Raw genomic sequence first — 68,332 nt, forward strand, 5'->3', positions numbered from 1 at the left:
AGGAAATGGGGAGGACGGTGTGCATGCTAGAGATTGATAACTAGAAGCAGGAAGAAGGTCACGGGATGAGCTAGGTGTGGGGAGGGGGGAGGGAGAGCCTCGGGGGCTCCCGGAGTGACCTGGGTGGCTGGGTGCTTGCTGGGTCATCACTGAGAATGGGAACCCGGCAGGTGTGGGGAAGCTGACTTGCTTTGGGACATCTGGGCGGAGGTGTCGGGTGGGGAGTTCTGTACGAGGCTCCGGGGCTCAGGAGAGGGTCGAAGCTGGAGATCGATTTATCAATCACTAGTGCTCACAAACTGGCAGCCCATGGGCCAGGTTAGGTCAGACACGGAAGTTTGGATTGGCTCACGTGTTTTTCTAATGGAAACAACGTGTTTTTTTTTTAAAGGTTTTATTTATTCATGAGAGAGAGAGAGAGAGAGAGAGAAAGGCAGAGGGAGAAGCCGGCTCCCAAGGAACAGGGAGCCCGACCTGAGCCAAAGCCAGACGCTTAACCATCTGAGCCACCCAGGCACCCTGGAAACTATATTTTTAACATCAGTAAAGTTTATATGAAAATCTGTTCTGAAAAACCTGAAGGTCTGATACCATCAGGCCTGAATTCCCTCCTGCAAGTCATCAGCTGCCTAGCGGCCCCTCCCTTAGAAAGGCACCCTACCTTTCCCGCCTAGCCCCGTGGGCGCACTATATTTGATCACCCCTGAAAGAACATTTGGCAGCTGTGGTAGATTGTTTCAAAAGAGACTCACAGCAACACTTCGCCCTCCAGCCTCCAGCCCCTTTATAATGTGACTTGCCCACTTCTGTCATCAGGAAGTGCCATGTATGTCCTCCCCGGAATCTGGGCTGACTCTGTGACTTGCTTTGACCAAATGCAGCAGAGGTGACACCAAGAAACTTCTTGGGACCCAGCACCGCGCCAAGAAGCTCAGGCTAGGTGACACGATGACAGATCAAGAGGAGAGAAAAGTGCCCCTCATCTTCCAGCCCCCTCCCCCCCAACTGGGGCACCAGTCATGGGAGTGAAATCAGGGCAGCTGCCTATCACCCCCCTCGGAGCCCTGTAGAAAATTGTAGCATCATGAACAGATAACAAACCAATGGTGGTAGTCGTTTCGGGCCACTACCGTTTGGGGGTAGTGTGTCATGCGGCAGTAGAAAATTGAAACAGCAGTTAGAGACCCGGGCTGGGCCAGATGAGGCAGGGAAAAGAGAGTGAGGACAAGGCGGGGTATGATCAGTAAGGACTCCAGGGAGGGCAAGGCACGAGATAACAGGATGTGCTGGGGCAGAGGGCCCTCTCTGAGTAAAACTGAGCTCAACAAAGAAAATGTTTTGTGAGGAATTTTCAAGTTGTATTCTTCCCCCAAATTACTTACTTTTTAATAATAAAAGAGTTCCACAAAGAACCTGTTAATTTCCATTATTTTGGCACAGCCACAGAACCAACATGACAACCTCCAGCCATAACCACGGCAGCCAGAGTTATGACTCAGAAATTAAAGTTCAAAATGGATGATATGATAAAACATAGCAAGGTAAGCTCAGATTGGTCCAGTAAAACATTCCCGATCTCTCAGCCAATGAAGCCAACTTCTTCACAGAGTATGTCAGGCCTTCAGGCTTCCCCAGAGCCCGCCCCGGGTCCCCACACCTCAGCCAACAGCCCAGGCCCCTGAGCCCAGTGTCCGGGTCAGTCCACCTTAGGCAACATGGTGGCTGACCTGCTATAGAGCTTGGTCAAACGAAGCAAACAAAATAGCTCTTCGAGGAAGGGACTTTCTTTGAGACAACCACACTGAAGGAAAACCAGCCAAGATCTATTGTGTTGCAGGAACCACAAAGTACAGTCAACTTTGGGTAAAACAGTTGTGGCAAAATTGAAGTTCTGGGATTACATTTACTTCCTGTATAAAATTCTTGAACATATTTGGCCATTGCTCCCTGTAGAGGTTTGTTTCACATAAGGAGTAGTCCTGAAATGTGTTTTTTAAAACACTCTTTGGGGAAAAAGTGGATTTAAATTTAGTAATGTGGCATTACAGTCCTTGGAAGGAAAATTAATTTTATACTGTTGTTCTGACAAAGTAAGGGAAATGCACTATCTGAAGGAGCGTGATCTAATTTTTTCCAGAATTTTTCTTCTCTTCTAAAAGGAAGATTTTAAATGATGTTTCCCAAAGTATATTGTTGGAACGGTGGTGTCCCATGAGATACTCCTTAAAAAAAAAAAAAAAAAAAAAAGGAGGACAAAGGGGGAAAAAAGAATTATTTGGTCACATCTACTTGGAAATCCTCTGGGCCTCTCTCAGACCCACCATCACATTGGCACAGTAACGCCTCTTAAAAAGAAGCACAGTAAAGAAGCCTATTTAACTTTGCTTAACACAATAAGCCCCAAATTGATTAGACCACAGAACCCTTTTTTTCAAGTGCCACCCGTTCAAGGCCCTTGAGGCTAGAGCAGGCATGGAACCCACTTTAAGAAACACCACCTTAGCCACTGCAGGAGGGGAGGTGGCACATCATCCCCCGCTTTCTGCCAAATGGTTTTGAAATATTCATCAACTAGTTTCGCTTACAATTCCTGTAACATTTGGTATCTGATAAAGAAATTTTAAACAAGAAGATATATTCAAAATTGGGAACCAACAGGCAGCAAACTGCCCCATTCACCAGCCGCCTATGTGTTTGAGGTGACTGGTTCTGCTTCCACTGTTTCTGTAACTTCTGGAACACCTCCCTTGCCCACCCCCCCCAAGCACCCCCACCCCGAGTTCTAAAGCGTGCTGCTCCAGTCTTCAGCCAGTCACCCAGCTCTGCCCCTCTCCACCCAGCTTGCACCTGGGAAAAATGTGCTGATCTTTTTTGCAAACCCATGAAGAGTAGATTCTAAAGAACTCACGGTGTTGGAAACATTCTGGAGTTGGATTTCCTCCCAAAACTTCATTGTTCAGGGCGCCTGGGTTAGGGCTCAATCAGTTAGGCATCTGCCTTCGGCTCGGGTCCTGGGACGGAGCCCCCGGGTCAGGCTCCCTCGGAGTCTGCTTCTCCCTCTCCCCCTGGCGCTCCCCCGACTTGTGCTGTGCTCTATCTCAAATGAATAAATAAGATCTTTAAAAAAAAAAAAAACACTTCATTGTTCATTGATTTACTATTGCTAAATCCAAAGGTGAACATGACAATATCTGGAAATCTACCAACTGTCCCCCTTAAATTTTGCTGTCATTTCTCCAAAGCTTCCGTTCATGACAGCAGCATATCATACAAGCAACTCCCGTGTGCCTCACTTAGGCTCTAGCTCATTTCTGGGAGTTAACACATTTTTTTGCTTGAGTAAACTAAGAGCCTATGATGCGTTTATAGTTTCTCCCTCCTCCCCACCCTGTGATTAAAGAAGGAATTTATTTTTTTTTAAGATTTTATTTATTTATTCATTTGAGAGAGAGAATGAGAGAGAGAGAGAGCATGAGAAGGGGGAGGGTCAGAGGGAGAAGCAGACCCCCTGCTGAGCAGGGAGCCCGGCGCGGGATTCGATCCCGGGACTCCAGGATCATGACCTGAGCCGAAGGCAGTCGCCCAACCAACTGAGCCACCCAGGTGCTCCTAAAGAAGGAATTTAAGAGACGATGCCATTTATTCAAAAATAAATTTCCTAACGGCCCTCTATGTTCAGTGAACAAAACAGCAAAAATCCCTATCCTAATGGAGCTGACATTTGAGCAGATGGCTCAGGCAGAGACGTTTCCAGCTAATATGGTGGCTCTTACCATGAAAACCAGTCTGAGAAGGAGGCAGACCTTTGCCTTTAGCCAGGTTGTTGTTTTGCAAGGAAGGGGTTCAAAGTTATGAAAATAGGAAGGTTCACATAGACTCTCTGCAGCACGTGAAGAGCAACTCCCACCAGGGTGGAGGAGCCCCCGTTGCTCAGAAGGAGAAAGACCCTGGTTGAGAAATGGAGCTGGGGTTGCAGCCTCCCCCTGTGGAAAGGGCAGAGGCCCAGGCTGAGGACACCCCCAGAGACCGCCTGTGAGTGAGGCAAGGGAGTGAGGTAGTTACGTCAAGTCCCCTGCACAGCTTTGGAATCCCAACCTGATCCTTCACGAAAATACATCTCGGGCCTTTAGAGAAGTTCAGTGTGTTCTGGGCCAGGGGAGGGTGGCAGCCAGGGACAGGAATAGGATTCAAGAGGAAACTATCCCACTCGCTGGCCATTGGCTAAGGAGAACACAGGCTGCCAGGCCTGAGAGCTCAGGAGACGGCACCCAGGCTTCCCTGTCCCCCAGAGTGTGACAAGGCCGCATGGCCATCATTTCTGGGTTACTCCTCAGTTTGAGTAGAGTACGTTCTTCAGGGCTTTCTAAGAAAACACGGAAGCGGGGTACATTTTCTGGCTCTCTGTGGAAAACCTGTTCCGGCTGCAGCCTCTTACTCTTCCTCCCTGCGCAGGGTAGGGAGGCTGGGGCCTCCACGGTCCAGTCACGGCACCCCCGCTCCCCGGGCCTCCTTGCCGTGTTTAATCACACAGGTGTGCTCCTTCCTCAGGGGCTCAGCGCTTGCTCTCTGCCGCACTCTCTCCGCACGTATCTCGACTGATTCTCTCACTCAGGTCTTTGATCAAACGTCGCCTTCTCAGCGACACCTTCCCTGACGACCCCAACCTAAAATGTCAACCTTTCCCCCCACACTGTGCATGCGCTCTCCCTATTTCGTTTTTCTCCATAGCACTTAGCACCATCTGGTACGGGTTGAATTGCGTTCCCGCATCAAAAAAGATGTGTTAAGGCGACTGGGTGGCTCAGTCGGTTGAGCGTCCGACTCTTGATTTCAACTCAGGTCATATCTCAGGGTCATGGGATCGAGCCCCGCGTTGGGCTGCAAGCTCAGCGCAGAGACTGCTAGTCCCTCTCTCTCTCTCCCTCTGCTCCTCCCCCTGCTAGCTCTCTCTCTCGAATAAATGAATAAAATCTTGAAAATATATACATATCCATTTTAAAAAAATGTTGCAGTCCTAACCCCCAGTGCCAGAATGTGAACTTATTAGGAAACAGGGTCATTGCAGACGTAGTTAGTTAAATTAAAATGAGGTCATACTGGAATAGGGTGGGCCCCTAATCCAATATGACTGGTGTCTTTATAAGAAGAAAGACATTTGGAAACAGGGACACACAGGAGAACTCCACGCCCCATGACAACGAAGGCAGCTGACATTTCAGAGTCATGACCGAGAGGTGGCAATTTAAGCTCCAGAAGGTGAGGGGGGAGCACCCCAGGGAAGAGGGTAGGGTAAGAGGAAGGCCAAGGACAGAGTCCTGAGGAACCTGGCAGGCAAGGCTGGGAGGGGAAAGAGGAGGAGCCGGTACAGGGCTCCTGGAGAGCGGGAGACAGGACAGGGGCCAAGCAAGATGCCCCCAGGGCCACGCAGCTGGGGGCTGGGGGCCTGGACTCAACCCAGGCCAGTGCTCCCACACGCTGGGGCCACATAATCTCATAATCTCGGAGCTTCCCAAAGTGGGTATTAGCATTATTCAAATTTTACTCATGAGAGAGAGGATTTCCATTACCGAGTAAGTGGCAGACCAAGGGGGCGCTGACAGTCACAGCCTCCCCTCTCCAAGGCCCGGAGCTTCTTGCTGAAGCTGGAGTGGGGGCGCGGGGCTGGGGGAGGGGGGCTGTGAGGAGGAGGGAGGGGGCGGCAGCTGCAGGTGTGGCCAGGAGGGCAGCTGAGATAAAAACCCAGGGGTTGGTTGGGGGCACCTGGGTGGCTCAGTCGTTAAGCGTCTGCCTTCGGCTCAGGCCCTGATCCCGTGGTCCTGGGATGGAGCCCCGCATCAGGCTCCCTGCTCAGCGGGAAGCCTGCTTCCCCCTCTCTCCCTCTCTCGTTGTGCCTCTCTCTGTCAAATAAATAAGTAAAATCTTAAAAAAGGACCGAGGGGTTGGTGATCTCCAGAAGAGGGAGGGGTGCGCAGAAGGCCAGGACACGGGTGCAAGTGTGGGCCACCTCTTTGGAGAAGTTTGGCTACAAAGACGAAGTGCAAGGCAGGGCAGTAACTGAAGGAGCCCTGGGTGCAGAGGAGGGCTATTTTAAGCTGGAAGAAACCCGAGTGTGTTTCGGAGCCAGAGCCAGCAGAGAAAGAGCGGTGGAGCAGAGGAGGGCCATCAGCAGCACCGGGCGGTGGGGTAGGAGGGGCGCAGAGGCAGGAGCGCCCCCTCAGTGCGGGGCGGGGGCGGGGCCCCAGAAAGCCCCTGGCTCCCAGCAGGTGCGCTGCAGCTCTGGGGCCAGAAGCGGAGGCAGCATTGTCTGCTAGCGCCGCTGTTCCGTGAGAAGCCGGAGGCGAGGACATCTGAGCAGAGCGCAGGGGAGGAGAGAGGGCAGGGTCTGAGAGAGGGCAAGGTTTGCCCTAATTCAGCTGGGAGACAGAGCCAGCTGGAGCGAGGGCCAGGCGTGTGGCAAGGGTCCACTGGGTGGCCATTCTTGGCGCCACCAGTCTGCCCGGAGCTGTGGTGGTCTCTGGAGGCAGTCTGCAGTCAAGTGTAAGTTCAGAGAACAGAGAGCTGCTTCCCTGCGGGGCAGAGGTTCTACCGGGAGGGCTCCATGGGAGGAGCGGAGTCAGGAAATGCGCCAAGAGCGGGATTGAGGTAATGCTCATGGACTGGAAACTGAAGGTGCAGGAAGTGGGGGCTGGGTTGGGCCGAGGAATAAGGAAGAAGTAGAGGGTGGGGTCGATGGAGCATCTTGAAGACGTTTGAACGTGCAGGTTGAAGGCACAGAAGGTGTGACCATAAAGCACAGCGGCATCTGAAGTCGGGGTCTCAGAGAGAGAGTCGTTCTGAGCCACGTCCAGGCAGAGGACTCGCAGGGGTGGGGGTGTGGCTGAAGCCTCAGCCCTCCTGGCAGGAAGCGGGACTCAGAAGTCTGTCTGCTATGCCCTCCAAGGGAAGCCCAGCGGCCACGGACTAGGATGAGGTTCCATTGTGAGTGTTTTGTATTGTTTTATTTTGCCTAGGCAAGACGAGTGTGGTAAGCATTCACACAGTACAAGGAAGGGTGCTATAAAAACAAATAAACCCGATCCCTCCCCACAGTGGGTTCCCTGGCCCAGAGGGAACCACGTTCCCGCTTTCTTCTGAATGAGGGCTCCGAGGCAGAGGGTAGTAGCAGGGTAGCTCGGGTTGGCTGTGTGGTAGGGAGAAGTCTTCCCCACTTGCTCCCGGCAAGGGCTCCGGCTGAGGCCTCTCCCCAGCACACAACAACTGCTGGGGCACGGACGCTCCTGGCCACCCACTCGGATCCCAAATTTTTTCTTCCCTGACTGCCAAGATAGCCCGCTCCCCGGCCCCCCACCCCCCCCTCCCTGGATCCCCGTCGTCGTCTGCCTCCTCGCTGGCCCCTCTTCCGCCTTGCCTTTGGGTGGTGTCCTGCAAGGTGGCAAGCTCAGTCTCCTCCCACTTCTTCCCAACGACCCCACCGAAACTGACCCCTTCCCACAGCTCTGTGTTCTGGCCCTAGCAACATGGGCCAGAACTCTCTCTGTGGAGCCCCAGCCCCATACACCAATTGTCCACCCGACGGCGTCCCCTCAGATTCAGCACACCAGAACTGGGCTCGTCAGCCATCCCCTCTGCCTGTGGCCCGTATCTGCAGCAGCCATGAGTGGGTTTATGGCCACCCAGCCTCTGTTCACCCCAGGACTGAAATAGGCCTAGATTTGGTGAGGAGACATCCCCTTCTTTTGGGTCCTGTGCTGAAGCTGGGGTGGGGGCTGGGGCTGGGGGAGGGGGGCTGTGAGGAAGAGGGAGGGAGCGGCAGCCGCGGGAGGCGAGCATGTGACTGAGGCCTAGTACAGTTCTTCAGGGTGAGTACAGAGTCAAACAGGCCCAGTCTCAGCTTCAGAGGTTTGGGCTGACTGACCTGCGAGATGACCCCTCTCTTTCCTGACAGATTTGACCATAAAGCCACATCAGGCCTCGCGTGGAGGCTGAGACTAACAACATGAACACTTACTGTGCATTTGCTCTGTGCCAGGCACCCTACATGTGTGAATCTCATCTGTCCTAACAAAACAAGGCACAAGATAGGCCCTGCCTTTCACGGCCCTAAAGAGGAGGGAATCAAGCCACTGAGGGATGAAGCGCGTTGCCCAGATCACACTGCTAGTGCATGTGGGGCCAGGGTACAAATCCAGCTGTGTGATTCCAAGTCCCTGCTCTGACCACCAGACCCCCCTGCCAGAGGCTGACAGCAGTGAGGAGACCAAGCCCCGGCAGGAAGAGAAACCAAAGCCGCTCTCATCGTCTGAGACCTGAGTCACACTAGGCCTGAGGCCAGAGCTACCCCGGGGCTTTTCAGTTCCATGGGCCAATTCCCTCTGCTCAAGCCAAATATCCTTTGGGTTTCCAGTAAATTCAGACCCCAAAAGTCCTAACTGATAATACGACACCTGGGTGGATGGCAGGCATCTCCCTCCAACTCAGTAATTCAGAGCAGGAACTAGGTCCTTCCCTCCTCCTCCCTCAGCTCCCACATCCAACTTGTGACCAAAGCCTGAACGCTGAATATCACTTGGATTGGTCCCCTTACTTTCCACCCTTGTCCAGGCCACTAGGACTATGCCAGCTTTGGGGCTTTTTTTGTTTTTTAGATTTCATTTATTTATTTGACAGAGAGAAAGAGAGAGCACAAGCAGGGGGAGCAGTAGAGGGAGAGGGAGAAGCAGGCTCCCCCTGGCCCCAGGACCCTGAGATCATGACCAGAGCCGAAGGCAGACGTTTAACTGACTGAGCCCCCCAGGCGCCCTGACTCTGTTGGGTTTTGATCACAGCCTCCTTGCTGTCCAGCGTGCTCCCACCCACCAACTTCCCTCCCAATTCCCTAAGATCCAGATCTTAACCATGTCACTTTGCAGCTTGGAACCCTCTAGATACCTCACTACCCCAGGGTAAATTCCACTCCTCTCCAGCTGCCACCCCTCTGGTCTCACACTATGCTCTACCTACCTTGCTTGCAGGGCACCCCCAGCCCCACACCCTCCGCAACTCTGTCCAGAATGCTCTTCCCCTTCCTTGCCTTGTGAGTGCCGCCCATTCAGTATACCCCCTTCTCTCCCTTCTCTAGGAGCAGGTCACTCTCTGCTCTTGACTCTGTTGACATTGGGCACGACTTACTGTCTATGTTAACTTCAGTTTTGTGAGCAGTGGTCTTTACCGGACTGTGAGCTCCTCCAGGGCAAGGGCTCTGTGGCATTCACCTCATCCCCAGGTCCCAGAGCCTGCCTGGCACAGAGCAGTCACTCGGTAAATACTCGTGGAAGAGATGAATAAATCAAGTGTTCCCAGGAACAGGGTGGGTGGTTCTACACCTCTTCTCTGGGAATGGTGGGGTTTCGGGGGGGGGGGAGAAAAATAACATCACATGGTAATTACAGTGTAGAAAACCTTTTATCTACGGACAAGCACATTACCTGTTTGATCCTCACAAGGACACTGTTGCCCCCATTTTATAGATGAAGAGACAGAGGCTCAGGATGGTTTACCACCTGGAATTCAGTGCACACACTCACAAAATCCACTCTCATTTCAAATCACCTCGGGTTGATTGTGTGATTAGACCCCAGAACACCAGGTGAAGGAAGTGGTGTTCTGGCCCACACTGGCCACTGGGGGGCAGCCGATTGCCGGCATGAACGTCACTGTCGGCCCCCACCTCCTACCCACCCTTGGAAAGATTTCGCTCTGGGGGTCGGAGGGGAATAGCCACCACTGAGGAGAGGCCAGGGCAGAGGGGCCATGGCTGGGGTCGCTCTTTCAGAATCAGCTAGAAACAGTTCAAACAGGAGGGAGGGTGGGAGCAGGGTACCACTAATGCCAAGAGTCTAGAGCTGAAAACATAGACTGTACACCCCACACTTGGATTACCAACGTATTTAATAACAAGCCACAGGAAGTGATAGGGCATTGCTGGGGCACCAAAGATCTCCAAATGGACGACACTGACCCACGGCCCTCAGCAGGGACAGGTCACTGGCCTGTCAGACCACAGCAGCCCAGTATCAGCGATGGGCCAGGGGCTGCACCCCTGTCCTCCGAGGCCTGCAGGTCAGGGGGCGGAGCCAGCATCTGCGGCACTGAGCACCCAGGGTGTACGTGCACACTCCGGCGCCCCAGACATGCAGCAGCTGCTCAGGGGGCTCGCTCATCCCTGGAGCGCTGACCTCCCAGCCCCACGTCCACGGGTACTGCAGGAGGCTGAACGGACGGAGCAAACGAGAGGCGGGGCTGAGTGCAAGGATCAGGATCGCAGGTGGAGGCCTCACCACAAGCCAGCTTTCTCCCAGTCTTGTCTGCACCGCTCAGGGATCAAAGGCAGCAGGAGCTCCCCGGTGCTGCAGGCTGGTGGCAAAGCTCTCTGGGAGACAGACCACGCGAGGCTCAAGAATCTGTAACAGAGAGCCCCCCCCCATCTTCGCTGAGGAATGGCCTGGATCAACCCCCCAACAGCCCTTTCCAGCTCATGGTGAAACTCACAGGCCACAGGAAGGTTAAGGCAAGATCACCCATCTGTGGCCCCAGCCTTTCCCTCAGGGACAGTGCAGGCTAATGGAGCCTGCTGGGGGTCCAGATGCCCAGCCTTGCTCCATGGCCCTCAAACCACACTCACCCACCCCCCACCTGTCACTCCAAGCTGCGGCCTGAGAGATGGGAAGACAGCAGCACTCGTTCCCCAATTCTCTGAATCTTCTTCCTCCTCACTCAGTCAGACAGCCTTGGCCAGGGTCAGAGTTCCACAGCAAACATCCCAGTATCTTCCCCCAGGAACATCGAGGTCCCCGGCACAGGCCACGGCCGGGCTCTCCCAGCACTGAGCTGAAGGGACAGCAGAGGCAGGAAGTTGGATAAAGAAAGCCTTTGCCTACCCCCTCGGTACCCCCCCCCCCCGACTCCAGCAGACACATGACACCGGGGACACCACCCTTCCCTCTACCAGATCTTTCCACACCCCTACCACCACCCAGACTTGAATCCAAACGCCAATCCAAAGTCATCACCCTCACCTCTGACCCCTCTCCTCCGTCCCCCTGGAGTGTCTTCCATGGATACCATACTCCAGCTGACCGTGTGAGCCCACCCCCACCCTCAGGTTCAGGCCAAGGGAAAGCTGAGCCCTGCTGGCTGGAGAACAGCTACCAGCAGCTGGAAGGCTGTACCTAGCAATAAAAGGCAATCTAACAAGGCCGCTGGGGAAGAAGGGTCAAGAGGGAGGCAGTAACATGGGGGCTTGGGGTTCCAGTCCCAGATTCCATAGGCCAAATAGGGGTGTGTATGCGACGGTTCATTCTTTCACGGAGAGAGGTCATATTTTGCATCAGCATCTCCAAGAGTGGCGGGAAATCAAGGACAGAGCAAGAGGAATGACCCAAGGAGGAGCCTTCTCGCTCAGGGACGCCCCCACCCCCTGAGCTCAGAATCAGGAGCCTCAGGCTTCGTTCGGCTCTGTCACTCACTGGAGCATGTCACTTTCTTCTCTCTGAGTGCCCCCATTTGCAAAATAAAGGGTTCATAGTGGATCTGGAAATTCCTCTATCCCGGCTGTGGGCAGGAGAGAAGAGCACAGGGCGGAGAAAGGGTCGAAAAACAGCAGAATGTTATCAGGCAAGGGGGCAAAGGCACCTGGATACAATAAAAAGAGGGCATTCTCACCCCTCGTCGGGCACGCCGCAAAGGGAAGTGGCCCGGGGCCCCAGGTCTGGCCCCCTGCCCTGATGCCAGAAGCAGTCATACGCTCACGCCCCTCACCGCCCTGGCCAGCCCTCTCTCCGAGGGGGCGGCAGCGGCGTCCGTGAGGTGAGAAGTCCACAGATCAGCAAGGCCAGCGTGGTACAACTGCCCGGGATTAGTGCTAAATCCTGGGCTGCTCTGTGCAGGGATCACACGTCGTCAGCTTTGCAGCTGCTCAGCCGCACCCCGCCCACGCCGTCACCTTCCGCTCCCCAGCCTCCCCTCACAGCACTGACTCCCTTCTCAGAGGGAAGCTGGGACCCTGCCTCTGCCCTTGGCAAGCAACAGGTCAGAGGCACCCCCAAAGAAGAGCCCCGCAGAAACCTCCCAGGAGCCCACAGGTACAACACTGAGCAGAGAGAGACAGTGAAGGCTTCCCTGCCCAACCCCTGTGGCTCCCCCCAAGGTAGCCTTGGCCTGGAATTACCTTGTATTTAGGCCACCCAGGCCCTTCCCTCCGGATGGTTCTTGTCCTTGGAGAGTCAGAGACAGGAAAGCCAGATGGAGCCCCCACAGCTGAGAATCCTCAGTCCCGGCTTCCTACAGCAATGTGCTCATGAGGTTCCCCAGCTGTCAGGAACCTTGCCATCCACCACCTTCCCCACACATATCGCAAAGCTCAGTGCTCTGGGCCACACCTGCCCACCCCCACCCCCCACACACACACCAGAACAGGGTCTGGGGGAGGGGGGACACCGCCACACCTCCCCATCCCCCAGAGTCATCCAGGCCCCTGGCTCTGCCATAAAACAGGACCCATACTCCCATCTCTGCCTCCAAAGGGAGGCCACAGTGAGGAATCTTGCTCAGATCCCTGTCTAGGGACAAGGCTTCAGGAAGGAGAGGCGGAGGAAGCAGAAGCCGAAGGCCCGGGTTGTCGAAGTTTCTGTGGCAGTGTCTCCTTTAGCCTCCCAGAGGCATGGGCGTGCTGGGCCACGGCTGAGCTGGGCCTTAGCTCCGGGTGGGGCTGGGGCAAAGCGGGAGTTGGGTACGGGCAGGGAGGGGCTCCAAAGCACACTGCGGCCCCCTCCAGAGGCCCTCCTCTGATCCGCCCTGCCTCCCCCTCACAGAGGACACGGGTGGGGCAGCCGCAGGGCCCACCCGGTGGACGTGCAGGGCGAACCCGAATCGCTGAAGAGCTGCCCCCCGCTCTCACCTGAGCGGGTGCCAGCCTCGGCGGAGGACGCGGCACCCCCGCTCCGCAGTAGCCGTCGGGTGCCGCGTCCCAGGCCGCCTGGAGGCCGCGACTCTCGAGCGCACGGGCGCCTAGGAGTCGTCCTCGCCTCCGCTGGCGCCGCCGGGCTCGGTCTCGCGGGACGCGCGCCGCTCGCTGACCAGCATCGCCGTGAGGCCCTGGGCGCGGAGGAGGAGGCCGCCGCCCAGGAACAGGACCCCGAAGAGCACCAGCAGCGACAGCACGCCCAGCACCGCCGCCTGCACGACGCGCGGCCCCTCTGGGGGCTCCGGTGGCGGCACCCCCGACTGGTTGCAGCAGCTCAGCCAGGTGGCCGGGGCCCCAGCGCCCGCCCGGGAGCCGTTCATGCTACGGCCCGGCTGGCTGCCCAGATGGGCGCGGGAGGGCCAGATGTACGGGACCCCCAGCGGGCGGGCCTCGGCTGCATAGGGGAGGGGCCCGCGGGGCGGATCCCAGGCGCTGTTGGCTCCCACCCTGCGCGCAGAGCTCCTCCAGCTGGGACTATAGCCCAGACTCCCGGGGCTGGAGTATTTCTTCTTGTCCCAAAGGCCTCCACACCCACGCGTGGGAACCCACCCCTGCACCCAACCAGCCAAAGCCAGAGTCCGGTGCCCAAGGCTTTCCCTCTCCCCTGGCAAAGGAAGTCAAGAGACGGCACCTCCCTCAGAACTGAAAAAAATCTTCCAGACCCCACCCCAGGTGCTGGTGGGGGGTGCTGCCCCACTAAAAAGGACACAAGACAAGCAAGCATTCCCCGGCTGTCCCTGAGCCAAAGCTCAATACTGCCAGGTGGCCCAGGTGGCCACTGGAACAGGAGGCAAATGAGCAGCCTCCGGGACCTGAGGGGCACAGATCCTTACTCCTCCATCGTCCCTTCTGGGAGCCTCTTGGAGTTGGACAAGCAGGCCAGTGCCTCCTTGGGCCCACAGCAAGGAGAGCCAGAGGGCAAGGGAACTTCAAGTCCTATCCCCATTCCTCTGCTCAGGCCCCAGAGGTCAAGTTACCTACTGATGAGAAAGCAGATTTGAGTCACCAGGGCTCCTGTTCCAGCCTTGAGTAAATCAGTCCCCTACCTCTGGGAAATCATAATGCCAAAAGTAATGGAAAGGTTACTGTCCTGTCCACCAAGGGGAGCTCACTTCCTGCGGGGTGTCCCACGGCCAACCTGGGGTCGGGGTAGAGCAGAGTCTGGCTGCAGTAAAGTAGAAAGTCTCAAAAAGCTGGGACGGAGGGAAGACCCTCCTGCTCAGGTCTCCTGCAAGACAGCAACCTGGAACTCTCTTTTTAAAAACTAAGTCACGGCCAACAAACAACTAACTCTATCAGCCAACCAACCACTCAGAAGGGGATTAGCTGATGGCTAGCTAGGAGGAAAAGAAGATCCCCAGACTGCAGCAGGCCAGGTAGGGATTACAAACCATCGAGGACCTGCTAGAAACAGCCTTCCCCAACTCCAAAGCCTTAAGAACCTCCTGAGTTCTCCCAATGCCCCAGAGATCAAGGGCAAGACTTCACAAGATCTGTTGTGAAGTATCACAGGGCCACGGGGGCTTGGAATGGGAAAAATGTGTGAACACTTCCTGCCTACGTGGGCTACCTACCTGCTCCAGGACCACCGGCAAAACCCCTCCCACCCCACCTCCGCTCCATTTAGCCTGGTACAACTGCCCACATACAACCCAAAAGTATAAAGTATAGAATAAATCAGAAGTACACAAGGAGTTCACGGATTTTGAGTATGCTGGTGTAGAAATGAGTGTGTTAACAAAGCAGTGTCCTGACCAGAAAGGGCCAGCCTGACCTGGAAGAAGTATCATCAGACACCTGTCTCAAGTTGGCCAGTCTCTCCAGAGAAGGAAACCCCCAGTTAACTGAGCTTTCTGGTGCACGCGGGGACCTGTATGTGCTCTCTGAAGACACAGAAGACACTCTTTGAGGCCATCATGAAACCAGACCAGATAATATAAAAGGCAGGGATATCACAGCTTCCTTAGGGAGAAGAAACAGCCATCATATCCAAAAGCAACAGTTCCTGATCTGTGTCGTCTTTCATAGGCTGACCACGGTGACACCTGGGTGGTTAACACCTGCTTATGTGAATGTCCAACAGAGTACCGAATTGGTCAGTTTTAATCTATCCCCTCCCCCCACCCCCTTCATGTTGGAATAATGCCCTTACCACACACCTGCATCCTCAGAGGTCTGCCAGGGAGTGTTAATGTTTCAGGGCAGAACACAAGCTACCGGAGACGGCTCAACCCAAATGCATTCTCAACTTTATTCACCATCCTAGCGATGGCTCTTCCATACAGTGGAGGAAGGGGGACCCCCAGAGGGATGCAGAGAGACAGTGAAGGCCAGACTTGACCATTAGCAAAAGTTAAAGAGATGACCAAAGACTGGCAGCCACAAAACAAGGAAGCCAGGGGTGGCCATTCCAAGTCTCATCAAGGACCTGGAGCAGGTTCCAGAGCCCCAAGGGCCCCACAGTACGATCCCCGGAAGCCAGGGTCTACAAGCCATCCAGGAGAACCCGTGGCCCCATTTAAGGCCTAGAGGGCAAGGGTGTCTTTGATAAGCCTGCGCATGGTGGTGGTGACCGAGGTGCCCAGGGCATCAGTGATCTGGAAGGAAATCTTGTAGAGGTAGGGCTGCACATCCCGCAAGCCTGTGTCAAACACATTGTCCACCTCCGACTGCGTGGGCATCTTGGGCAGGTACTCGTGCCGGTTCATCACCTCCACAATGTTGATGACCTTCTCGCAGAGCTTCTCGCCCACCTTCTCCCGGCAGATCTGCCGCTCCTGCTCTGTGGCCAGGGCAACCACGTGCACCTTCACCGTCCACACTTCCCAGGGGATGCACTCGTCCGAGAAAGGCCAGCGAGACTTCTTCTTCTGATAGAACTCCAGGGACATCTGCCCCAGCCCATCACCCCCAGAGTTGCGCAGCGCATCCTGGGGAAGGAGGGGTAACAGATGAGCAGCCAAGACCTTGGAGGGGCTCTCACCCCGTGAGCGCTTCCTTCCTACACCCCCGGGTAAAAATTAGGCTCTCTGAGCTTTACTAGTCGTTCAGGGAGGGGAGGGAATGAGACACACAGGGGGCGAAGGATTCGTGTGCAGTGACACAGCAAACTGCCAGCCTAAACTTGAGTTAGCAAACCAACAAAATCTGTCTCTAAAGAAGAGCAGAAGAGGGGATTAAAGCCCAATGATCCTTAATTAGAAAAAAGGAAACCAAGAGGGGCACCTGGGTGGCTCAGTTGGTTAAGCACATGCCTTTGGGACTGAGCCAAAGGGGGGGATGTGCAAAGGGGGGGTGCGGGGGTGGTACCTGCTCAGGGGGGAGTCAGCTTCTCCCTCTGCCCCTCCCCCACTTCTCTTTCTCTCACAAATAAATAAAATCTTAAAAAAAGAAAAAAAGGAAACCAAGAAACAGAAGGGGGGAGGGAAGGACAGACCAGACCTGGCTTCTCCCTCTTCTCCTCTGAGAAGCAAATGAGACCATCTCATCCAATAATTCTGCCTATCCCCTACCTCCAGGGGGTGTGGTGGCCCTACTCCTCCCTCCTAGGGTGGCTGGGACTCTGAAGCCCCTTTCCATCCGCATTAAGACCAACTCCGAGGGTAAGGATGCTTCCCTCAAGTCCTAAACCGTCCATCAAGGAATAATTCTCCCCTTTGTAGACAAAGAAAGGTCACAGGACCCTGACTGGTAGTCACAATGGCTAACACTTCTCTAATGCTTTCTGTGGTGCAGGGCTGGTTCAAGCACTTGCCATATCTGACTCATTTAATCCTCAGAGTGCCTATACCTATGAGGCAGGTACGATTATCATTCCAATTTTACATACAGGGAAACTGAGGGCCAGGGAGGTGGAGTCACTTGCCCAAGGTCACACACTTGTTGGGTGGTAGAGTCTGGCTCCAGAATCCATGCTTTTTTTTTTTTAAGATTTTATTTATTTATTTTACAGGGAGAGACACAGCGAGAGAGGGAACACAGCAGGGGCAGAGGGAGAGGGAGAAGCAGGCTCCCCGCTGAGCAGGGAGCCCGATGCAGGGCTCGATCCCAGGACCCTGGGATCATGACCTGAGCCGAAGGCAGATGCTTAACGACTGAGCCACCCAGGCGCCCCAAGAATCCATGCTCTTAACCATTATATGCCACGTGCCTCTTACAGATGTCTAGAGGACAGACGGCTGACTACCATAGCCTCCCTCGAAGAGGGACTGGGGAGTGGGAGTGGGGGAACACTGTGCCCGGGGCGGGGGGAGGGCCCACCTCCTGCCGTGAGCACATGGCGCCCAGCACCATGTAGGCGCTCTCCAAACATCTGTGGAATGGAAGTCGGACAGACAACCCTCCTCCTCTCCCCTCCTTAAAAAGAGTTCCCTCTTACTCGAAAATTCAAAATAGGCACTCACTGAAATAGTGAAACACGGCAACTCTGAATGAAAACAAATTCCCACGGCCTGAGGTGACCAACACGAGCAGCCCGCTGTGTCCCTGCCACCTTCCTCCCCGCCCCCACAGGTACACAGAAACACGTGCCACGCTGCCCAAAGGGACGCCCCGCTGGACGGCAAGCACCTGAGCCCTGCAAGCGTCCCTCCCCGGGAATTTCCCAGGGGAAAGGAACTTCCTGAAGGGGAAAGTGGAAGCAGAGAGAAGGAGTCAGGAGGGAGGGAGAGCTGAAGAGTCAGACAGAAGGTCCAGCCCGGGGGGTGGGCAATAAGCACCCAAGGGAACCCGATGCTGATGTCCATGCTGCAAGGGCTGCCTGCTCTCCTTCCCTGGGTATTTTTACCAGCCCCTGCCCCTGCCCAAAGCCCTCCTCCCTGCAAGGAGTGCTGAACACGCCTGTTCCTTAGACCGTGGAAGAACCTGACGGGAACACTCAGGAAGGGTAAGCTGGTCCAAGGGCAAGCCAGGGTGGAGGGGCACTCGAGGCCCACCTGCCGCCCACTGCGCCACACCCCTACCTTGAATTCCCCGACAACTTTGCGCAGGGCACGGTCCAGCTCCTCAGAGGAGACCCGCACGTAGGTGAAGTCGATGAAGTCACAGTCCACGTCCTGGGTGCCCACGGTGCCAATGGAGTAGGTGCCCTCCTTCTTGTAGTGGAACTTGCCCGTGCTACGATGCAGGAGCACCGTGTGCAGCACAGCCAGCATGGCCTCCTCCACCTGCCGCCCCTCCACCGACACCTCCAGCACCTCCGAGCGACAGTTCATCCTGCAGCCAGGAGCCCACACCCGGGGGCGGGGCAAGAATAAACACGGGGGAGCTTCACCCCAGCCAGGGGCCACCCTGCAAGAGCAGCCAGGTCAGCGAGCTGACACCTTCTGAATGATCTGCATGTTACCTGTCCACTTCCCTCCTGGCCCGGCCAGCCTCTGCCTCCGTGGCCCTTCTCTGCATTTCAACAGCACTACTACCAGGAAGACTCTCGGGATCAGGAAGGGAGAGCTTCAAAGTTACCAGCCCAACCAACCAGCCAGGGCTTGACCTCAGGACAGCGTCCAGTGCAGTGTCCCGCAGAGGCTCGCTGCGTGGCACCTGCCAGGCACCGGCCGCTCAAGGCGAGCACGGCCCCTGCTCCTGAAGGGCCTTGGGACTGGAGGAGAGAAAGGCAGGTGAATGCTACCGGACTGGCCAGGGTACAAGGCGGGAGTGAAAAGAAAAGGAAGATGGGAGTCTGGCTGCCTGGGACCCTGAATGACCAGGTTAAGGCATTTGGACACTGTGCTGAGGGCAGTGAAGAGTCAATGCATCACTGTGCCAAGATCAGATCTGTGCAGCAGAAAGTTAACCGGATAAAAGGCAAAGGATCGCTCTTCACTATTTTGTGGCCAGAAACCGCTCTGAGAAATCAATAAAAACTCTGAAGACTGAGGGGCGCCTGCGGGGCTCAGTCGGTTGAGCGTCTGCCTTCGGCTCAGGGCATGATCTCAGGGTCCTGGGATGGAGCCCCTCGGCAGGCTCTCTTCTCCCTCTCCCTCTGTTCCTCTCCACTGCTCATGGTCTCTCTCTCTCAAATAAATAAATAAATCTTAAAAAAAAAAAAAATGAATACGGGGCTTTGACACCTGACTGACACACGCCCAATCTCACCTAGCGCCAAGGCCATCCACAGGCTCCAGGGTAAAAACTCAGATTTAAGGCAGAACGGCTGGGCAAGAAGTCCAGTTAGAGGCCCCGACAATAGAGACAGTTACAGGGGCAGCGCAATGGGATGTGAGGGAGTGAAGTGCAAAGTGTGGATGGTTCGACCCACATCCAACAGTCCTGGGTCGAACCCCAGCTCTCCTATACCTTGCTCTGTAACCAAGCAAATCACTGTGTTTTATCTGTTTGGATTTGGATTCTTGTGAGGATCAAATAAAATCGCCTACGTAAAACACAGCAGAATAGTGGTTAAAAACAGCAACTCTAAAGCCAGACAGCATGGGTTGGGAACCCAGCTCTGCCACTCACTCACGGTGTGACCTTGGGCAAGCTACTTAACTCCTACGTGCCTCAGTTTCCTGAATCTATATAAAAGGGATCTATAAAAGCTACCCTGAAAGGACTGTCCCAGGGAGTGGATGAGTTAGCATCTGTAAAGCGCTTAAAGCAGTACCTGGCCAGTTGTAAATAGTAAGTATCAGCCATAATTCATTATGATATCATTGTTGCGGAGAGAGAACACAGGCTATGATACAGCACTGGTGGACCGAGTGGGAAGGCAAGAACAAACTTGCGATCCAGACCTTGGTAAGTATCTGAATATGAGCCCCAAAGGAGAGGGAATAGTCACATTTCTTGCTGAGCGTTCAGCTTACAAACCTGCCCTGACGGAAAACTCACCACCTCTCACAGACCTTTCCATCTTTATATTTTTTTAAAGATTTATTTATTTATTTGAGAGAGCGAGAATGAGAGAGAGAGTACGTGAGAGGGGGGAGGGTCAGAGGGAGCAGGCTCCCTGCTCAGCAAGGAGCCCGATGTGGGACTCGATCCTGGGACTCCGGGATCATGACCTGAGCCGAAGGCAGTCGCTTAACCAACTGAGCCACCCAGGCGCCCCAGACCTTTCCATCTTTAGACAGCTCTACTCAGGTATTCCTTCTACAGAGGGAATCTGCCCCTCAGTGCTTCAAACCCTTGCCCACAGTTTGGATATCAGGAGCCATACAGAGTAAGTCTCACCGCTTTTCCACTAATGCGCCTTTCTGATATCTGGACACAACTCTTCCGTCACCCCTCACCCCTACCACAGGTTAAAGGTCCCCAGTCCCCATACCCCGTGCCAGCTGGACATCACATCTCATCTGGCAGCTCTCCTCTAAGTGTATTTCAGCTTGTCTCATCCCCATTAAAGAGCAGTGCTCAGCAGTGAACACGAGGCAGCCTGTGGACAGCTCGGAGATCACGCTGGCTCTGCCTCTCGCTCGGCTACCAGCGCGGGTCTACCTGTCCTAGCAGCCGTCTCTTCACGGGTGTTACCCTGTCTTAGCTCTCCCACTAGACAGACAGTTCCTTGAGGGCAGGGACTGGACCCTACTCATCACTGGAAACTCGGTGCCTGGAACCTAGTACAAAGTAACTGCTCAAATCACCCTGACCGGGAGCCTCCAGGTCCTTCCAAGGGTTGCTGGAGTGGTTTCTCCTACACTCAGGAGGAGTCGGGCTCTCCCACTCGTTTCCGCCCTCTCGTATTTTCCCTTCAACAGCCTCCCATCTAGAGGCTCCCAGGTCTGGCCCAGCTCCCCCTTCTTCCACCACTTCCCCCTCCGGGGTCCCCCACAAACGTTCACCCAGGCCACTTCTTTCTTTTGCCCCACGCCCAGGCTCTTCCCTCATTATTGAACAGTTCTAGGCAACACTCCTCCAAGAAGTCGGTATTGACCAACCCCAGCCTCCTTCCCACAGCAAGCCACCTCTGGTCCGTGATGAGCTTGTCTGTCCCCTTGCCCTCACCCCCGCCTCCGGTGAGGAGGGAGTCTTCTCGAGCAGGGCCTGGGAAGTCTCATCCCTCCTTTACCCCCAAGGCCCAGGTCTGCAGAGGACAGAGCCAGGCTGGAGCCCAGGGCATCCCCATGCCCACTTACGCGTACAGGCTTGAGCGCGGGTGCCTCAGGCTCGGACCATGCCCTTGCTCCTCCTCACGCGCAGGTGCCCCCTCCGCAGGTGCGCCTCGACGTCCACGCTGGCGACTGAGCGCAAGAGAGCCTAAAAGCAAAAACAGAAGGTTCAGCGTCAAGACACTCTGGCGGGCCCAGGAAGGACCTTCCGCCCGGGTCCCGTGTCTCCCACCGCCACCACCCGCGACCTGCCGAAGTCCAGGATCCAGGGGAGGAGCTGCCTCCTGAGGTCCCGGGAGGTGCGGGTGGGGGGCCTCCCCGCCTCCAGCCTGGCCGCGCTCGGGAGTTCGAGGCGCGCCGTCCCTCCCGCCGGCCCGGGGAGTGCCCGCGCTTGCACAAGGAGAGGGGGCAGACGGTTGGGTGGAACGCTCCCCCACCTCCCGGAGCCCGCGTCCCAGACCCGACGGCCGCGCAGCCGCACTCTCGCCGGCGCCCAACCACCGCAACAGGAGGCGGTGCCGGCGGCGGAAGTCCGGGCCTCCGCCCCCCGCAGCCGGGCGGGTTCCACCGGCTCCGCGGGCCTCCGGCGGGGAGCGCGAACACTGCCCGGACGGGCCCCGACGCAGCGCAGCCGCCCGCCCCGCCTTACAGCCACGCCAGCGGACACAGAGGGCCACATACTGCTCCGTAAGAACCTGCTACTTTTTGTCTTGATTAGCTCTCGGAGCTTCTGATTCGATGGTGAGACGTATCCCCCTCATTTGGACGAATCCATTCACTCCCACCACCGAGAATGTTGTTGTGTTTCGGCTGGAACCGCGCACTTCCGCCATAGAGATGAGGGGGAAGGAGAGGCCAGTGCGCTCTGTGCCGCCTCCCTAGGCGGAGAGGAGTCATCGGTGACGAGCCAACCTCTGGAACGCAGGTCTGGTCCCCCAACTCTGGGCGCAGGGGTCTGGACTGGGCACCGATCCCCCAAGATGAAGGGCATGCCATCTGGAGAGGTGGCCTGGAGATGAGCCCAGGCCGGTGCGCTGCGTGATGCTGAACGGATGGCAAAACTTTAGCTTGTCCAGCGTGCATAATAGACAGAATCCCTGGCCCCACGATGCTGGAGAAAGGGGCATAACCTTACTGTGTTATCTTCACACAGGAGCACTACTTGATGCTCTACCATGACCGATCTGGTGACAGTTCTTGTAAGGCTCATAATTCTGCCATTGCCCCCTGTGTGAGCCTCTTGACGTCACTCATCCTTTCTGATTTTCTCCTCTATAAATGGGGCGCTGTTGTGAGGCTCACAAGAGATAATTCATATGAAAGATCTTCGTGGAATGTAAAGTGTTATACGAATGAGTGCATTTTTAGTGCTCTGTAACTTCTGGGAGCGTGTTTGGTTGTCCATGTAGATCGTAAGCCCAGGGCAGGCAGAGGTTTGTCCATTGTTTTGTTAATGCCCAGAGAGCCTGGCATGGCCCAACCGAGACTCCGCCTGAGTGGTTTACTTGAGGATTAAGATGCTAACATACTTTCTTTCCCAAAATAGTAATAGATCATATTTATTGAGTGGAATGTAAAGAGCATGACTCTAAGTGCTTTATGTATGTCAATTAAGCTTGATAACGATCCATACTAGCGGCAGATAGAGGTTGAGTAACTTGCCCAATGTCACCTGGTAAGTTGCCGAGCCTGGGGTTCAAATGCAGGATTCCATACCACTACAGAAGTTCTCTTTCTGGTTTCTCCACCCTGACCCTCCCCATGCACTACCATTCTCCAATACACCCCACTCAAAGCCTGCTCCCTAGTGGGAAGATGCCTTGATCAGTAGCGTTTGCTAGTTTTCTACGATGGCTGATTTGAAGTTACAGGACATCCCTGAATGCAGAGTCCGGAATGAATGAAGGATTACATTTTGATCATCAGAGGTACAATGGGCTCTCCAGCACCAGTACCCGCTGGCTCCAGCACACCCTTTAGGTTCCCCCTCTCCCCCCAGTTTTTCTTTCTTTCTTTTTTTTTTAAGATTTTATTTGTTTTTGTTTGTTTGTTTGTTTGTTTGTTTTAGAGAAAGGGGTGGAGAGAGAGAGTGTGAATGGGAGTAGGGGCAGGGGAGAGGAAGAGAGAATCTCAAGCCGACTCAGCACTGAGCTCGGGGCTCAATCTCAGGACGCTGAGATCACTACCTGAGCCGAAATCAAGACTCTGGGCACATTAACCAACTGAGCCACCCAGGCGCCCTCCCACCAGTTTTTCTAAACCCCCACACAACTCCTTTTCTGGCTGACCTTTACCCCCTCCTCATCAGTTCCCTGTCCCCTCACCCTCCTCCCCATAGTTGGGCCCTGGTGCACTTGGTCTCTGGTTTGTCTCTATCCCAGGTGCAGCTACCTCTCCCCTGGCAGCCTCAGACTACCCCCAGGGCCTGAGGAAGGAGAAAGCCGACTGCCTTACAGACCAGCAACCTCTTCTGGAGCCTGGACTTAACCAGGAGGAATCAGCATAAAATATTGAGTGTGTGAGGAGCCAAAAGGGGAGACCCAAAGGAGGTTAGAACCAGCCCTGGGTGGGTGGGGGGGGGGGATCAGAGCCTAACTCCCAGAGACTGCCAGTCAGTGAAGAGAGTGGCTGATCTCTTCCCTACCCCTGACACCCGCCATCTCAGGGAGGCCACAATCCTGACATCATCATCATCATCACTACTACTACTCATCACTTATTGAGCTAATAATCACTTATTAGTAGGCACAATACCAGCACTTCGAATGCACTGTTGTGTTGATTTCTCCAACTACCTTTGAAGGTAAATACAGTTTCCCCCCAGTTTACAAGGTAATGAAACCGAGGCTCAGTGATATGTTGTAACTTATTTGATGCCTAATTTTATGTGTCAACTTACCTGTGCCTCAGAGTGCCCAGACAATTTATCAAACATTATTCTGGGTGTGTCTGGGAGAGTATTTTCTGAATGAGATTAACATTTGAATCTGGTAGACTTGAGCAGAGCCAACTACTACCTACCCCAATGGGGGTGGGCCCCATCCAATCAGTTGAAGGTCTGAATAGCCTAAAAGGGCTGACCCTGCCGTGAATAAGGAGAACTCCTGACTGCTTTCAAGTTGGTACGCTGGGTTTTTTTCCTGCTTTCAGACCCGAACTGAAATATCTGCTCTTCCTGGGTCTCCCACCCGCCAGCATTTGGAACTATGCCCCAGCTTTTCTGGGCCTCCCACATGCTGACTACAGATCTTGGGACTTATCAGCCTCCATAACCACATGAGCCAATTCCTCATAACAAATTTCTTTCTATAGATATACATCCTATTAGTTCCCTTTCCCTGTAGAACCCTGACTAATACACTTGCCAAGGCCACGCACTCTGTCCTCATTTCATCCACCCTTGTCCTTCCTCCAAAATTCACCCTGCCCCTGGAGCCTTTCCTGCCTGAGGCTGAAGCTAAGCCCCCTCACCTTGCTTGTCTCCAGGCAGATGCTGGCCAATCCTTGCCTCCTCTTACCTCCCCAGATCCTCACAGGGCAGTTCTCACTGCACCTTAGACCTTGGGTCCTACACCCATGTGGGTGGTCCTGTCAGGGAGGGAGGGTCCAAAAAGTGAGACTGTGTGGAATGAATTATCCCGGCCTATGATCAACATGTAATCTTTGTTGTTGTTGTTGTTGTTGTTGTTTTTAAAGAAAGCAAAGAATACATTTTTAAATTAATTAATTAATTTATTTATTTGAGAGAGAGAGCACATGAGAGGGGGGAGGGTCAGAGGGAGAAGCAGACTCCCCGCCGAGCAGGGAGCCCGACATGGGACTCGATCCCGGGACTCCAGGATCATGACCTGAGCCGAAGGCAGTCGCTTAACCGACTGAGCCACCCAGGCGCCCTTTTTTGTTGTTGTTTTTAGAGATTTTATTTTTAAGTAAGCTCTACACCCAACAGGGGGCTTGAACTCACGACCCTGAGTTCAAGAGTCTCACACCCTACAGACTGAGCCAGGCACCCTTCAAGATGTAATCATTTATGCATTCACTTACTCATGCATTCATGCCAGACATGTAACTGTCCACGTGCCACACCCATGTCATACCACGGTGGACAGTGTGGCCCTCTGAAAGCTCAAAGTCTTGCAGAGCAAATGTTCCTCCTGGGCAGGAGGACACAAGATCTGGTATGAAAGAAATGGCAGCAGGCTCTACAGGGACCAGAGGGGGCTTGGGACGGAGGCTCCTGCTGTCAATCTCGCGGGACTGTGGGAGAGAAGATGCTACGTTGAGAATAAAGAAGAGGCCCAAGCCCTGCTTTCGGCGAGGTGGGCAGTGACTGGACGCCAGGAGAAAACCGGGATATAGCTGCAGAGAGCACAGGATAGCAACGTGAGGGGATGGGCAGGAAGGGGAGAGTGGTTCCAGAAAGAAGTGGAGCTACAGGGAATTATTCAGGAAGGGGGGTTCCCGGAGAAGGGGAAAGAAAAAGGCTTGGGGGAGAGGTCTCCTTGAGAGCCGAGGGTGGAAACTGAGGCTTGCGGGGCAGGAGAGGCAAAGACAGAGTGGACTTCGCAGTCAGAGCCCGGGGCCACAGCCAGCGAGGCAGCCGGGTGGCTGGCTGAGGCCCTCTGAGCCGGGCCGGCAGCTGAGGCCCATGGAGGGACCTTGAAGGCCAACCCAAGACCTTGGGAGTAGGCAGCTGGCTTTGCATGGTGACTGTGGCCTTGGATGGCCCCACCCCATCCTAGTGTGTGCCCAGGGGAAAGCTAAGCCCTGAAGCTGGGCCTGCAGGCCACCCCCAGTCGCTCCGGAGCTGACCCCAGTGGCGTCACGGGGAGTGACTCAAGCCCCAGCGACAACAATGAGTGGGACTGACGTCAGGCTGGGGGCTCCTGACGGTGCCTCGCCTGGCCCGGTGGCCAGCACCCTGTCTGCTGACCCCCTCACCCCGGCCAGGCCATGGGGCCACGGAGAATCAGCTGTCCCCTTCTGACATCTGGCCCCCTGGGACCCCGGTCATGGGCTCCTCCATCGCCCACTTCAACATCCCCTCCTCTGAGGCAGAGGAAATGGCTGGGCTTCCGACGGGGTAGCAAAGAGCGTGAGAAAGAGGCACCTCCCAGCCCCGACCTCGTCAGGCAGCCTCTAGACCTGGCTCGGGCTGGGAGGTAGCACATCTGCTGCTTGTCCTCCCGGGGGATGTGGGAATCTGCGCTTCGCTGTTGGGGAAGGGTCGTGGGTACCATTCTCTGGGAAGGTCTATGTGTTTGTCTCTCTGGCCAAGTTGGGGTGGGGATGGGGCTTAATTTCTGTGTCTATCCTCAGGGGTAAGGGCTCTGTCATCTCTCCTTCCTGCAAGGTCTATGCATCTGTTCCTTTGGGAGGCATGTGTGTATCTGTTCTCTGGGCCAGAGGAGTCTGTGTGACTGTCCTTGCAAAAGGAGAGGTTATTTACCCCCCAGTAAGGGGGTCTTTCTATGTAACTCTGGTTTCTTGTCACGCCAGAGGCATCTGTCTATCCTCATAGTACCGCAGTTACCCAGCTTGGGGTCCAGGTCTCCAAGGCTGGGCTGGGTGAGGGCCTCGTCCCTCTGATGTGCCGGACTAGGAGGGCAGGGACAGCCGGCACCCCGCCTGCCTGGCTTGCAGCTGGGCACTGCTCCCTGCTAACACAGCACGTACCAGGACAGCCCCCCCACACACACACCCCCGCCCCGGCACTCCCCTCCTGGCCCAGCTGCCACCCCCAGCCCCCGCGGCCATGCCTGAGTAGGGGCTGGACAGTGCCGGTGCCTGGGTCAGACCTTGAGGAGACCTCAGGTGCCCCCCACCCCTCCGGCCTGGTAGGGTCAGGGCCCGGCAGCAGGCGGAGGGGAGCCAGGGTGGTAGGGAGGATAACCAAGCACGGGCCTAGGGGTGGGGGGGAAGGGAGAAGAAGCCAAGGCCAAAGTCTCCAGGGCCCCATAGTCCTCAGGCCAGCTCTGAGCCTAGCTGGGGACACTGGAATGGGCCTCCTGCCCTCAGAATGTCCCTGGCTGTGTGGGGAAGGAGATATTGGGGGAGGGGAGGGAGCTTTCTGTTCAGCTTTGCCCTAACTCCTTCCTGCCCTCACAGCTGGAGGCTGGAGGTTTCAAAGTCCCACTAGCCAGCCTAGACCTTACCCCAGCAGCCCCCAGCCTGGGGCCAGGGCAGGGCACGGCAGAAGCCTAGCCTGGAGCAGGGCTGGAGGGTGGATGGACGGACACTCACCCTGTCAGCCTCGTCTTCTGAGGAGGCCCAGTGGTTCTGGGGTCTCCGCTGCAGTCAGGGACTTCGGTGGGGGCTGGGGCTAGTTCAGATTGACGCTAAAACTCCCTGGGACTCCCTAGGCCTGGCTGTCCCCTACAGGGGACCCAGCACTGCCCTCAGCCGGGACATGCCCTACGTAGCTGCCTCAGGGTTGCGGAAGGACATCACTAACCACCTGCTGACCGTCTAGCCACCGCATGCGGCCTCCCGCCTCCGACAGCCTCTGGCAGGCTTCCCTCCGCGGCCACAGAGCAGGCTACCACACAGCCTAGCACACTGGACCCTCGGAGCCGACCGTGTGGCACAATACAGCTCCGGCACAGGGTGGTTGCCCGTGACCTTCAGAAGCTCCTCAGCCTCCTTGAGGCCAACTTTGCCACCTCCCTCCATAACCAAGTGCCGGTGGCCAGAGCCCAGGCATGAGGCAGTTTCCTCCATTCCAGGCCCCAGACGAGGGTCATCAGGCACAAACTTTGGGGTATAGAGCACCCACTCAGATCCTAGACCTCAGAGCCTCCCCAACCCCAGTCACAATGGCACCTCAGGGCTGGGGAGGGGGCCAGGGCCTCTGGGCACAGGGCCCAGCGTGGGTGGGGTTGGGGGTAGACAGGGAGGCAGGCTTCCTGGGTCTCCATGTGAGGACAAACAGCAGGCTTTGAGGTCTTGGAAAATCCCGCCTGGGATTCCAGGCCCTGCCGGCGTCACTGCCTTTTGACTATTGTCCCCGTCGGAAACGGGCCCAGCCCCCGGCTAGCCGGGACAGAGCAGCCATTGTGAGGCCCCACCAGGCTCAATGCCCCCTTGTTCGCCCTCCCAGCCCCTAGCAAGACTTGGAGGCCAGTTCTTCCAGTTGCTCAGTGGAAAAGAAAGGGCCTGACTCCAGGCTCCAGCCCTTGGGTGGGGCAGGGTGGGGCAGGGCGGGGCTGGAGAAAGCAGCCTCCCACCCTGTACCCCAATCGCCAGAGTACTGGAAAGGAGCCACCATCCATGATGGAGCTGCTTTCATGTACAGGGCCCGGGGCAGGGAGACATAATGGTTAGGTATTTAGACACACCCCGCTCTGCCACTTAGAAGCCAAGTGACCTTGGGAAAGTCATTTCCTTTCTCCTCTTTTGTAAAAGCAATAGCTATGCTTTATTGAGTGTTTGTTTCACACCAGGCACTGTTTGAAACACTTTGTATACGTGCATTCATGTAATCATTGCAGTAACTTTATGAAATAGATACAATTATTTCCCCATTCATAGATGAAGACGCTAAGGCACAGAAAAATATCTTAGCCAAAATTCTACAGCTAGAAAGAGCTGGAGCCGAGATTTAAAGCCAGGCAGTCCAGTTCCAAGGGCCTTGCTCTTTACTACTCCCGGCCCATGAGGTGGGGATAACCACACTTTCCTCATGGAGTGGTAGTCAGGGTTAGAAACAACAAATGTCATATGAAAAGAACTTAGTGGGTGATGGAACCTTGTATGTGGTAGCTATTATCATCACTATGGGGCTTAGATATCTACACAGACCAGGACTCTCCATTGCTCACCCCATACCCAACCCCTGCCCCTGACTCAAGCCCCTAAGTGGCCCTTTTGCCTACCCAAAGGGCCTGTCTTGTGCTCCACATCTATCTGTGCTAAAGTCGGGGGCACAGAAGAGAGTGACCCAAAGGGAGAGGACTCAGTCCAGTCCCACAGCTTTCCTAGCAAGCTCTGCTCCTAACCGGAGTACCGCCCCTGGACCCACCTCCCCACTGAGCGGATGGGGAAACCGAGGCTCAGGGAGGAAGAGAAGCTTCTCAAAGAGCAGCACGGAGTTGGAGGCAGGGCTGAGAATAGAAGCAGATCTCCTAACTGCCACCTGCCCTGCACCTTGCCAAGTGTGTGCTTCGACAAAGGCTCACTCAGGGGGCTCAGGTGGGTGGTGCCAGGGACACATGCTGGAGGTGGTGGTCCTCATGCGCAGGGCCCAGGGCTATCCACACCAACCACATGTGGACCCTGCAGAAGGCCTGGGGCTGGACTGTCTTCCTAGAACCCGAGCAAGGACATGTGGTTGGTAGCTCCTCAGGGAATCTGCAGGCTGTGGCTAGAGCACAGGAAAGGCCCTTGATTCCATCCTTGGGAGCAAAGCCCTATTTTGTACGACTTCTATCCCGTCAGGAGCCACCGAAGTGGAGCCTCAGAGTCCTGGCCCAAGGATTGTGAGGAACAGGTGTAAGGGGCGGTGCTTTCGGGTCTCCTACCAGGTCCTTGAGAAGGGCTCAATGCACAGACACTGAGCTCAGTGAAGGGGGCTGGACCCTGCATAGCTGGCAGCTACCTGGGGCCTCAGGCTGGGGTCGATCTAGACTCCTGTTTCTCAAAAAAGTGGCACTGAGACCACAGGCATCACAAGCACTCTTGAGTGCTTGGTGAAAGCGTACATTCCTGGGCCCTCCCCCTCAGCAAATCGAAGTTTCTGATATAGATCCTAGGAATCTGCATTTTAAGGCAGTTAAGCAACTGATGAGCTTGGGAGTTGGAGGACCTACATAGGGGCACCTGAGTAGAGTTAGGAATGCCGAACGATCTGCTTCCCAAGAGGACAAGGGCCACCAGCAACCCAGATCTTATTGCTGGGGTGCCAGGCAGGTGGGGAGGAATGTGGGAAACGCGGTTGGAAAGAAAACTTGTACTAACAGCTGACACCATCCTGGGCTGCCCTGTACCCAGCCCCAGGCTCAGTGCCCCCCACCGACGTTCCCAGACCCCCAGTGGCAACACGAGGCAGGCTCTGCCCCTCACCCTGTCTTACGGATGTGGAAGCCCAATCAGAGACCACGGCCCCAAGAAGGAACCGTGACGGCCGAGCGGCACTCTCATCCTTCAGCCCGCAGGCCTCTACCACAGGCCCCATCCACCAGGCGTGGGCTTATCAGAGGCTTTCCACACATCGGAGACTAGTCTGAGTGCTTTGTGTAACAACCCCAAAAAGCAAGCATCCGGATTATCTACCTCTTAGAGAAGAGTAAACTGAGGCCTGTGAGCTCAGGTTGGTAGCAACCACGAATTCACCCAGAGTTGCTTCTGTCTCTTCAGTAAACATGGCGGGGGGGAGGTGCGTGTGGTGGGGAGGAGGGTGTCAGAGACAGACAGGCTCCCGGTTTCAGCTACAGGCCTATTTTTTATTCAATATATTAAATATATTAATCAGAAAAAGTCACATACTATAAATCCAGGAAAATACACAAATATAAATGTCAGAATCTGTCATTTGTCTCCTTCCTAGAGTAAGGTTATGTACATGTGGAAAGAGGGTGGGAAGAGAGAGCAGGTGCAAGGAGGCGGGAAAGGCTTGCCCGGGCTGGTGGGGGCCGCCCCTCCCTTCCAACCCCCACTCCCATCCCAGCTTCTTCCTTCCTGTATTTACAGCAGCGTCTGGCTTATTTACAGCACGGCGGTGTGTGTTAAAAACGGTTTATCTTACAAAAACATGAAGGCCAGGGCTGGGCTGGGGGGGGTAAGACAAATAGTAGGGGGTCACCCCCGGGAATGCATCCCCTCCCCCGGGGCGGGTGATGCTCCCCGCCAACCACCCAGCCCAAGTGTGGTGGCCGGCGGGTCTGCAGCTCAAGCCCAGGCCGGGGAGGGGGTGCTCCGAGGGTCCGTGGGCCGTGGGCTAAAGGCACGTGGGGTGGCGAATGAGCGTGCGCACACGGCGTACGCGTGTTCCTGGGCTGGGGTCAGAAGGGCAGCGTGTCCATAAAGATCTTGTCGACGATGGGTGGAGGGGGCACCAAGTCCTCCAGCTTGAGGTAGAAGATGCGTTGCAGGCCCTGGGTGCACAGGGTCCGCAGCTCGGGCAGCTTGCCCAGCAGGCGGGACAGGCGGCTGGCCGGCTGGGGCTCGCCCGCCACAGCCGAGACGTGCTCCTTCAGGCAGCTGGCGATGCGATTTTGCAGTTCCTCCACCCGCCGAGGCTCCTGCAGCCCATGCCGGTCTGGGGGTGGGGTGGGGGGAAAGAGGCAGGGTCAGCCACCTGTCTGAGGATCGGGGGGGCCCCCCCAGACCGCGCCTCACACCACTTGCTCCCTGCCCAAGAACTGCCCCCGCGCTGGCCATCCCTCCCCCTTCCCCGGCACTCTGCAGAAGTCCACACCAGGAGCCCGGTTTCGAGCCCCCACTCGAAGTCCAGTGGCCATGGCAGAGTCATCCTCATTACCCTCATCTTCCAAGTGAGACACTGAGGCCCAGAGAGGTTAAATGAGTTGCCCGAGGTCACAAAAAAGAACTCACTCCCTAACCAGATTTTCTGCCTAGGCCCCAGGTTTTCTCCCAGCCGGTTCTGAGAAAACCCAGGAGCAGAGCAGTGTGTTTTAGAGATTCCAAAACCCACCGCTCCTTCAGCCCAAAGTGCCTCGGATTTTGTCCTATATGGCTAAGTCCCCTGTGAAATTCCAGTGAAAAGGGGAATGGGGGCAGATTCTGGTGCATTAAAAAATTTAAAAAAAAAATTAGATCTGAAAACCTCTGCATTTAATACCAAAAAGTCCACCCTGAATAATTAATTATACCTCCATAAAGTACACAACAGATACAGTTAACCTGCCATCAGAGGTCAGGGCAGCAGATACCCTTGGGGATGCTGAGGGCTGTAAGGGCACAGGAGGCAGGGCTCTGTGTCCTGATCTAGGCGCTGGCTACATGACAGTGCTGAGTTTGTGAAAATTTATCATTCGTGCACTTTCCTGCATGCGACGTAATTCAGGAAGACTTTTCAAAACAAACCAAAACCCCAGGCCACACGTTAACACCCACACGGTGTGCATCTTGGATAGTATGGGATAATTCAGACTGCCTTGGGCTTTGCAATCAGATGCAGTGGGGCCTGAACCCTGGCTCTGCTGCCTACCAGCTGTGTCACTCTGAGCACATGCTTGCCCCTCTCTGCCTCAGGGCACCCTCACTTCACAATGTGGGGGGCCCAGGGCCAGGCCCTCAAGCCCTCCCCAGCTCCCCAAAGGCTACTCACCTGTGATGAGAACGAGCGCAGAGAGGCAGGCGAAGGCAGGGACGTCGACGACCAAGCCGTGCAGGGACCGAGAGAAGGCCAGAATGCTGTCGATCCAGTCGCCAAAGCCGCGGGCACATTGCAGCCGATGCAGCACCAGGCCGGAGCAGAAGATGAGCTTCCCCTCGGCCGGCTTCGACCTGGAGCGGAAGGACGCAGAGGTAGGTCACGGGGGGCATCCTGAGGACGGGGCACAGGGGAGGAGCCGAGCAGAAAGCAGCAACTCACCGGTAGGCCAGGCGGAGGATGAAGAGCTCCAGGAAGGCCGACTCCAGCAGCAGGTCCTGGTCTCCTGGGAACAGCTCAGCGAAGCCAGGGATCTTCTCAGCCCACTTGCGGATCACCTCCAGGGAACCCGAAAGCAGGTCGTAGAACTGCTGCACGTCCCCAGCATCTTCCTTCCCAAAGTGAGGCAGCACCAGCTCCTGGAACTGAGGGTGGGCCGGGGAGCAGGGAGGTCAGAACCCCGTGAAGGGCCCCACACCAGGGCTGCCACAGGAGGCCACGTCATGCACTCGGAGGATCGCCAGATCCCAGGGCTGAGAGAGGGCCTGAGATTCTGCCCATGCACTTGCTTGCCAATTCTCCAAAATTAAGCCAAGACCGAGGTTGCTGGGAAGAGCACATTTTTCCAACTGGCCGCCCACCTGAGGGGGTACATTTTTCCAGCTGGTCAACCCCAAAGGGGGCTCCTCTTTTTCCAATGTATTGCACTGGGGAGGGGCCTTGTCCAAGGTGCACAAAGGCACTGAGTGTGGGGTGGGTGGGGCCTCACCTTGGAGTAGTCCAGTTTGGCTGTGCTGGGCCCAGAGTCCAGGTGCGCCCTGACCAGGGAGGTGAGGAGGTTGGCAGGAGAGGCATCCGGGGGCTGCTTGGGCTTTGAAGGGAGCCGACCCCGCCGCCCCTTCAGGCTGTCTGTCCGGACAACTGCAGAGAAATGGGCAGAGGGCTAAGGAAGGGAGGAAGGGGTCCAGGGAAGGGACTCTCAGCCCACACTATGTGCATCAATGCTGGGAAGTACCTCGGAATCTAAGAACCTAGAGCCCCTGAGACCCTACAGAGAGCACCCCGCCCCCATGAGCCAGGCAGGTGGACCAGCGGGGAGGGGAGTGGACATAAGATCCACTCATGCCAGCCACTGCGGCCCAGCAGGACAGAGGTCTGCAGCCCCCCCCCCCCCCACTCAGGCCCGCCTCTGTCTGGGCAGCCCATCCCAGCCACCCACCTTCCTTCACCATGCCGACGGCCAGGCACTTCTGGAAGCGGCAGAACTGGCAGCGGTTTCGCCGCCTCTTGTCCACAGGGCAGTCCTTGTTAGCCAGGCAGATGTACTTGGCATTTTTCTGCACTGTACGCTGGATGGGGGGGCCACACGGAACAGGCTGTCAGAGTCGGGCGGGGGGGGGGGGGGCAGGGGAGGGGACCGTCCAGATCCTGCTGCCATCACAGACAAAAGCACTCTCTGTTCACAGCTATTTTTCTAACATTTGGGTGGCAGGGGAGGGAGAGATGGCGGGGGGTGGGGGGGGAAGAAAATCTTGGGCACCTTGGGGGAGGTTTCTGCCTAAAGAGGGAGACCCCCCCCCAGGACACAAGATTAGGGGCCAGGGATTCAGGGCTCCCTGGCAGCGGAGATACCTGCACTTCTCAATGTGTCTTCCCTGGGGCAGACAAGAGAGGGCAGGGGAGGGGTGGGGGGGTGGGGACGGGAAGCTGAGCAGGCACCCAGAGCTGGGACAAACATACAGCCTGTTCCCCAGTCCGCCCCCAGCCCTCAAGCACCAAGCCCTCTTCCCAGATCCTTTTATCTCACGCCAGGAACATGAGTGCCTGGGGCCCCCTTCCCACCAGGACCTTGAGTTTGGGAGGACGGGCAGAGGAAAACCAGAGTCTGGCCATTAGCATGTGCCCTCCTGGGGGCACCCCTGCAGCCCGCACCCTCGCCCGTATCTCACCATCCCTCTGCGGGCAGCCCTCTGCCATCTGTGGGTCCCCAGGAGGGTGGCCCACTTGCAGATGCAACCCCCTCCCCGAAGGGCAGGACTAGTTGGGAAGAGAACCCCAGGGAGGCCACCACGGAGACACTGCTGGGAAAAAAGACCAGCCTTGCCCACTTCCCATAAAAAGCCGCACTCAGGGCAGCCCAGTACCTTGAAGAAGCCCTTACAGCCCTCGCAGGTGCGGACCCCGTAATGCTGGCACGAAGCGTTGTCCCCACACACAGCACAGCGGCCCTCGCTTCCACCCGGAGCCCCACTGCGGGCCTTGGCCGACGGCATGGGTGCATCCAGCATCCCTGGGCCATCAAGGTGTGGAGAAGTGGGTGCCAGGCCTGGGAAAGCCGCTGATACGGAATAACTCTCTCTCTCCCCCAGCTGGCAGGCGGCCTGTGAAGGGAACAGCTTCAGGGGGCTTGGGGCAAGGCTGGGGCTGGGGCCAGTAGGGGGGCTGAAAGAAAAGAAGGCCGGAGGCTGGGCGTGTCCCGAAGCCTTGGGCAGTTGCTCTGTCCATGCCCGCAGGCCTTCGTACGTCTGGCTGGGTGAGAAGGGGCCGAAGGAGCCATCCCAGGGAGAGAGCTGGGGCGGCTGGAAGCTGGGCGTGGATGGGGACGGCGCTGAGCAGGGGCTGCCATAGTAGTCGGAGCCACTGGAGGACAAGGTCTCATCCAGGGGGGCGCTGAGGGGGCCAGGGTAGCAGCCGTACACCTGGAAGTCCTCAAACTTGAAGGAAGCAGAGGCGGGGGAGGTGGCCGAGGAGGAGGATGTGGAGGAGGCCGAAGAGGAGGCCGAGGAGCACGGCTGCGCTGTTCCTGGCAGCTGGTAGAGGAAGGTGTCAAACTCTCCTGTGTAGCCATCCATGAAGGTGCTGAAGCTGGGCAGGGCAGTGGGGGCCGTGGGGGCTGCCTCAGGGCTGGCCAGGTCCATGGTGGGCTTGCTGAGCTCAGGGGTCAGGGGGTCACTTGCCAGGTGGTCTCGGGGTCCTGGGCTCGGTGCTGGTGTCCCATATTGGGCTTGGATACAGGGCATCTCTGAAGAGGGAGAAGACCAAGATTGGGGGAGTGAGAGTCAGTGAGAGAAGCCTGCAGCCTTGACCTCTAAGTCTAGGTCCCTGAGCAGCCAGGTGGCAGGAATCCCAGCCAGACACTGAGCTGTTAGCACCATGGCCCACTACAGAACCCAGAAACCCCGGTCCCCAGCCGGAGTACCATCTCAATCCCCATGTCACAAAGCCCCTGGGCAGTGGCCCAGCAAGAGTGGGCTCAGTTGGAAGGCCAGCCACACCCCAGTCAGCCTGGGAACCCTAGGGAAGGCATCCAGCCAGCATTTCTCTGCTGAAACAGGGGGAAGCTGTGTTCCTCCAGCCCCCTGCCCTCCCGCACCAAGGAAGGCGTGGGTGGGGGCTGGGAGAAGGGTGGGTGGGAGAGGCAGCCAGGCAAAGCCTTACTTAGCCCACTCTCTGGGTGCAGATATGCTTTTTCTCCAACCTGGCCATTCTGGGAATATTCCCAGGCATGGCCCAGCCCTTGCAAAACCCCCTCTCCTTCTCCCCCCACAGTGCCTGGGATAGACATCCTGAAAATGGAAGAGAAGCCGAGAGTGAAGGCCCAGCTGCCCAAGCAAGAGGCCTAAGCGGCCAGGAGCCTGTCCCCCATCCCTGCCCCCACCCTACACACTGAACAAAGGCTGCAGCTCCCACGCGCACCCCAGTCCTGCCATCTGGGGATGGGCACCCACTCGGCGCTGCCTGAGATGCTCCCAAAAGCAAAAAGGAAGGGAGCCAGGGCCTCCTCAGCAGTCCCCAGCTCCCCAGGGGATCAAGTAACTGGGCTCCAGACCTTTAAAGGCCGTATGCTGGAGGGACGATGAATAGGGGCCAGAAGGAGGAGAGAACGGCCCCCCTGGACTTCCAGGAGAATGGACAGTCCCTAAGAAGAATTTCTCTGCTACCCCCAGAACACTGCCCCTTATTATTTGTATAAGAGAACTCTCTGAATCCAGCAGGCTTAAGGAGCCTGTTGGTGGGCAGATGGAAGACATCCTGCCTTGCCTGGGTAACTCCACTGAGGAGTATCTGTGCCCTGAAGAATCCAGGAGCTCAGGCAAGGAGGGTTGGTTACACCCTCATTCATGACAAGCCTGAAGGAGCAGAGACAGCACCATTTGGGGGGGCGGGAATCCTTAAGTCTGCAGACTGGTCAAAAACTAACATAGAGGAGGCTCTGGCCAGTTCCCCATCCCACGTCCCTGCCTGGGGTCTGGATGGCACAGCTCTGGCCCTCCCAGTCAGGGCGGGAGGCTGGGTAAGGAATCAAGCTGGAACAGAGAGCACCATAATCCAGGGAGCAGAGAGAGGGGGCAAAGGCTGGTACCACCTCCTGGCCAAAGAGCCCAGGGAGTCCTCTGGTTCTAGACTTCCTCCCACCTCCATGGACACTGGACAGGGCAGCTCCACCCCTGGCCTGACACTCCCACAACCAACCCAGGCCACGGAGCCCCTCGAAGCGCTGGCACCACCCACCCGGGATAGAGTGCACCTGCAAGAGATAAGAGTGGCCATGTCTCCCTGAGCGAAGACAGCCTAGGCAGGGATGGGTTTGGGGTGAAGGAGAGGTGGCAGTCACCTGGAATAAGGCTGGGTGTTCCAGCCTTATTCAAATCCTGTTTCTCCGCTTGGACGTCCCACATCCGGATCAACCCCCACCAGCCCATCCGCCCCCCCCCCCCCCCCGTTTGCGCAGGTACTTAACTACACCAGATACGGACCTACATCTAGAGTCAAGGGGGGTGGGGGAGAAGCAGTCCCACAGGGAGGAGGAAGAGGCGGGGTTGAAGGAGGGAGCAGGGAGAATCCGGCTTCAGGCAGGTCCTGGCAACAAGGTGGTTTGCACCTGTTATGCTGAACAAGCTCTGGGCTGCACCCTACCTGTATGAGCCAACAGGGACTGGGGGGAGGGGGGCAGAGATGTGATCAGCATGTGGGGCTGGGACAGTGTTGGGGAGTATCCTTCAGGTAGTACACCAGATACTCCAACATTAGCAACTCCCACCCAGGATCTCCAAGGACCAAGATTTCTACATCTCATCTCATCTCTCTCTCTCTCTCATACACACACACAGGATCCAAGCTACAGCTAAAACAATCTTCCCTGTGCTTCCAGACACCCCGCCCCCAAGAAGACTCGTTTAGTGAAACACAAGCAGTACCCCTCCACAGTTCAGCCACCAATGCTGGCCCCCTTTCCTTCAGCAATCCAGAAGTCTCCTGATACAGTTCAGGCAGCAACTTCGGGGATCCCTGCAACCTAAGCCACAGCCTCTAAAGCGTTAAGAAAACAACTAAGGGAATGGGGGAGGAGGCGGACATGCCGGGAGGAAGAAGACCCTTTTGGAAATCCAATCCTGGCAGGAATCCGACGGATCCTAGCAGTTCAAGTTCTGTGTATCTTTTCCCCCCGCCGTACTGAGACCCCATCAGCACCTCAGTCCGGGGCGCCCTGTGCCACTCGGGTACCCTTGGAAACTGAACTACAGCCAGCCTCCTACTGAACAAGTCCCCACTCCTGGTGCCAACTCTAACCCCCTGCGGCTTCCACCTTGCACAGACACTCCCCCCACCCCACCCCCGCACCCAGTAGATTCAAGTCCGATCAGGGTCCTCATCCCGCTCCAACAGCTCTCCTCTGACGCCAGAGCTGCACCGTACACCCGCTCTCCTGCACGCTGACCCTACAACATCCTTTCTGCCCGCGCGTACGCCTATCTCCTTCATGCAACACTCCTAAAAAACCAGACAGCGCTGCTGAAATGCACGCCCCCCCCCCCCCGGAGGCACCTACCTGGCCGGCTCCTGCTCCCCCTGTCCGGGACCGGCACCCCGAGTCGCAGTCTGGTCCCGCGTGCGCTCCCCGGGTCCTGCACACTCCCCTAAGTTCCGCAGCCTCTGCTACTGGGGCTCCCCAGCCCAACCCGACCCTCCTCTTAAGCGCTCCGTGACGCACGGGGAGGGGCGGGGGCGCCACTGACGCACGCGGCCCGGCGAGCTTTGGCCATACAAGGGCGCGGGGGGCGGCGCGGTTCCGGCGGGAGGCGGCCAGAGGGAGGCGCGGGACGGGGAGCCCGAGGGGGCGGGGCGAGAGGGGGCCTGGAATGTCTGCGCGCGTGACGCACGCGGGGTTCCATTGACGCAGGGAGCGCGGATTGTTTGATCTATAAATAGTCCCCTCGCGCCCGCCGCGCCGGCTAAAAATAGCAGCTCCCGGACTCCCGAGGCTCCCCCCCGCCAGACCCAGGACCCGGCCCGGGGCCCCCCAGGTCCGAAACAACCGGCCTGGAGGGCCAGAGTCCGAGAAGGGGGCGCTCTAGAGCCGCGGCCGCGGGGCTTCCCCGGACTCGGATCTCTGCAGCCTCCGGCTGCTCTGGGGAGCCACGACCGCGCCCGCTCCCTCCGGCTCCCTCCGCGCCTGGCTCCGCTTTTGCACCCTCCCAGCGCTTCCTGGAGCCCTGGGGGGTCGCCCTCTGCCGCTGCTGGGCTGCCGCTTGGGCCGGGGCGGGCAACTCTGGGACACACCCCGGACAACCTGCTCCCCCACCTCAGCCCAAGGCGCAGCCACTGCACTTGACCCGTCTTCCCCAGCAGGGTCACTGGCTGAGACTGGCCCAGGAACGTCAGAGCCCTCCACCCCCACCCCCGTCGTTTCGGCCCCCTACTCTCCCAATGCAAAGTACCTTCCCAGGGCAGGGGTTTGCCAGGCCCAAGATGGGCCAATGGGCTCCGCTCCACACGCTGAACTTGATTTCTTCCCAGTCCCTTACAGGGTGGGTGCACTATAGTTGGGAAATTACCGAATTTCAGAACCGGGTGGAGCCTGAGAAATCTTGTCAAATTTGTGCCGACTCTTCCCCATTTTATAAATAAACAAGCTCAGAGAAATAATGGCACTTGCTCAAGGTCACACAGCGAGGTGATGGCCCACTGGGGTGGAACCCGGGACCTCTGACTGCATCTGTAGGGGATTTTCTCACGCCCTCCCCTGTCCATGACTCCTATTCTCACCTCCAGCACCTGTGGAGAGAGCAGCTCTGACCTGTGCCATGGAGCAAGAAGGGGCGACCAGGACTGTATCAGGGCACAGACCATGCTGCAGCCCACCTAGAGCCTTACCTGATCTGGCTGTCACCCCTCCACCCCCATTCTACCCCAAACCTGGGGAGCCCGCACTTGCTAGGTAAGAGAGAGGGGGGAAGTGATGCTAATGTTTACAAGGAGAAGAGACCCCCCCTCCCGCCAACACTGGGGTCCCACCCAGCCCCCTTCTCCCAAGTCAACTTGAAGAGTTTCTGCTTCCACTGCGCCTGCGCTGGTGGCCCCACTCTCACCTCATCTGGTCACCCGACAGCACTTCCCCCTACCCTTGAGGAACTTCCTGTTCCTCACTTCCACTGTCACCTCCCATCTCAGGTCTCCCACACCCTTGTCTCCAGCCCTCACTTCTGCCCACTCAAAGGTCCTGCCAGCATCTCAAACTTCATCTGTTGCAGACAGAGCTTGTCATCACTGTACTCCCTGCCCCATCTCTGTTCCTGATGCCCCACAAGCAACTTCTCATTTGTTTTTTCTTGAAATTCTATTTTGGAACATCTCTTGGATCCCCGTTCCTACTGCCAACCACAGCCCACGCCTTACTGGTGCATGAAGACAGCAGACCAGCTGAGTGAGGCCAGTGACCTCCACTTCTCCTTGCCCACACCCAATAAGGAAATTGCCCCTCAACCAGCTTGTCTCCTCTTTCCAAATCCCTCTGCTGCTACCAGTGGGGTAGTCTTCATGCAACCCCAATCTCATTCGGTGATCTGGCCAGAACCTGCCATAGCTCCCCCACTTCAGCATACAATCTCAACGGGGACCGGTCTTCGGAGAGCTCTGTTTTTTTCCAAACCATCTTCCAAACACCCTTCAAGGCCACCTGGCTGAAGGTGAAGATCCCCACTCCACTTCACACTGAAGTTTTGTTTTGCTTTGTGTTGGGCTTTTGCATAGATTCTGCTTGGAAAGAGAAGAAAGAAAGGAAAGAAAAGAAAAGAAAAAGAAAGAGAGAAAGAAAGAAAGAAAAAGGAAGAAAGGGAAAGAAAGAAAGAAAGAGAAAGCAAGAAAGAAAGAAAGAAAAGAAAGGAAAAAAAAACCAAAAAGGCTTTAAAACTGCTAACAGGGAGCACTTGGGTGGCTCAGTCCGTTAAGCGTCTGACTCTTGATTTCAGCTCAAGTCGTGATCTCAGGGTCATGAGATGGAGCCCCGTGGTGGGCTCCAAATTCGGTGGGGAGTCTGCTTCTCTTTCTCCCCCTCTCCTCTGCCCCTCCCCCGCTCGTGCTCCCTCTCTCTCTCTAAAATAAATAAATAAATTTTAAAAAAGTAGGTATTTAAAGAAAAACAAAATAATAAAAAAGATAAAACTGCTAATATCATTCACATCCTCCCATTTTGCAGGTTAGGACCCAAGGGTTCCCAGAGGAGCTGCACCTTGCTCAGAAGTACACAGCAAGTTTGGGCTGGTGAAGCTAGCCCCCGCACATCATGGGTTGGCTTCCCACCTATAGCCCGTCACCCCACTCTGGAATGCCTCCCTCCACCCCAGTAGGGCTTTCCTCAAAAAAAAAAAAAAAAAATTAATCAGAAAAATATGATTAGCCAAGTCAATGCTCCCTGCATCCCGCACCAGCCTAATAGGTGTATTAGCTGCTGCTTGATCAATCTGTGCTCAAGCCCAGCCTTACCAGTTCTTTGAGAGCTGAGCCAGCCTTGAGCCCTGGTGCCCCCCTGGTCCTCCCCACCACTCTCCACTTGTAAAAAGCAACACAGACCTTCCCTACCTTCCCACAGGGCCAGCCCACCGAGGAGCCCCAGGGAACTAAGTGTGGTGAGGAGCTGCCCAAGGCCCTGGCCTACATCTCCAAACCTCAGCATGAGCCTCCAGGTGTGAGCCTACAGCCCAGGCCCCACCTCGCCAGGATACTGCAGCTTTGGAGACTCCCTTCTCACTGCCCCAAAGGCAGAGAGAGGGGAAGACAACCGCATCGGCCACCTGGCCATGTTTGTGGGGGCAGGGATGCTGCAGGGTCTGTATACACTGCGCTCTGAGAATAAGTAAATAAGGAGAAAAAGGCAGAGTCCCTCTGTGGGAGCACAGCCAGGGCCACCCATTCAGGCACCCATGTGGAGCACCTACCTTAAGGCAGAGGGGAGAGAGGCATGAGGGTCTTTGGGACACAGGGTCTCATCCCTGCTGGCCAGAGGCCCTCCAGGGTGTCCTGGGGCTCTGAGGAGAGTGGAATCTGGCTAAGGTGGAACTCTGGGGAAAGGCACAATTAGTGCAGACCCTGGGAGGCCTGGAGCGTCAGCTGTTCCCAGGCTCCCAAGGGATCTCGAAGTCCAGCCCTCAAGAGCAAGGTCAGGGTAAACAGCCCCTTGTGGAGGGAGGTGTGGGGTGGGAGGGGACAGGTAATGATGAAGGACGTAATAATGGGAGAGAGATCCAAAACCAGAGGCAAGGACCAGAAGGTAAGGCAGGACCATGATAACACAAGAAGCGCAGCGCAGGGTGAGATGTCGCGCTGGAGATGAGACGATAGTCCACCCCAGGCTCCCACAGCACAGCCTGGCTCAGTGCACCAACCTGCCCTCATTACCCCCAGCTCCCCACTGCTCCCATAAAAGGACCTTGGATGAAACTTCCCACCGTTTGGTGGGCAGAGTGACCTCTCTTCCTCCCTTCTGCTCTAATCCTGCCCATCCTCCAAGACTTCAAGCCATACCCCTCCCCCAGCCTAACTCTTAATAACAAGCACCTTCTCACAGGTGAGGGGAGTTATGGGGAACACCAATAAAGGGTCAGACCTCAGTCCACAGCACTTCGCATGGATTCTTCCACTAAACTCACCCCTCAACCCTCCAGGTTTAGAACTGTGACCCATAAACGAGGGGACGGAGGCTCAGGGGCAGGACTCAAATGCAGGTCCCCTAACTCTCAGGTCTGTGCTGGACCCACGGCCCCCACTGTGGGCTGCAGACTGTGGCTTCTAAGTGCACCACAGAACCAGGTGTGCGTAAGTGCACATGCGTGGACACGGGCACGCGCGCGCGCGCGCGCGCACACACACACACACACACACACACACACACACACACACACACACACACAGCCTGTAAACTGAAAACAGCAGTGCCTATGAGGGGGTCTTTGGTGGGACTGGAAGCATTACAGTTTCCAACCTGGACAACGATCAGCCAGGTGTGTTCACCCTGGAAAAGTCATCACACTCTATTAAGATTTCACACCTAGATTTGTGCACTTTTCTGTATGTATATTTTCAAAAACAAAAGTTTATTTAAAAAAATAGCCACGCCTAAACGGGCAAAACTTATTTATCCACATAGACGCAGATGCTGCTGGAATTCATCGAGTACAAATTCATTCAAGTGTGTGTTGCTGAAATCAGAGAACAGTGCCTGTTTCCCATTATGTATTTGTTCTATCGCACAGTTAGGAGAGGTTGCCATATCTCCCATTAGAAAGGGGTCTTCACACAGGATGTTTTCTGAAGCACGCACTAAGCCCTTGCCCCTCCGAGTCAGATCTTATGGGGCCCAGGGACTTATGCGCTGACTCATCCCTCCTCCAGCTACATGTGAACATGAGGGCAAGGTCCTGTCTCCCCAACCTCGGTGGGGGGGGGAGCCTTCATGCATCTTCAATAGTAACTAGCCCAGGGCAGGCCCCAAATGGGCAGCCAATGTCCACCATCATTCATTTGGGTAAATGGGTGATGGAGGAAGTGGAAATGCACAGCCCCTTTCCCACATTGCTCCCCACCTTGGGCAGCGCCACCCTCCACACCCCCTAACAGAGGGCAGGAACTTGCCCTACGTTCACCGAGACCAACCCCACCCACAGGCCTCCACACCCTTCCCGCGTGGTGGGCAGAAGGAGTGAGCTTTGCCTCCTCCTGCTGAGAAGTCGCCACAGGAGCTTCCCCTCCTCGGCCCCAGGACCTATCTATCGCCAGCCCTGACCTGGCCACTTCCTCTTCCTGCCTTGGCAGTGGGTAGGGGGATTTGTGCTGTGGGCAATGAAGCAGTACCTACTACCCGGGGGGCTTCCCATGGACAGGTCTGGCAACTGGGGATGCAGGGTCAGGCCCAGGCCTCTGGCTCTGATCTCCTGGCCCTCGCCCAGGCCCTGCCACAACCACACATGCTGATACCTCCTTGACAACAGACTCCCAAGGATGTGGGCAGGTAAGCCACTGCCCCCCGCCTCTCACCCCAACCCCAGCAGGGACAAAAGATGGAGGAGCTCCCAGAGCCACCTCTGACCAGGAGCCAGCAAGCCTGGCGTGTGCCCTGGGGCCAGTCCCTTGCCCTCTCCGAGACTGTTCCTCATCTGCCCAGTGCAGACATCACACTCCCAGGGGTGTGAGAATTCAACTGGTTAAGGGAAGGGGGAGGCTCACCAGTGAAATGGAACCCTGCCTGGGAAGCTGAACTCTAGGGACCTGCAGCAGGATCCTGGGACAGGGAGGGCAGGCTGGGAAAGGAGATACCAGGGTCTTCAGCTAGACTGGGGAGCCAGCACCCCTTCTTCAAGAACTGGAGAACAGTAACCCCATCCCCACCTCTCCCCCCTCCATGGCTGAGTGGAAGGAAATGAGAGTGTGCCCAGAGATGTGGCTCCACCCAGCACTGGGAAAATTCCAGACCCTGTATGCAGCAAGTGCTCAATTAATACTCTGGAGAAAGCTTGTGAGTTAAGGAGGCCAGGCCTCTCTCCACAGAGGCTGTCTTTGGTCCAGGGATTTCTCGACCCTCACCTCCCTCTCAGACTAGGAGGTATTCACAGACAGCACAAAAGAGTAAGATCAGACTTCGGGAAAAAGAGCCAGATGGCGCTGGAAAAAGGCATACAAGATCATGGAGTGCCTTTGGGAAAGGTCGGCCTACGCCTTGTTTGCACCCTCCTCGAACCTCCTTCCATGCCCCCCAGTCTGCTCAGCTCCTGGCCAGCTCCTCTCCTCCACCCTTGGAGGGCCTCCCACCACCTTGCAGAACATCACCACCCACCAAATTCTCCTGCCCCTGCCCAAGGTCTCCACCCAGCCTCCTTGGGCAAAATTTCAAATTCCAAAATAAAAACCCTCTGATAACGAGCCCCAGCCGGAAAAACTGATGCATTTTCCTATTGTTAAAGTATTTTTAGTCACAGGCTCTGGATTCATTTAGAGACTCACGTTCAGAAAGGGGAAAAAAATTTTTTTTGAGAACTGAGAAGGAGAGCACAAGAGCCTCCCACGTAAGGGGCTGCCACTTATTCCATGCCGAGCTGCAACCCCTGGCCCAAGGCCCGGGGAGCGTGTTTGTGGCAAGATGGTTGGCAGACTTGCCAGACCTCGCTCCAGCCCTGCTTCACAGACACCAAGACCAGCTGGGAAGCCAGGCAAGGAGAGCAGGACAGGGGCTGAGGGCTCAGGGAAGCCAAGTCCCCAAGTCCCAACCAGCTGGGGGGCTCAGGGACCCCCCTCGGGGACCAATGCAGTGGTCCCCTGATGGCCACCCAGCTCACTCCAGCATCCCTCCCCAGCCCGAGCCGACCAGTGCCTCATCCAGGCTGGGTCACAGAAGAGGAGGCCCGAGAGCGTGGTGGAAATCTCCAAGGAAGGAGAGAAATGGCAGCACCTGTCTCTTCCCATATCTCCCAGCTCTTGATCACGCCGTGCTCCCAAATGTGACTTCCACCACTACCCAACTCAGGTCGAGCTTTACTCTCACTCCTCGGGAAGGTCAGCCACCCCTGTTTCCTCCTCTGCCCCCCTCCTCTGAAGGCCAAAGAAACCACAACACAGATGGTCACAATGGAAAAAGATCCAAATAGCCCAGCTCCCATGCCTCAGTTTCCCCATCCCTAAGACTCACCAGCTATCTCTTCACGATCTGCTTAGACTCTCAGAGATCCTGGACAACTGCACCAGGCGAGTATCCTGGGGTTGGTCAGGGGCTCTTCCTGGCAGCCTCAGGGAGCCCTGCGGAAAGAGACGGGACTGCCCGGTCAGTCCGGCCTGCCCGGCCAGGGCTATGCACCAGCTGAGAGGACTTAGGACATGGAGCTGTCTCCAAGCCAGCATGTCCTCCTCTGCTTATGTAGCCGAAACAGAGCCGGCCTCTGGGGACAGAGGGAGCTGCCTCAGGGCCCTCTTGGCTGAAGCCTGACTTTGGCCCAGGTCAGCAAGAGCCCAAAATAGTCAGCTGACGGGAGCCCCGGCGTGAGCATGACCCTGGGCTCGTGCCCAGGCCTGGCAGACAGGTGCCCACGTCACAAGACCAATAGCTCTAGCACTCACGGGGCCCCGGTTGGCAGCCCCTCGGGGTGGCCTTGGCAGTGGATATGGCATGAGAGTTCCACCCAGTCACCACCATCACCCAGACAACAAGCTGAACACACGGAATTCTGCCCACGGGGGCCACTCTGTACCCAGAGGGGAAGGCTGGGTGCTCAGGAGGCAGTCTGAGCTGACGGCAGAGGTGGGGGCCGGGTTGGGGGAAGCCATCTGGCCCGCTGCTGTCATCTTCACTCATGTGCCTCCCGAGTCCAGATCCCCGGCTGACCAGGGACACCTGCCTCTCCCACTTACAGTAATTCCCCTCCCTGCCCCCAGCCCAAGGTTGGTGGCACAGAGCCGGCGGCCAGCAGGCAGCCAGGTGCACACCCAGCCGAGCCCCTGGAACAGGAGGCCCTGCTTCCCAGGGCCTCCCCTCCTTCCACCAGGGCTCACACTGGCCACCCCGGCCTCCCCCATCGCAGCCACCTCCGTGGGACTCCCTGTGCCCTGAACACCTACTCCCCATGAGGCAACAGTGTCTGGGCAGCCGGGGGAGATACAGAACCAGCTCCTCCTTCATCTAGGGATCTCTCAAGGCCTGAAGGGGGCTGTGGTTCCGAGACAGCCCTCCGTTCTGGGAAAGGAAAAAGGCAATCACAGGTCCCTGGCCAGGGTGCCAGGGTGAACTCCAGCTCTCTCAGGTAAACATGGTAACCGGGATTGTGGTGCCCTTGGCCCCATCCTAGTGTCTGAGATCCCATGGGAAAGACCTGGTAGAAATTCCGTTCCTACACTCCACCCCTCACCTCCAGATCTTCTGCAGAAGCGTCCTCAGGCAAGGAAGGTGTGTCCTCCACCAGCCAACCAGGCCTCTGGGAGACCTTGATTCTAAGCTTAGGTCTACACGTCCTCACTATAGGATCTTGAAAAGTTACTTCTCCCCTCTGTAACTCAGTTTCTTCATCCATAAAAGAAGGTGAACCAGATGGCCTAGAATCCCTCTGGCCATGGCCACAAGTCTGAGATTTTTCCCCCTCAAGGATGTTCGGTGAATCGTGGAGGGTCTATCACACCCTTTGTCAACAAGATCTTCCCCATACAGACCCACCATAGTAGGACAGGGGTGGTCATCGCCCTTTTAGGGGGCAGATGATCCCAGCCTTCCCTCATGCACTCCCTTGGTGCACGCCCTAGAAACAAGCCAACTTCCCATCCCCTATGCCGCCCCGCTATACTCCCAGCCTTGCTTGAGCTATCTAGCCCCACCCCATCAGCACCAGACTATGCTGCCTTGGTAACCGTGGTCATTCACCCACACCCTTGCCCCTCTCCTCCCACACCAGCCCATGCTGGTGTGGCCCAGGCCCAGAGTCCCCCAGCCTATCCTGCTAAGAAAGCCTGGCGTCCCCTTTTCCCACCCCCACATTACCTCCATCACTGAAGAAATCAGATCTCCCCAAGTTGAGCAGCACCTCACCTGCCACCTCTGTAGGGCTTCCCCCTCCGTCCCTGAAACCACATCTGCTTAGGGCAGCTCCACACCCACCTCTGCCCCCCAGCCCAACCTGCTTGAAGGCCCCAGAGGTGTACAGAGGACAACAGTAGAGCACTTACCAGTCTGGATGAACCAACAGACCTCGGACAACAGTCAACCATCCCTTGGGCCCCCAGGGCCTGGCAGAAGGAGCTGGGACACCAGAGAGGGACCAGGGCTGGCTTCTGTCCATGGTGGAAGCCTACAGAGGGAGAATCAGTGTGAGTGCGGAGGAACCAGTCAGCAGGGACATTCCCTGGAGGCAGCACAGCCAGGAAACACAGGAGTAGGAACAAGGGCAGGACCCAGGCCATGAGAGGCAACAAGCCAGCCCAGGGAGTTCCCTGCGCTGGCCAGCAGAACCTGGGGGCACACAGAACCCCAGGCAAACAGTTCTTGGGGATGTGGGACGTGATCAGGAACTGCTGACAGTATCTGGGCCATCTCAGGGCCACAGAGATACATGCCAGCATCCAGCCCCTCAGTCTCCTGCCCCACTCCTGGGTTGTCGGCGGTGGGGAGGGGAGAGGGGGCTTCAGTCCAGCACTTGGCCCTGCTGTGCATAAAAGGGCATTTTGTAGGCGGAGAAAAGGGAGCTACTGTGAGGACAGGGCAAAATACCCCTCTCTCCTTAGAAGGCTCCAACTTGGCCCCTAAAGCCTCAGAGGACCCCACAGGGCAGGGGCTCAATTGCCCCATCTCCAGGCAGCTCAGCCTTCTAACCAGAGCAATGGGGACTCCCAGGAAATATTCTGTGAAGGCACTCCAGTCCCCAAACACGAAGACCCAGCTTGAAGTGAAGTGGTTAAGGGCACAGACGCTGGATCCAGATGCCTGTGTTCAAATCCTGGCTCTGTCACTTGTCATCTTGGGCAAGTTACAAAATCTCTCTGTGCCTCATGTTCCTCAACTGTGAAAATGACAATCTGTAATTGACATCTCTGAAATTAACAACCACAGAGCTATGGTGGGGCTTAAAATGAGTTCATACGTGTAAAGGACATAAAAGAGTGTCAGATACACATATGATAGCACTACCATTATCAGGAGAAATTAAATGAGGACACATCAGAGCCAGCCCCAGACCCTGGTTTTTATTTCAAGCCACTTCTGGGCACCTGGCCTCCACTTCTGGAGCCAAATGTGAGCACCACCCTTCCAGCCTTGTTAAGCTCTTGTCCGACCTCTCACCAGTGCCACAGCCTCCTTCAGCCAGGGTACTCCAGACCCCGTATCTCTCCTTCCCTTTTTCCACCCTAATTCAGCCCTCTCTCTCAACTGAGCCCCAGAGTGAGAGCAGGACCAGGTGCCCTACAGGCCAAGATGAGGTGTGGGAAAAGAAAAGCAGATGTTCCCATGGTGGGAGGTAGAGGGAGTAAGGAGGAGGAGGAGGGCCCCGGGCGGGGGGGGGGGGGGTGATGGGCTTCCTTGCCCTCCTGACCTCTGCCCCAGGGTCCTCGGGTTAATGGAAGCTACTCTGGACCATGGTACTTGGATTCTCCTCTTACACAGCTACCAGCACTCCCACGCTCCTGTGGGTGTGATGGAGAGCAGGGAGTGAAGGTGGCAGGAGAGACAGGGAGGGGAGAAGTCGAGAACACCTGGAGGGCTTCCAGCCCCTCACAGAAGGCAAAATCAGGCTTCAGACCTGCCCTGGCCCACAGGCTACACCCGCTTGCCAGAACGACACTGTCATCTTCCCACACCCCGGAAACAGGTCTGCGGTAAGGCTCCACGCTCCCCTCCACAACCTTCCCTTCTCTCCCTACCAGTCCACAACTGAGGAGGAAGGGCAGGAAGGGCCAACACCTGCCACCACAGTCAGGCTGGCCCTGAGCACCCAGGTCTTCCTGTCTCTGAGAATAGGGGCCAGAGTCGGCGACCCAGGTCATGCCCAAAAAGTGCTTCATAACATCTTAGAACCCATCTCCTGTCTCAGACCAAAATTCCCTCTGCGAGCACTGACTGAGGGCCTACTGTGAGCCAGGCAGTGAGCCATGAACCACAGGAGATCTGAGAAGGAGCAAACCTACATCTCCGGGCCCCAGGAGGTTCCGATGGGGGAATGAATCAAGGTCAGTTACACTCAGCACTGTGCAGAGAGCGAACCTAGGGCCGATGGGGGCTTGGAGGAGAAAAGTGTGATGTCCCCTAAATGGCGTGGGAACCTCAGGCCAGACCTCAGGACGCCGTTCTCGCTCCCCCTCCCTTGCTGTGCTCCAAGCACATGGGCTTACTTTCCCCCCGTCAGACCACTGCTTTGGCTGTTCCTTTTACCAAGAAAGTCATTGCCCAGTATGTCTGTATGGTTAGCTTCTTCTCAGCAATCAGGTTTCCAGTCCCATTCCACCTCCCTGGAGAGCGTCCACCCCCACCCCCACCTATTAACCTATTTTTATTAGCTCCACAGGACTAATGCTGTTTACTCGGCTGTCTCAATCTCGGCAGTCTTCAGTCTCCCAAACAGAGCTCAGCACTAGTAAGTACTCAGGAAGTATTTGAGGAATGTGGGAGAAGCGGACTCACGCGTGCCTGCATCAGAACTGGGCTGAGAGGACCAGCCAGCTGCTTGGAAGGAGGTGGGGAAAATGCTGGAGCTAAGGAACTGGCCCTTCCATTAGAGGGCAGGTCCAAAGTCTGAGGGTTCATCCCTATGCCGAGCTACAACCCTGACTCCAAAAGCCCCAGGCCTGGATCCCAGCTCTGCCTGGGCCCGCCGGAAACCTCCTTCCTTCCCCTCCTTCCTATCAAGTATTTGTCTTTTAACTCCACTCCTCCTCACCACAGGACATGGCTGGCAGACCCTCTGCAGCCCCGGTGCCTTCCTGGATGTAAGCTCTGCATGGGCCAAGTCCCCACCCAGAAATGAGCATATTACTAGTATTAACAATAATAACAGCAGATAATATTTACTGAACACCATGTGCTAGATACATTACTAAGCACTTTACATGCACTTTCTCATTGCAAGCTCACAACACTATGAGGAAGCAGTTACCATAATGAACATTTTACCCTACGGGAAAACTAAGGCACAGAAATACTAAGCAACTTGCTGAAGGTCACACAGCTAGGAAGTGGCAAAGCCAGGATTAGAACCCAGGGGTCCCGACCAGGGAGCCCCAGGCCAGGCATTCTTCTTCCCCTCCTAGACTCCTCTAGTGGATAGAGGTCTCAGATTGCATGGAGCAGTTTGGCAGCTAACACCAGAAAGCAAGTGGGAAGCTCCAGGCCCTGGGTTCCTGCGCCTTAGAGCCAGGCACTAGGCCTGAACTTTTTTTTTTTTAAGATTTTATTTATTTATTTGACAGAGAGATAGAGAGAGAGCACAAGCAGGCAGAGAGGCAGGCAGAGGGAGAGGGAGAAGCACACTCTCCACTGAGCAGGGAGCCCGACGCGGGGCTCGATCCCAGGACTCTGGGATCATGACCTGAGCAGAAGGCAGACGCTTAACCGACTGAGCCACCCAGGCGCCCCTAGGCCTGAACTCCTGAGCTAATTTTCCTCACTCCAGCACAGGCCCCAATATTTATAATCAGTCACATTCATCTTGTTCATCTTGGTCCATCCTTCTACCTGGCTGCCATCATTTGGAATCTTGATTTTATCCTATTGTACACCTGTCATTCCCCTTGGCTCTAGGCCTTTACAAAGAGTCAGTCGGCTTCCCTTTTAAGTTTTCATTCAAGTCACTGATCTAAACATTGACTTGGAGTGGGGGTAGGACCACGGTTGCAGCCGCCACTGAAGCCCCTGTCCAGGCTGTTATCAGCACCCTTTGGGCACAACTGTTATGGAGACACCTACCTCTGCCCAGCCTTCCTTTTCCCAGCATGCCCGAACGCTAACTAGCCCCCAATCCAAATTAATGCTTCACTGTAAATGCCACTTCTGCAGCATTTCTAATCCCAGGTCCGTTCCTGACTCTACGAGACCCTCTCTGGGCTCGATTTCTTCACTCAAACCCAAGAAGGGGTTGCACAGGGCGAGTCTGGTCCCTCCCCTCCCGAACTCCTGGAACCCATTCCCCGCAGCCGGCGGGGAAATGGAAGGAATTTCTCCTGCCTGGCCACCTCCAGCGCCCCTCGCGGGCCAAACCCCACCCTTGGCCGGCCGGGGAGAGAAAGCCTTGGCCGCCGCACTCGGGGGCTGACTCGGAACGAGCGGGTTCCTCTGGGAATCCAGTCCTTCCCTCCCCGCACCCAACACTGCCCCGATCCCCAGCAGGACGCCCAGCGTGGCTCCCGGCCCACCCCACTGCCTACGCGGAGACCCCATCCTTCCCGGGCCTCTCCCGGGGGCCCCCTCCCCTCCTCACCCAGCCCCCCCTCACCTGGCCCGCCGAGCTCTGCTCGCCTCTGCACCCCCGCCTTCCGGGGTCGCGCACCAGCCGGCGGGGAGCTGCTCCGCACCGCAGGGGCGCCCAAGCCGGGAGGCCGGGGGTCGCGGGCGCCGCACGGGGGCCCCCACCAGTTCCGCCGCCGCCGCCGCGCGCTCCTGCAGCCGCGCCGCCGCGGCTCCGAGCCCCCCACCCCGGGAAGCCCCCCGCCCCGCAGTTCCGGCTGCGGCCGCGCCCCCCGCCCCCGCAGCCCGCGGCCGCCAGCGCCGCCGTCCCAGCCCCGGGCGCGCCTCCCCCGGTGGGCGGGAGGGGACCGTGACGCGCGCCCATTGACGTCTCCGGAATCCCGGCGGCGGCGGCCGACGCAGCCTCATCAATGGGGCTAAAAATAGCGGCGCCCGGAATAGCCGCGAGCGCCCCGCCCCGCGCCCCCCCCCCAACACACACGCCGCACACCCAGTTACATAATCCGCCTCCCTGCGGCTGGGGTGCGGAAGCTGTTTTTCAGGTGAGGCTTCTGTGGCCTTGCTAGCACCTTCCGAGGCAGCAAACCTGGAGCTGGGTTATAAATTTACCCGGGGCTTCCCCGGAAGAAGAGATGGGAAAAGTGAGGCCCAGAGAGGCCCCGCGGTGGCCCAAGGTCACACAGCAGTTAGGCTAGCTTAAGAGGAGAGGGCCCTGGCCCTCTGAGTCTTGGGCACCCCCACCAGCATCGATTGGTTGGCCTGCATGCCACCCCAAGGGCAAGAAACCCAACTAGCAGGGTGCCCAGCTTCCACACAAGATGGCATCTTAGACAGAGAGAGGGGACTTCTTGGGAGGGTAAAATTTCTCCTGCAGGCGGGGAGTACAAGGCTGGGGCAAGGCTGGTGGTGGATTCACTGATCTATCTGTTCCCACCTACTGTGTGACCAATGGCAAGTCACTTCACCTCTCTGAGCCTGGGTGATATTATAATATATAATATTACCCACCTTCTCTGGTTATCAGGAGATTGAACAGCTGTGGAGGTGCCTCCTACACAGTAGGCACTCAATAGTTACTGTCTTCTCCTTGCTCCCCTCTAGGAGTCAGACTTCCCCCAATCCACAAGAGTGCTTAGGGCAGGAAATACACAGAGGCTCCCCACAGTGGCCAGGAAGCCAGTGAGTGGCCCACCCTCTTCGGGCCATAGTCTCCAAGCACAGGTCTCCTCAGTAAGAACCTTCCCGGGGGTGGGAGTACTCAGGTCTCTCTTTCACACCTGACTGGAGCACTCTTTGGAAATGGAAGAGAACTACCTTGTCCAGAGCAAATCCTTCTCCCCCAACAGCCTCGAATTAGGAGTGGCTGGTTCAGGGAAGCCAGGCCAAGGCTGGAGCAGTGGGACTGGGGGGCTGACTGGGTGGGGTTGGGTTGCAGTGTCTGCTTCTGTACCACCAGGCGGGCAAGGCTATTGGGGAATAGCCATTAGGCAGGGCCCCAGTCCTGGGCTCTGCTGCCCCAGCCACCAGGCCCTGCTTTTTAGAGCCACCTTAAATTACAAGCATGCCATCATAACCCCCAGCACCCAGGCCAGGCCCCACGCAGCAAAGAATCTCTTCTGCATTCAAAACTCTCCAAAAGAGGCCCCACACCCCCACTCAGCCCTCATTCCAGGGGCCACATTCCTCTCCCCACCCCCCTGTCCACCCGCAGAAATCCTTTCCTGGACATGTCCTAAACTGCTGCAACTCAGAAGCCCCTTTCTCTCATTCTTCATAATGATCCCAAGAACCTGTGGTTTGTCTCAAAATCCAGGTTCTTCTCAGAACTTTTACATTTCTTTCCCAGATTCGAGTATAGGCGGACATAGAAATAAAGAAACAGGGTTCAAAATGGCAAGGTGGCAGGGGCTGGGGTGGGGAGGGGGCTTGGGGCTAGCTCCACCTTCTCCTTCCTACCCCAGCAGCTCCTTCCTTCCAAATGGGTGTTTTCAAGAAGCCACTACCCCCACCCTCTCTTTTTCTTTTTCCAGAAATCTAACTTTTGAAATACATTTTAAAAATATTTGCCTGTGTAGGAGAAATACATTTATTTGGACAGGAAGGATAAAAAAAAAAAGAAAAAGAAGGCTTGATTACCAGTTTTTCCATGAAGCCTTCCAGCCCACAGAGGTCTCTCCCTTCTATAAATACTTTAGCACAACTTGGCTTTATTATATATTCTCCTGTTTTATAATCAAGTAAAATATATACTGAAATATGTAATGCCGAAACACACACACACACACACACACACACCTGTGTGGCCTTTGATGGCAGGGTGAGGTGGTAGAAGGAGCACGGGTTCAAGAGGCTGGTCCCAACTATTACCAACTGTGTGACTTCAGAGAAGTTACTCACCTTGTCTGGGCTTCAGTTTCTTCATTTGAAACAAGAAGATGAAAACATACCGATGTCACAGAGTTGTCATGAAGAGTGTATCTTTGGTAGTAGATAGAAAGAATGTAGCAAGGAGTCTGGCCCAGAGTAGCTGACCTGCTATTTCCGTATAGGAGGCCTTGGGGGAAGGCAGGCCTGGGGAACTTGTCCCGAATCTGCAGATGCAGAATACTCACCTAGCTTTGCCCAGCTGGTATGTTTTATCTAGGGACTTGAGGTGATGGAGGCAATGTCACCTTTTAGTGTCATTACAGATGTCCAGCAGATCTCAGCCCCCTTGCTGCCTCCTTGACCCAGGTCACTCAGCTAGTCAGTGTCCAAGCCAGGACCACAGCCAGGTTTTCGGACTCCCAAACCAGTGCTCTAGCTTCTACCCACCATCTTGTTCCTTCATACCCAGCCCCTCTTCTTGCTACACAAATTCCAGGAACTACCACACAAGCCCCTTTTGCAGATGGGAAAACTGACAAGAGAGAAGTCCAACCACTTGCATGGCTCAGGAGCTAGGACTAGAGGGGAAAACAGGCCCCCTGGCCAGTGCTGTCACACATTCTGGGAAATTCCTAAGGGAGTAGGGCAAGATCTTGCTGCAGAAATTTGCTTCCTAGTCTGATGGGTGGGTGGGGGGGGGCGACAGGACACAGAATAGTTATGAAAACATTGCCAGAGGCCCAAAAGATGGTCTCCAAGAGTCCCCCAGCTGGCACTGGGATAGGAATCTAGAGGGTTAATCTGAGAGGTCTCCCTTGAAGAAGAGAACAGGGGGCATTCACTGTGTGAAAGGAGAGGACCAGGCAAGACAGAAGGGAGGGCATTGAATGGAGGAAAAAGGGTCACCTGGAAGTTCTTAGGTATGCATGGGGTGGGGGCAGGGTTGAGAGCCTGGGGGTGGAAAGCCCCAGGACCCAGATAATCAGCCAGACCCCTGGTGGTCTTCCCCACATGCCCCTCCCTCTCACAGTAGCAAAAACCCTAGATCCAACTCCATCCAGTCAGGGAGACATCATCGCTCCTCACCTGCATCCTGGCCCACTGGGGCTGGGGGTAAAAGTATGTCAAGGGGGTTCCCCAGCCCATTCAGGCCTAGAAGGGGCTCCCCTGCCCTGGCCCTGAGAGAGGAGAGGGGCTGTGGAGGGGATTCCCTTCATGGGTCCCTTCCTCATCCTGAGAATCAAGAAAGACTTCTCTGGGTTCCCCCTCCCGGTTTTAGGAGCAATTAAAGGGGAAAATGCGGACACAAAGATAGGGCAGGGCTTTCCCGGGGCTCTCTCCGGGATCAGGGGCCTCCCAGGGACACCATTCGGATGGGGTTACGGGGTTACGTGCTCTGAATTACATAAGGGTGAGGAGGCCTGGCTGGGTGCTTTTCTGAAAGTGCCTCAACATTTGCTTTTCGCTGGTTGCCATGAGAGGCCGTCAGGGCCGGCAAGAAAAAGTGACCAAGGTCACCAGGCTGGAAGTGACAGAGCTGGAATTAATACCAAGATTGCCCCTAAATCCAAGCCAGGCTCTTCATTAAAAACAAGCAAAAATCCTCCATAACTTCATTTTTTAGATTACAAAATCAAACAGGCTTGTTGTAAACAAATGCATAATTTTACAGATCTCCGTGATTTACGAAGCGAGAGGCTGGTAATCAACTCCCGAAGGAGGAGAGTTTGGTAATCCTCTGGTGTCTGCTTCCAGATTTCTCTGCACGTCGCCAGAGATCAGAACTAGCCCGGCGGGCCCTCCCCCTGGGGCCGGGACCGGAACGCCAGGCCGGAAGGAACAGGGCTGGGCCCCGCCGCAACACTGCAGCCCGGGCCGTACCCCACGCCATTCTCCCGGGGGCGGCCGCGCTACCGCGCGCCGGGCCGGGCTGGGCCGGGCTGGGCCGGGCTGGGCCGGGTGGGGCCCGGGGAAGCCGCTACGTCACGAAGCGGACGGGAGGGAGCCCGCGCCGCTCCAGCCAGGCTTCCATTACGTCACCCGGCGGCCCGGAGCCGCCGCGGGGTAGACTCCGCCGCAAACCATTGGCTACCTTGCGGCCCTTCCAACCAACAGCACGATTGCATGCAAATCGGCCATGGGGCGTTTGCTTCCCTCAGAACTGGTGTATGCAAATAGACGCCCTCGCGAGGATGGGGGCGCCCACGGATGAGGCAGAAGAGGGGTCCCAAAGTCTGCAGGGGGCTGGTTTGCGATTAGCCATCCCAAATCTGGTCCAGCCAGTCCTCCGGGGAAAGGAGTGGAATCAAGGGTAAACTCCCTTAATTCTTGAGCTGTCTTCCCGGTGAGACCCCTTTTCTTAAAGATTCAGTGAACCTAAGAAATGATGCAAAAATTATTTAGGTCAACTTGGAGATGAGGAAAAGGAAGAAATAAGAAATAAAGAGATACAGGGGCCCCTGGGAGGTTCAGTCGATTAAGCCTCCGACTCTCGATTTCGGCTCAGGTCAGGATCTCAGGGGTGTGAGACCGAGCCTCCTGGGCTTGGAGCCTACTGGATTCTCTCTCTCTCTTCCTCTCTTTCTGCCCCGCCCCCCCAAAAAACCAAAAAAGAATAAAGAGATACAGGGAGCTAGAACGCACTTTGGGGAACACCTAGGCCAAACCCTCTGGCCGGAGATACTGTAAAGAACGAAACAGACGCAGCCCCTCTCCTCCCACGCAGATTCTTACAGCCCCAGTAGGGGGAGACTAATGTGACACCGTCTTTCCAATAAGGAGTGAGTGCCATAAAGAGAAAACGAGAGGGCTGCCCCTGGAGGGGCAGCCGGATGGGTAAGACATACTGTGCAGTAAATCATTTGAGGCCTGGAAAAAGAAAGAGAGAGAGAGTGAAAAAACTAAATGCAGGATGCCAACAAGATATTTAATGAGGAGCTATAATTTAGAAGGGGTGATGGGTAAGGGAATGCTTCTCCAAGGAAGTAATTTTTCAACTGAGGAGTATTTGTCGGGGGGTGGGGGGTGGGGGGTGGGGGGTGGGGGGTGGAGAGCAAGTATTCCAGGGAGAGGGAACAATATGTGAGAAAGGCCACAGCACCGAGAGAATTTGTTTCACTGGAGCAGCAGAGGAAGGTGAATGGCCCAGGCCCAGTGACTGAGGGAGAGTGTTGGACGTGAGGCCAGAGAGGAGTGCCTGGCCCAGTCCTGCAGGGCTGCGTGCCAGGCATCGGGCCAAGCACCTTCCTTGCTTTGTCTCTTCCTTCTTTCAACAGCCCTCTAAGGTGGGTACTATTTAGTACTGAGGAAACCGAGGCTCCAAGAGGTTAAAGAACGTGCCGGATGTCACACAGCAGAGAAGTAGCAGGGCGTGGATTAGGAGCCAGGCCAGTGTGGCCTCAAAGTCTGTGCACTGAACTGCTAGTTACTGGCTCCCAGATTGGAGCGTGTGGTTCAGAGAGGTGAACCGATTTGCCTCGAATTTCCTGGCTTGCAACAGAGCCTGGGATCCCCAGAGAGGTCTGCAGATGTTTTACAGGGAGATAGGGCTCAAGAAAAGGGACAGGGAGAGGGAGGATAGGAAGGGTGGGGAGAAAGCGTCCTCCCTGCCCAGACCTTGGGGTTTGCTGGAACTCGTGTAGAACGTGAGGTTTCCCGAAGTGGAAATAGGTAGAAGTTGTTAAGCATCTGTCTCTGGGGGTCTGCTGGTAGCGGGAAGGCGGCTGCCTGCAGGGGCAAACCCAGATTAGCTGGATCTTACGTGCTGTCCTTGTTGCCAAGCGACATCTTCTCCCGCTCTCACCAGCAGAGCCAGCTTTGGTTACCGGTGACACTCCCAGGGGAGCTCCTGGAGAGACATGGAGGCAGACAGGAGAACAGAAGAGGCCAGGCCCTTCTCCCATATGGGTTTACCTGGCAATGGGGTGGGTGTCCCTTAACCCTCGGGTGCACCTTTGGGGCCTGTCTCTCCTGTGCCTCCTGCGTGGGCCCAGAAGTCCAGAACCCCCAGGCACGCAAGGAGGGTGGCAGAGGCATGGCCAGTATGTGGGCACAGGCAGGGCTTTCCAGAGACTGCTGCCATCGCAGTTTGGCGGGGAGTCCTGCCCCCACACCTGAGCACCAAGAAGAGCAGCGCTGTGTGTGTGTGTGTGTGTCTGTGTGTCTGTGTGTCTGTGTGTCTGTCTGTCTGATCACTGAGCAGGGAATCTATCATCAGGAAGGTTGGGCAACCCACCTGCCTTCTGTGGATTTTGTAAAATTTCCCTCATGTCTCCAGTTGGGGGGTTCCAACCTGTCAGAGGGTTCTGGAGTCATGGAGTAAAGAGGTCCTAACTCCCTGGGATGGGAGCGCGCATTTCCCTGAAGGATGTGGGGGAAAATAATTAGGTGATTTAACTGTTAGGTAACATAAAGCATTAATTTTATATTTTGGGGGAGAGGGTTGTTATGGTGGTGGGTTTTTTTTGTTTTTTGTTTGTTTTTGTTTTTGAGGACTAGGTATCTTAAAGGCACAGAACTGGAATAGTCATTATCATTCTTAACACGTGACCGCTGTCCACTGGGAGCACACCCTCCCACGTCTCGGGTGGTCTGTGAAAGTGTGCCCAAGTTGCTTTCAGGAGGAGGAGTGTGTGCCTGGTGACTGGAGGGGGTCATGTGGCTCTCCCCTTTCCAGTGGGCATCAGGGTGTGTAAGCACCTGGATTGAGGGGCCATAAGTGCAGTGACAGAGTGGGCTGTGACACGGGCATGGGGCTGAGGCAGAGTGCAGCCCTGGGACAATGCAACCTGCAGCCCCCAGCAGCCTCCATGCTGCGGAAACAGCAATTTCTCTGTCTCCTCTTGCTCTCCGTTGGGGCCCTTGGGGGAGGACCCAGAGGAGCCGACCTTCCAGATGTCCCTGGGGCCAGCTCCAGGGATCCTAAAGCACGTTCTCTGGGCCAGGCTCTGGCTCCCAGCATCCGGGGTGGGGGAAGTGGCCTGCAGTGGCCTGGCATGGCTATGTAGCCACTCAGGCTGGTGAGTAGGACGATCCTTCAGACACACCATAAATGTCGAGACACAGAGTCACTTTGGAACTGTCATCTGCAAGCCAGGCAGGGCCTCCTCCCAGGGAGGGCTCGGTAACCTGAGCTGCAGCCGTCCCTCAGGTCACTTCGGGAGCGGTCAGCTGATGCTTGGGGACCATTCATCATGCCCCCAGCCCAACCCGGTATTGCCATGGCTATTTCCAGTCCCTGGGTATGGAGCAGCTTATGTAACAGGTTAGAAGCCAGGGGCTGGGCTGGGGGCACTCGTGGCAAGGGACAGGGCTGCTTTCACCTCCCACTGTCAAGCCAGCCCCGCAGTACCCCTTTTCTACCTGTGGAGAAGGGTGTGGGGGGAGGGAGTTCACGGGCCTGTGTGGAATCACTGTGGACAGCCTGGTGTCTACCACACTCTTCACTTCCTCCCTCCCATCTTGGCCTGGAAGGTGGCCCAGCCTCCTTCCTCCCACGAATTTGAGGCCACCAAGCAGCCTCTGTGTCAAGCCACTCCGCCCTACACGGCCTCTGTTCTCTCACCCTCCCCTGACCCTCAGAGGAAAAAGCAGGCATGTTTGCTGCCGGCCGGTCTGAGAGAACCCGGTCCCCATCCCCGCAGCTCCTTTCCTGACTCCATGGGGACTGGGAGGTACCACTCCGTGTTTCCGCAGGGTTCAACTACACTTGCCTGCATCATGGCCTCAGGCAGCCTTTGTAAGCTTGCTGAGCCTCCCTTTCCCATCTGGGAACCAGAACAATAATATCTTCTTTTCGGAGTGGTGGTGACCACAAGGGCTCGGGAACCCATTCCAGGAGGCAGATCCCTCACGTGTGTATCCCAGCCCTATCTGTGTGGCCTTGGGCAAGTTGTTCAAGCTGTCTATTTCAGTTTCCCCCTGTGAAGATTGGAGATGGTGATGGGGCCCAGCTCCCTGAGCTGTGAGGATTCCACGAGTTTGTATGCACAAAGCACTTGAACGGTGCCTGGCACAGGGCAACACCGTCTAAGTGTTGGCTATAATTAGACAATGTTGGGAGATCGTTTTCCTCAGCCTTGGCTCCTGGTAAGCTCTTGGTGAAAGGTAGTTGTTATTTTTAACAACGTCTTTCTCCTTCACTGACTTGATCTTCTTCATAAGTCCACCTTCCTTTAGCCTGGCAATTCCCTTTGAGTGCCCTCGGATCTCTCCTCTTGTGCTGCAGCGCTCCTGCCTCCGTCAGTCAGCAAAGGCGTGTATAAATGACATTTGCCGGGGGTGTACATTCACAAGACATTTCACATACGCCTCTGTCTGGGCTTTGCAGCACACCTGGGAGCAAGCAGTGCAGCTCTTGTCACTACCGTCGTTTTGCACAGCCCAGGACAGGCCGTGAGCCACCCAGAAGCATCCGCTGCTACGATGTGTCCCCAGGCCAGGAGTCAGGGTATTCTGACGTCGGGCACGGGAGCACGCCGCAGGAGGCGGCCAGGGCTGGCCAGCTCCGTGCTGCCGGGACAGATTAGTGCAGGAGGCCCTCTTTCTTCCAGTCCGAGCCCGACTGAGCGCCCACAGGGTCTCCCATCCTAGCCCCAGGCCAGACCACCCCCAAAATGCTGTGCGGTGGTGCCCTCTGCTGGACAGAAGTGGCCTCTAGCAAACGGTTGCCTCTGTAGGGAGAAAGGTGAGTGGTGGATTTACTCATATTCACACAACAGTCTGTCCAGGGCCTACTGTGTGCCAGGCAGTCTTCTAGGAACCACAGAGATGGAGGAGCAATTAAAAAAACTCCCAAAGTCTCTGCCTTCCTTGGAGATATATTGGTGAGGAGAGGGGTGATACTGATAAACACATATGTAACATAATGCGTCCTACCGAGCAGTGCTATGAAGACAGACAGGGCAGGTAAGTGGCTACAGAATGGCCGGGGCTGCTAACTATAAAGGAACAGTCAGAGGGGCTTCAGGTAGTAGGGACCCCAGGGAAGTGAGGGAAAGAGCTCTTACCTGGGGAAAAGGCCAGCGAGGCAGAGGGCAGTTGCATGCACTAAGAGGGGGAAACTCTGAATGTGCCTGAAGAATAATGAGACTCATGGAGCCAAGAGCAGCCTTGGGGTGGGGGCAAGCTCAGAGATGGACATCTCTCCCTTTCTTACTATTAGGACATACGTAGAAGGGAGAACATCTTGCACACTCCAAGCATCAAGGGGCTGGAGAAGAGTCTTGCTCAAAATACAGGCACAAGACAGCCCCTGCTAACAGGTTCTGAGATGGATATGCCCGAGGCCTGTGAAGGGGGTATTCCTGGCATTAGCACCATTTTGTAGATAAAAGAAACAGGCTGAGAAAGGTAGAGGTTATGTGGTTTGCCTCAGGACAGAAGGACTTGAATCCAGGTCTGTCTGACTCTAGAATCCAGGCTTTTAACCATGACTTGTGCACTTGGAGGGGGAAAAAAAAGGCCAGATACAAAACAGCACGTAGGGTATGGTCACATTTGTATTAAAATCCATATCCATATATATGCTTCTATATATGGGGAAAAGACTAAAAGGCAACATATCAAAACGTGATGATCCTTAGGGATGAATTGTGCCTCTAGTTCCACTGAGGGCCAAGGACAGGGGGAAAGGTGATTCCCCCCAGCCACACCCCAGAAAGTATGAGAGACTTAGCATTAATTACACCCACACCTCATTACCAGGTGCTCCCTTGGAGTTTGCCAAGTGTCATTCACCGTCCTGCCTTTGGTCTTCATGACTGCTATCACCGGGAAGAAACCCGAACCTAGCCTGTGGCATAACTGGCACTAGGACCGACACCTACAAATTCGGAATCCTCCAGGGTCGGGTCAAGGAAAGAAGACAGATGGCAGACAGGTCAAGGAAAATCCGAAACCAGGCGGCCAAGGAGGCAAAGGAAAGGAAGCGACGACCAAGAGGTGAAGCAGTTCCCAAGTCTGTCCAGCAGAGGGCGGCAGCGCCCCAAAGCTTCGCAAACCTGCCCGGGCCAAGCCCCCCTGCCCGGACCGGCCCCTCCCGGGACCCCCGGAGCCCTGAGGGGCGCGGCGGGCCCTTCCCGGGATTTTAAAGGGTCTGGGGGGCGAGAGGGTGGAGGGGCGGCGCGTGGGGTGGGGCAAGGGAAGAAGGGGGGGACCCGCCCGAGAGGTTGTCCCGGGGCACGGTGTGGGTGTCTGCAATGGGGTCAAGTGTGCTGGGGCGCCGCGCGTCTGCGCCGGAAGAGCGAGCGCGAGAGCGAGCTGGAGCTGCGGAGCCCGGGTGGGCGTTTACCAGGAGAAGGTCCCGGCGTGGGCGGGGGGAGGGGGTGCAGAATGTCTGTGGGACTTCCTGGGGCGGCAAGATTTGCTGCTCCGGGGAGGCGGTTACTCACTCAAGCTCTGCCACCTGCTTCCCTCCCAGCTTCCAGCCAAACACAACCCAGAGTCCCCATCTCCGCCCCCACCCCAGCTAATGACGGCTGCACCCCCAGGCTGGAACCTGCCTCTGCGATTCAGCTCTCAGCCTCTCAGCTTCAGAGTGCGCGAAGATGGGGAGGGGGCCCCTGCTGATTCCAGTTGGTGCACTGAAGTGGCACCCCCACCCGCACCCCAGTTAAACCAAATCCAGAACTTGAAGGTCAATCCTGTAGCCCCCGAGGCAGCTCACGGGCCTCCTCCCCCAGCACCACCACAAGTCTGATCTCCCCCTGCCTACCCCCAACGCTTGGTCTAGACAGGAGCCCTTAAGAAGCAGCCGCCCGCGGGGAAGCCCTAGCCTGCCCGCCCCTGGGGTCCCAGCCTCCTCTCCCCTCCCCTCACCCCTGAGCACCGGCCACACACACAATGATCAGGTCCTGATACCTCTGTAGTGTGCCCACATCCGCTCCAGCCTACGTGGGGACACGCATGTGTCCGAAGGGATCTCCCTGCCCTCCAAGAGCTCCCAGCCTGGGCTGGGGTGGGGGGGGGAGCCGCCCCCACACCATGAAGCAGAAAGGGCCAGTGGGACGTGCACAGGTCATCAGCTCCCTGTGGATGATGTGACCTCAGGGGAGCGGGAGTGCTGTCAGTATCTGGAGCGCCCAGGTTCTAGGTGGGGGGGAGCTCAGAAGTCTCTAGAATCATATTCAGTCAGCATCCATTCAGTAATTCCTTACTGAGCAATTGAGGTATTTTTTTTAACATGCGGGAGCTTCAGCTTACCACAGAACTCCTGAATCAGAATCTCAAGGGAAGGGGTAGGGGTCCTAGCTACTGTTCAATGTCCCACAGGTGATTTGTTGCCATAGTTAGTAATCACTCGTCTTGCCTTCGCTTAACCAGAGACCAGTTTCTCAGAGAAAGCCGGATGAGGCCCAGGCCTCAATTGGAGTAAGATTTGGAGAGAGCTGAACAGGCTATGTGTGTTGGGACCTGGGTGGCCTGTCATTCTGGTGGTGGGGGGAGGATGGTGCTGCCTGGACCTGGCCATCTGGGAGGGGGTGGGGGGGCTTTTGAGTGACTCTGCAGGGGCCCATGGGGAAAGAGGCCCAAAGGGCCACTATTTGCATAATTTTTACTTTAAAAAAGGTTTTTATTCAAGTTACTTAAACTAGAAAAAAAAAAAAACAGTTCACTCATTTCTCCCACCCCCACCTCATGACTCTTGCAACCACCAATTACTTATTGGTATCTATCAGCTTAAGTTGTTTCTGTTTTAGATTCTATATATAAGAGAGGTCCCATTGTATTGGTCTGTCTCTGACTTATTTCACTCAGCATAATGCCCTTGAGGTCCATCCATGTTGTTGCAAGTGGCAGGATTGCATTCTTTTTTATGGCTAAGTAATACATATATATACCTCGATTTCTTTATCCATTCAGCCCTTGATGGACACTTAGGATGTTTCCATATCTTGGCTATTTTAAATAATGCTTCAGGGGCGCCTAGGTGGCTCAGTCCTTAAGCATCTGCCTTCGGCTCAGGTCATGATCCCAGGGTCCTGGGATGGAGCCCCGCATCGGGCTCCCTGCTCAGAGGGAAGCCTGCTTCTCCCTCTCCCGCTCCCTCCACTTGTGTTCCCTCTCTCGCTGTGTCTCTCTCTGTCAAATAAATAAATAAAATCTTTAAAAAAATATAAATAAATAAATAATGCTTCAGTAAACCTGGGGGTGCAGATAGCTTTTTGAATTGGGGTTTTCATTTTCTTCGGATAAATACCCACAAATGGAATTGCCAGATCATATGGTAGTTCCAGTTTTAATTTTTTTTTTTTAAAGATTTTATTTATGGGGCGCCTGGGTGGCTCAGTCGTTAAGCGTCTGCCTTCGGCTCAGGTCATGATCCCAGGGTCCTGGGATCAAGCCCCTCATCGGGCTCCCTGCTCGGCGGGGAGCCTGCTTCTCCCTCTCCCACTCCCCCTGCTTGTGTTCCTTCTCTCGCTGTGTCTCTCTCTGTCAAATAAATAAATAAAATCTTTAAAAAAAATAAATAAAGATTTTATTTATTTATTCATGAGAGACAGAGGGAGAGAGAGAGAGAGAGAGAGAGAGAGAGAGAAGCAGAGGGAGAAGCAGGCTCCCAAGGAGCAGGGAGCCCGATGCGGGACTCGATCCCAGGACCCTGGGATCATGACCCGAGCCGAAGGCAGACGCTCAACCATCTGAGCCACCCAGGGGCCCCTCCAGTTTTAATTTTTTTGAGGAACCTCCATACTGTTTTCCACAGTGGCTGCACCAGTTTGTATTCCCACCAACAGTGCAAGAGGGTTCCTTTTTCTCCACATCCTTGCCAGCACTTGTTATTTCTTTTCTTTTCTTTTTTCTTTTCTTTTCTTTTTTCTTTTCTCTTCTTTTGATACTAGCCATTTGGACAGGTGTAAGGTGATATCTCATTGTGGTTTTGATTTGCATTTCTCTGATGATGAGTGATGTTGAGCATCTTCTCATGAGTCTGTTGGCCATCTGTGTGTCTTTTTTGGAAAAATGTCTATTCAGATCCTCTGCCCATTTTTTTTCTTTTTTCTTTTCTTTTAAAGTCAGCTCCATGCCCAGTGTGGGGCCCAACGCCGGGCTTGAACTCACGACCCTGAGATCAAGATCTGTGCTGAAACCAAGAGTAGAATGCTTAACCACTGAGCCACGCAGGTGCCCCACTCTGCCCATTTTTTAAACTGGATTGTTTATTTTTTTGCTATTGACTTGTAGGAGTTCTTTACATATTTTGGATATTAGCCCCTTATTAGATACATGATTTGCAAGTATTTTCTCCCATTGAGTACGTTGCCTTTTATTTTGTTAATGGTTTCCTTTGGGGTACAGAAGATTTTCAGTTTGATGTGGTCCCACATGTTTACTTTTGCTTTTGTCACTTTTGTTTTTGGTGTCAGATCTATGTCAGGGAGCTAACCGCCTACGTTTTCTTCTAGGGGTTTTATGGTTTCAGGTCTTACATTCAAGTCTTTAATCCATTCTGAGTGAATTTTTGTGTAAAATAGTGGTCCAGTTTCAGTTTTTTACATGTGGCTGTCCAGTTTTCCCAACACCATTTATCAAAGAGACTGTCTTTCCTCCATTGTATATTCTTGACTCTGTTGTAGTAAATTAACCATATAAGCATGGATTTATTCCTGGGCTCTCTATTCTGTTCTAGTCATCCATGTGTCTGCTTTTATGCCAATATCATGCTGTTTTGATTACCGTTGCTTTGTAGTATAGTTGGAAATCAGGGAGTGTGATGTCTCCAACTTTGTTCTTTCTCAAGCTTGCTTTAGCTACTCAGGGACTTTTGTGGTTCCATACAAATTTTAGGATTGTTCGATTTCTGTGAAAAATACCACTGGAATTTTGATAATGATTGCATTGAATCTGTAGATTGCTTTGGGTAGTACAGACATTGGTTTACCAATATAATTCTTCCAATCCATGAGCATGGACTGTCTTTCCATTTATTTGTCTTTTTCAATTTCTTTCATTAATGTCTTATGGGTTTCAATATACAGGTCTTTCACGTCCTTGGTTAAATTTATTCCTAGGTATTTTATTCTTTTCGATGAAATTGTAAATGGGATTATTTTCTTAATTTCTCTTTCTGGTAGTTCATTATTAGTGTTTAGAAACACAACAGATTTTTATTGATAGGATTTTGTATCCCGCAACTTTACTGCATCTATTTATTAGTTCTAACAGTTTGGGGATGGAGTCTTTAGGGTTCCTAATATAATATCATGTCTCCTGCAAATACTACAGTTTTACTCCTTCCTTTCCAATTTGGATGTCTTTTTTTCTTTATCTTGCCTAATTGCTCTGACCAGGACTTCCAATACTATGTTAAATAAAAGTGGCAAGAGTAGATATCCTTGCCTTGTTCCTGATCTTAGGGAAATAGCTTTTAGCTTTTCACTGTCAAATGTGATGATAGCTAAGGGTTTTTCATATATAGCCTTTATTGTGTTGGGGTACCCACTTTGTTCACAGTTTTTATCATACATGGATGTTGAACTTTGTCAAATGCTCTTTTTGCATTTATTGAAATAATCATATGGTTTTTATCCTTCATTTTGTTTACGTGGTGTATCACATGGACTCATCTGTGGATGTTGAACCATCCTTGCATTCCTGGACTAAACACAGCATATGATTCTTTTAATGTACTGTTGAATTCAATTTGCTGATACTTTGTGAGGGCTTTTGCCTCTACATTCATCAGGGATATCGGCCTGCAATTTCCTTGTTTCATGGCATTCATGTCTGGTTTTGATATCAGAGTAATGCTGGCCTTGTAAAATGTGTTTAGAAGAGTTCCCCTCTTCTGTTTTTTTGGAGGAGTTTGAGAAGGATATTAATTATTTGAGTATTTGGTAGAATTCACCGGTGAAGCCATCTGGTCTTGGACTTTTGTTTGCTTGGAGGTTTCTGATGACTGATTCCATCTCCTTATTAGTAATCAGTCCCTTCAGATTTTCTGTTTCTTCACGATGCAGTCTTGGTAGGTTGCACATTTCTAGGAATGTATCCACTTCTTCTAGGTTGTTCAATCTGTTGTATATAATTGTTCCTAGTGGTCCCTTATGATCCTTAGTATTTCTGTGGTGTCAGTTGTAACATCTGCTCTTTCATTTCTGATTCTATTTATTTGAGTCCCCTCTCTTTTTTTCTTGGTAAGTCTAGCTAATGTTTGGTCACTATTGTTTATCTTTTCAAAGAACCAGCTCTTGATCTTTTCTATTGTCTTTTTTGTCTCTATTTCATTTATTTCTTCTCTAATCTTTGTTATTTCCTTTCTATTTATTTATTTATTTGTCAGAGAGAGAGAGAGAGCACAAGCAGGGGGTGCAGCAGGCAGAGGGAGAAGCAGACTCCCCGATGAGCAAGGAGCCCGATGCGGAACTCGATCCCAGGACTCTGGGATCATGACCTGGGTTGAAGGCAGACACTTAACCAACTGAGCCACCCAGGCACCCCTGTTATTTCCTTTCTTTACTAAATTTAGGCTTCATTTGTCCTCTCTTTAGTTCCTTGAGGCATAAAGTTAGCTTGTTTATTTGAGGCTTTTCTTGTTTCTTACAGTTGCTTTTGCTGCCTCCCATAAATTTTGGTATATTCTATTTACATTTGTCTCAAGGAGTTTTTTTTTTTAAGTCAGCTCCCCGCCCGACATGGGGCTTGAACTCAGCACCCTGAGATCGAGAGTTGTGTGCTCTACTGACTGAGCCAGCCAGGTGCCCCTGTTTCTCCTTTGATTTCTTCTTTGGCCCACTGGTTGTTGAGGAGCATGTTGTTTAATCTCCACATACTTGTGAATTTTCCAGTTTTCTTCATGTAATTAAATTCTAGTTTCATACCATTGTGGTTGGAAAAGATGCTTGATATGATGTCAGTTCTCTTCAATCCAGTAAGACTTGTTTTGTGGCCTAACATATCATCTCTCCTAGAGAATGTTCCTTGTGCATTTGAGAAGAATGTATATTCTGTTGCTTTTGGGTGGAATGTTCTGTAGCTATCTGTCAAGTCCATCTGGTCTACCATGCCATTTAAGGCCATATTTATTATTGATTTTCTATCTGGATGATCTATCCATTGATGTAAGTGGGGTATTAAAATCCCCTACTATTACTGTATTGCTGTCAATTTCTCCCTTTAGGTCTATTAATGTTTGCTTTATACCTTTAGGTGCTCCTATGTTGAGTGCATAAATATTTACAATTGTTATATCCTCTTGCTGGACTGACTTCTTTATCATTATGTCACACCCTTCTTTATCTCTTATTACAATCTTTGTTTTAAAGTCTTTTTTGTCTAATATAAGCATAGCTATTCCATTTTTTTTTTTTTTTTGGCTTCCATTTGCCTGAAATACCTTTTCCCATCCCTTCACTTTCAGCCTGTATGTGTCCTTATACCTAAAGTGTTGG

General features: G+C 55.1%; 3 protein-coding genes and 1 long non-coding RNA gene across 17 annotated transcripts; 1 reads left to right on the top strand and 3 right to left on the bottom strand.

Annotated features, from left to right (window-relative positions):
* Positions 1-9,936: 9,936 nt before the first annotated feature.
* On the bottom strand, positions 9,937-13,335 carry SMIM41 (small integral membrane protein 41). 3 transcript variants are annotated; one of them, XM_035721859.1, is made up of 4 exons: positions 12,935-13,335; positions 12,206-12,318; positions 10,672-10,866; positions 9,937-10,408 (listed from the first exon to the last, which is right to left on the bottom strand). In XM_035721859.1, the coding sequence occupies exon 1, from the start codon at positions 13,318-13,320 to the stop codon at positions 13,045-13,047; it is 276 nt and encodes a 91-aa protein (XP_035577752.1). In that variant the 5' UTR covers positions 13,321-13,335; the 3' UTR covers positions 9,937-10,408; positions 10,672-10,866; positions 12,206-12,318; positions 12,935-13,044. The 3 variants fall into 3 exon arrangements, with proteins under 3 accessions (XP_035577752.1, XP_035577751.1, XP_035577753.1); XM_035721858.1 differs by having other exon boundaries at positions 9,937-10,439; XM_035721860.1 differs by lacking the exon at positions 10,672-10,866 and having other exon boundaries at positions 9,937-10,439.
* A 1,892-nt stretch (positions 13,336-15,227) lies between these two features.
* Positions 15,228-22,304, bottom strand: ATG101 (autophagy related 101). 10 transcript variants are annotated; one of them, XM_027595540.2, is made up of 4 exons: positions 21,727-22,304; positions 21,073-21,193; positions 17,962-18,214; positions 15,228-15,930 (listed from the first exon to the last, which is right to left on the bottom strand). In XM_027595540.2, exons 3-4 carry the CDS (start codon positions 18,211-18,213, stop codon positions 15,526-15,528), a joined length of 657 nt encoding a protein of 218 aa, XP_027451341.2. In that variant the 5' UTR covers position 18,214; positions 21,073-21,193; positions 21,727-22,304; the 3' UTR covers positions 15,228-15,525. The 10 variants fall into 10 exon arrangements, with proteins under 10 accessions (XP_027451341.2, XP_027451340.2, XP_027451342.1 ...); XM_027595539.2 differs by having other exon boundaries at positions 17,962-18,289; positions 21,079-21,193; positions 21,727-22,299; XM_027595541.2 differs by having other exon boundaries at positions 17,962-18,289; positions 21,741-22,293.
* Positions 22,305-30,464: 8,160 nt separating this feature from the next.
* NR4A1 (nuclear receptor subfamily 4 group A member 1) lies at positions 30,465-45,553 on the bottom strand. Of its 2 annotated transcripts, none has more exons than XM_027595425.2 (7): positions 45,333-45,553; positions 34,522-35,399; positions 33,597-33,726; positions 33,147-33,298; positions 32,600-32,802; positions 32,333-32,511; positions 30,465-31,300 (listed from the first exon to the last, which is right to left on the bottom strand). In XM_027595425.2, exons 2-7 carry the CDS (start codon positions 35,395-35,397, stop codon positions 31,044-31,046), a joined length of 1,797 nt encoding a protein of 598 aa, XP_027451226.1. In that variant the 5' UTR covers positions 35,398-35,399; positions 45,333-45,553; the 3' UTR covers positions 30,465-31,043. The 2 variants fall into 2 exon arrangements, with proteins under 2 accessions (XP_027451226.1, XP_027451225.1); XM_027595424.2 differs by lacking the exon at positions 45,333-45,553 and adding an exon at positions 38,208-38,342.
* A 346-nt stretch (positions 45,554-45,899) lies between these two features.
* Positions 45,900-56,044, top strand: LOC113922989. Of its 2 annotated transcripts, none has more exons than XR_003520131.2 (5): positions 45,900-46,437; positions 48,783-48,994; positions 49,210-49,345; positions 49,673-49,749; positions 55,615-56,044. It is a non-coding gene; the product is annotated as an uncharacterized LOC113922989 (long non-coding RNA). The 2 variants fall into 2 exon arrangements; XR_003520132.2 differs by lacking the exon at positions 55,615-56,044 and adding an exon at positions 50,058-50,187.
* Positions 56,045-68,332: the final 12,288 nt, after the last annotated feature.

Source organism: Zalophus californianus, chromosome 9 (genome assembly GCF_009762305.2).
Source record: "Zalophus californianus isolate mZalCal1 chromosome 9, mZalCal1.pri.v2, whole genome shotgun sequence".
Classification (NCBI taxonomy): Eukaryota; Metazoa; Chordata; class Mammalia; order Carnivora; family Otariidae; genus Zalophus; species Zalophus californianus.

Excerpts from the sequence above, each read along its gene's own strand:
- ATG101 (XM_027595540.2), bottom strand. The coding sequence starts at position 18,213 with ATGAACTGTCGCTCGGAGGTGCTGGAGGTGTCGGTGGAGGGGCGGCAG. Across the intron at positions 15,931-17,961 it reads AAGTTGTCGGGGAATTCAAG|GATGCGCTGCGCAACTCTGG; the intron begins GTAGGGGTGTGG and ends CTCCTTCCCCAG.
- SMIM41 (XM_035721860.1), bottom strand. The coding sequence starts at position 13,320 with ATGAACGGCTCCCGGGCGGGCGCTGGGGCCCCGGCCACCTGGCTGAGC.
- NR4A1 (XM_027595425.2), bottom strand. The coding sequence starts at position 35,397 with ATGCCCTGTATCCAAGCCCAATATGGGACACCAGCACCGAGCCCAGGA. Across the intron at positions 33,299-33,596 it reads CGTCGGCATGGTGAAGGAAG|TTGTCCGGACAGACAGCCTG; the intron begins GTGGGTGGCTGG and ends ATTTCTCTGCAG. Across the intron at positions 31,301-32,332 it reads TGCGCTCGTTCTCATCACAG|ACCGGCATGGGCTGCAGGAG; the intron begins GTGAGTAGCCTT and ends CCCCACCCCCAG.